The sequence below is a fragment of the Pinus tabuliformis genome, chromosome X (assembly GCF_031772625.1).
Source record: "Pinus tabuliformis cultivar Carrire ecotype Pingquan chromosome X, CPIR1, whole genome shotgun sequence".
NCBI lineage: Eukaryota > Viridiplantae > Streptophyta > Pinopsida > Pinales > Pinaceae > Pinus > Pinus tabuliformis.
The window spans coordinates 1,699,994,524-1,700,066,612 of record NC_142308.1 but is presented as its reverse complement, the minus strand read 5'-3'; positions in this window follow the sequence as shown (position 1 = coordinate 1,700,066,612).

Below are 72,089 nucleotides of genomic sequence, written 5' to 3'. Positions count from 1 at the left end.
GTCTCTACAGAATAGCCTCAGGCCAAGAAACCAAACCGAAAGATGAAGATAAGGCAGCTAAATGGGAAAATAGGCAAGATCAAGCACGTGGGTTGATAGGGATGTCTATTTCTCCAAATATTAGATTCCATATTATAGAAATTGATACTCTTGAAGAAGCATTGAAACAGATCACTAAAGTTTTTGGAATTAAAAATGAACCTAAAGCCCATCAACTCAAAAATGAGTTGCTTACATTGGACCCCAATAATTTTTCTTGCATTGAAGATTTTTTGTCCAAGTTCAAGACCCTTAGACTTCTCTTGGAAGGTGTTAAGGTTAAGAAAGAAGATAGTAGCCTTATCTACTCCATTCTTACTAAGTTGGGACCAGCCTATTCTGTGTTTGTTTCCACCTTCAATTCTACAAGAGAAGCCTTAATTTCTCAAGGAAAAGCCTACAAGTCCCCTTCCTTTGATTCCTTTTTTGATTCTTTAATAAGAGAACAAGAAAAAATCTTACACCTTAGTCTTCTTAATCTTGGAAACTCTTCTAAGAAAGCGTTAGCCGCCCAACAGAAACCAAATTCAAAGAATCCTAAGAAGTTGTATCCTAAAAGGAATGGTCCTAAACCAAACAAGGGTCCTAAGCAATTTTAGCCTCAAAATGAAAAATCATTTCAACAAAATGATAAGACAAATAAAAACAAAGGGAAGAAGACTGATAGACATTGCAACTTTTGTAATCGAGATGGCCACTTAGAATCCAAATGCTTTAAGAAGATGGAAGCCTTGGAAGCAGCAATGAAGAAGCATAATATCCATTTGGAGCACTCTTCAACTTCAACTTCATCTTCAGGAATGGCACTTTCTGCATGTGGTTGTCAAGCATCTCGGTAGCTATGCACTAAATGTATCTCCTTCTTCTCATTCTCATGAGTGGCTCATTGATTCTGGAGCTTCTTATCACATGGCCAAAAACAAAGCCATGTTTTCTCCTTTAAATGATTGTAACACCAAAAATATATATGTTGGTGATGATAGATCTCTTAGTGTTGTAGGGACTGGAACTGTTCATATAGACAATGGTCAATTTAGTGATGTATTATGTGTTCCAACCTTATCCTGCAACCTTCTATCTGTATATCAGATAACTCATTCAGGTGAAGGTAAAATCGTTGAATTTTCACCTCACAATGTTGTAATTAAGGACCTAAGAGATCCTAGACAGATTTTAGCTACTGGCATTGCTGATGATTCTACAAGGTTGTATAAGTTTCACAACTTTGGGTCATCAAATCTTCCCTCGGTATTTGTTGCTCATAATGATGAAGTGAGAAAACTTTGGCACGAGCGATTTTGTCACTTAAACTATCACTCTCTTCAGAATCAATGTAAAGAAAATATGGTGATAGGTCTTCCAATGGTATCTTGAAGAGATGGTGTTTGTTCCGGATGTGTACTCGAAAACATCATTGGGACAGTTTTGAAAAACGTGCCTCTTGGCACGCCTCAGCCCCTTTACAGCTCGTGCATAGTGATTTATGTGGTCCACTTCAAGTTGCTTCATTCTCTAGCTACAAGTATTTCTTAACTTTCATTGATGATTTCTCTAGACGCACTTGGGTATACTTCTTAAAACTCAAGAGTGAAGTATTTAACATGTTCTTGGCCTTTAAGGCCATTGTTGAAAAACAATATGGACATCAAATTGTTAAGCTAAGATCTGATAATGGCGGAGAATATGTTAACAACAAATTCGTCAACTTTTGCACTGAGAATGGAATTCAAATTCAACATATTGTTCCATATACTCCACAACAAAATGGTGTAGTTGAAAGGAAGAATCACACCTTAAAGGAAATGGCTAATTGTAAGCTTCAGTCTAAAGGACTTAGTCTTAATTATTGGGCAGAAGCAATTAATTGTGTAAATCACATAATAAATCGCACTCCTACTAAGGTTTTAAAGAATATCACTGCAGAAGAAGCATGGAGCTCAATTAAACCAGATGTAAGTCACTTTCGTGTTTTTGGAAGTGAAGCATGGGCCCATATTCCAGATGAGAAACATAAAGCTTTAGAACCTAAGAGTGAAAAATGTATTTTTGTTGGATATTCTAAAGATGTCAAAGGATACAAACTTATTCCACTTAAGTCCAAAAATGTTATCATTAGAAGAGATATAAAGTTTGCTGAAAATATATCGGCCTACGAGCCTGGTTCGGCGGATGTGACACCTCTCCCTATCTCTTCTACTTTTGAAAATATTTCTTCTTCAGATGATGAAAGCGAGGATGAAAATCCTCCCCCACCTTCTCAGGATCCTCCTTCAGCTCCTCAGCTTCCAAAATGGGTCCGTGCTACTCGGGATGCAGCAGGTGATCTTACCGGTGATCCTACAGATCAATGATGTACACGTTCTCAGTTTGATAGAGCCTCTTCTTTGTTGGTTCAAGCTTCAGTGAATTATGATCCTGATACCTTTGCAGAAGCTTCAGGCCATCCAGATTGGGAAGTAGCTATGAATGAAGAATATCATTCATTATTGACAAATGATACATGGGATCTTTTTCCTCTACTAAAGGGACGAAAACTTGTTAGATGTAAATGGGTTTACAGAACCAAGTATGGACCAGATGGGAAAGTTGATAAACATAAAGCTCATCTTTTTGCTAAGTGTTTTTCACAAGTTGAAGGCATTGACTATACTAAAACCTTCTCCCCTATTGCCAAAATGAACTCTATCCGCCTTGTTCTTTCCCTTGCTGCCTCTTTCAAATGGGAAGTCCATCAGATGGATGTTAAATCCGCCTTCTTAAATGGGGACTTGCATGAAGAAATCTATATGGAACAACCTATTGGCTTTATACAAACAGACTCCAGCCTTGTATGTTGGCTTAAGAAATCCCTTTATGGTCTCAAGCAAGCTCCTCGAGCTTGGTATGCCAAAATGGATAACTCTCTTTTAGAAAATGGCTTTTCTAAGTGTCATTCTGACAATACTGTCTACACCAAGAAAGTGGGAAAGTCTCTTATGTTTCTCGTTCTTTATGTTGATGATCTTATCCTAACTGGTAGTGATCCCAACCTTATAAACCATGTGAAGACTAGCCTTAAAAGGAAGTTTGAAATGACAGACTTAGGATACTTACATTATTTTCTTGGTCTTCAAGTCTTGCAATCCAAGGAAGGTATTTCCCTTTCCTAGTCCAAGTATGCCTGTGATATTCTACGCCATTTTCACATGGAAGACTGTAATCCAGCCCCTTCTCCCTTTCACTCTGGAGTCAAACTTTCAGTCACTTGTACTTCTCCTGAGGCTGATGCTACCTTATACCGTCAACTTGTAGGAAAAATTTTGTATCTAACCCATACTCGTCCTGACCTTTCCTTTGTTGTTGGTCTTGTTGCTCGGTTTATGCAAAACCCACGTGAAATTCATTGGAAAGCAGCTAAAAGAATACTTCGTTATGTTCGAGGTATAGTTCAGTTTCGGATTCATTACAGTGCCGAAGCATCTCCTCTATTGTTTGGTTTCACTGATTCCGATTTGGCTGCTGACCCTAATGATCGGAAGTCTACTGCAGGTTATGTGTTCACTCTTGGTTCAGGACCTATTACATGGGCTTGCAAGAAAAAAGGTGCCATTTCTCTTTCTTTAGCAGAAGCAGAGTATCGTGGTGTCGTAGAAGCTAGTAAGGAAGCCTTGTGGCTTTGTCAGATCTTGTCAAAGTTTGGCTTTCAGCAGCAACATCTGACTACACTTTGGTTTGATAATCAAAGTGCCATTCAACTATGCAAAGATCCAATCCAACATAAGCGCAGCAAACACATTGAACTGCACATGCACTTCATCAGAAAGCTCATTCACGACCATGTTCTTGAAGAGCAATATTGTTCAACAGATGATCAAGTTGGAGACATCTTTACAAAGGCTCTCATAGAGGCGAAGTTCACTAAACTCCGATTTATGGTTGGAGTTAAGGAAGTTGTCACTAAGGGGGGATAGGCTCTAGTGCCTCCTTCCTTCTCCTATTGTGTCATTTTTGTAAATCCTTCAATCCTATCCCAAGTTGTTCTTAAGGGGGGATGTTAGGATATTCCGACACATAAGAAATAGTTAAGTATAACTTGGTCTAGTATAGAGTTAGGTAAAGTGTTTTTCTTTACTATGTACATTTTGTAACTTACAATCTGACGGTCACGATATGTACTGATCCAACAGTTCATTCTCTCCTCAGTATTACCGACACTTTATCCGTGGCTTAACAATCGATTGGTCCATGATCTCTATTTAAAGAGCATGGAGGGTCATTTGTAGGTTAACCGTCCATGAGAGAAGCTTATGTAAATTTTCATTCTTTTATTAATAAATTTCCTGAAGTGGCCACGTTGGCTCAGGCCATGGACTATTTCCCTCTTTGAGGGTTTTAACCACGTGAAAAGTACTGGTGTATTGATCTGTGATCTGTTTGTGAGTGGTGTCCTTTGGTGTTCTGTTTGAGGAACTTACCCCGTAAATTCCTTCAATCAACTAGAAAATACAACAAGGAACCATTTCAATATTAGCAACAAATCATAAAATCATCATGAACTAACATCATTCCTAAGGGCATCATCAATAGTCTACAATAAATAAATATCAGAACCAAAATGCTAACAATAGACTAGTGAAACATATGAGAGGCTCCCCCCAATCTATGTCGCTTATTTTTTATTGCTAAGAATCATACTCGACTATCTAGATCCAGAACCACATATAGACATGATCGCATTTCGTAAGATCCATGTACATAATATAAACTTCTTATTTTTATAGCCACAACTCCCCCTGAACATGACAAGCTTGTTCATGTTATGTTACAATAACTAGCAGAGTGAAGAGGCAAGAATCATTCCTAATTTCTGTCTAATATATTCAAAGGAATCACATGGAGAGTATTGGTGCATAAATATACAACTTGTTCCTTTGAAGGAACATATTCTAACTTGACCTTTTCTTCATGAACCTATTGTTGGAAGGTTGGCATTGTGTGGATGGCTAGTGGCTTGGTGAAGGCATCTTCAAGTGTGTTGGTAATGATGTCAACAATAATGCTAGGGAGACATGTTCGGAAGTCAATTTTTCCGAAAAATTCACAGGATTGTTGGCATTGATGTCAACTAGATAAGCTCGGATGCTTGTTGCAATAGATGTTGGTAATTATGGCCCAGGAGGAATCTCAAGTTAGCTATGGGTTTCATGTAGAAAATCATCATAGTAGCAGGCTAATTGGAGAAGCCATAACATTATGATTATAGTGATGAATCAGGATGAAGGATTCATGTGATAGGTGTAGACTTATGTAGAGAATCATCATAGCATCAGGCTTACTGAAAAAGTCATAAAATGATCAAATACTGTTCTCATATGGATGAAATCTCAAGGTAGCATTTAAGGCTTCATGCAAAGGATCACCACAGTGGGTGTGATCTCAATTGTCTAGAGATTCAAGGAGTAGAACATAGGAAATGACCTTGGAGTAACCTATTGAGGGAATAGATGGACTTAGTGGCTAATTGAACATCTTTCATTGGAAATTTCTCTCGAAGAGCTTTCCAACAGTATTCATGACTCCAAAAATGATCTTATGGTTCGAAAGTTAGAGCATGTTGAAGTTTCTCCCCTTCAAAATGGAACTTCTAGTGTCCATGTGACACATGTCTAGTTGAAGATTCTGACATTCAGTGATTGGGTACTGAAGGCGAAGTTCATGGTAAAGGTGAACCCCCAATTAGTGATTTTATGATATCGCATATCGTAGGTCCCCGCATATCGTAGATCAGAGGATTGAGAATGAGGGGTGTAGTGCAACAACTAGTTGCAATATGTGATTTGTGATATCACATATTAGAGGTGCCAATAGTTGGCAAAAAATGGTGCATTGGCAATTGGCATTCGATGTTTCAAAAGAAACACCGATATTGAGGCCTACAGTGTTAAATCATCGGGAGAGATGAAAATGTTTTTACAAAGAAAATTGTTATGAAACCAGGAATGACAAATCCCTTTCTCTCTCCTCTAGAAGGACACATGGAGGTGTATTGTCGGCTTCAATTAGGATAGGTGGTAAAATTAGAGAAGCTACAAGCAGGAAACATGGTAGTGTTTTTTTGGTTGTGACAATGCTAGGTAGATGCTGACATCAACATGAAATTATGATACAGACATACATGTGGCATGTTGTTTTAGAGTTTTGGATCTCCTAATGGCCCATATCCATGTGACATGTGTCACTTGTTAGAAAGCACCATGTGGTAGTTAATGGTGTCATGTCAGCAATCAAGAATCGATAATCGATGACGAAGTGTTGTTGGCTCATGTCGCACAAATGAAAAAAACTAATAAGGGGCTCTGATATGTATTAGCACTTGGTTGCAAAGCTAATAAGAAACCAAAGTTGTGGAGCTGTAATTAAGGATAAAGGTTTGTGGTAGAGTCTAAAGGACTTAGTGTCTCAAGTCTTGGCACTCAGTGACAACTCTAGGTCATATGAAAGTAATTCAAAAAAAGGAGCTAGAAAAAGAAGGGCCAAAACTAATAAAAAGTTCATTGTTTTTTTATGTTTTTTATGTTTTTTTAAGTATAAAGGTCTCGATATGGAAAAGGTTTTGATAGTGCTATGTAGTCCAAATCCATCGATAGAGTAGTAGTGCAAATGAGTATGAACAGTTGTGGTTTTGAATCGAGAGTGGAAATATTGATGGAAGAAGATATATTGTGCATGAATTATTAAAAGACCATGCCTGAGTACATACATGACATGCCTGAAGTAAAAAAAAAGCCATGATGTAGTGTTTTCAAGCTCTATAAACCTTGAACAAGTGTGGAAAGTCTCAGTGATGGGATAGTTGTAGACAGAGAGGATTATGCCTAGCTTGAGTAAGTAGGTGGACTGATGAGCTACCACATTATATATATTGTTTTTGGTTATATTGATGAATGCCAAGTTAAATAAGAAAAGTAAATTGGCATTAAAAGTTTATAATTAGCCTTAATACTAATTCGCCCCCCCTCTTAATATTAACATTTTTTCCAATAATTGGTATCAAAGTCAAGGTTCCATCAGAAATAGCTTAATTGATAGAAGGTAGATCAAAGGGAAACAATGGCTAATGGAAATTGGCTAGCAACAGTAGAAGTTCCATTCTTAGATAGAACATGCCACATGCTTTGGTATTAATTATGGAAGGTTATAATGGAAGCCTACTTGATGTCCTTGGGTGGTGGTATATGACTCTCTCTTTTGAATGAAAAAAACAACAATAAATCCAAGGAGGTCATCGTCAAAGGGCTATCTAAGTTAGTTTTTGATGAAGTAAGGCATTGTTAGACAGAAAAGGGGGTGATGAACATACTACAATGTCTGTATGGTGGAGATAGCCACGAGGGTCAAGTGGAGGGTGAGAAGCCTTGCCGTTGATCTGAAATGTTCATATCTTAAAACTGATGTAGAATTTATTATGCCATTAATGAATAGAATGTTAACTGAAAGTGTTGAAATCGTGAGAACTACATGTGGAGATTGACTTTACAAAAGTTGATTGAACATAAGTAAGATGCAAAATAGAATTGAAAACAACAAAGACACAATGATACTAGACAACAAGATTGATTATGGATTTTGTCCCTAATGGACTACGTCTCCAGGTTTTCTTTCAAGATGTGCAACCACTTTATTAGGATTAAAACAAAAGAGGTCGATTACACAGAAATTTTACCGAAGTGAATGTGCATGTAGGCACTTCTAGTCACCATCATGAGAAAGCTCTCTGAACTAGCTTTCCAATGCCTATCATGATTTCCAATTTTGACTCCGGATGCTCCTGTTACATTGAAAACAAAATCGACTATAACATCAAGAACCTACATATAAAACCCAAAACCACTCTCCTTCTCTTCAATGAGAAAAAACTGCCTCTTATAGCCCTGCAGGTAAATTCAAACTTCTTTAGACTAAACATGGCACGAACTAGATAAATTTATGGGTTTTAGGTTTCGGTCTAACCATGTTTTGACACTTAAATATTAGGTTTACATGTCTTCGAATTAGTTTAGAACAAAAATAACAACCAACAACCAACACCCAAAAATAACTTTATATTTAAACATAGCCATTGGTGCCATGCTAACATGGCAGGGTTGGTTGACCATTACGTGTGACCAGTCACAGTCTAATCACAAGTTTCCACCTTTACGTTGAGCCCTGGCAGTCTCAATTGACAATACTCCGACAGTTGTAGTCAACCATGTGAATGCGGCTAACTCCGACGTGGTTATTCAGGCGCTAGTTCTGGTTGGTGTAGTTCAATAACCCTGACGGTTCTTCTGTTCACATGACCATAGTCTGGACATAGTTATGGTTTAGGCTTGTTCTGAGTGGTTAACTCCCCACCTTTTAGGGACTGTGGTTAAGGTTTGGAACTCTCCACTTGTTCACATGACAATGGTCCCCGCGCCGTTTAGTCCAACGGTTAGGGGACTCCTATAATATTTATAATGTTTTATGTATTGTTTAACATAGGCCAAGGGTATTTAAACTTTAGTTTTATGCATTGGTTTAAAATATAGTTTGAATTGAAATATGGTTATGGTTTAGGTTTTTATTAGGATTAGGGTTTAGACTTTAATACATGGTTTGAAATGTAGTCGTACATAGTTTGTAATGTAACAATGATTTTGATAGGTTTAGAACTTAGGGTAAGGTCTAGCCTTCTAGGACTTAAATTTTGGCATTGTAATGTTTGCTACAAGAGGTTTATGGTATTTAGTGTATGGTTTGAGTTTTAGGATTAGGTTTGTATTAGGACTTTACATCAAATAAGAAAACCCCTTTACAACTTAATGTCACAAAATGAAATTAGCAACAAACGTCACATGAGGAAAAACCTGTCGACAACCAAATCCTAGCAGAACTGACGACAACCACATGTCGACAATCAGGTACAAAACCATATCACCATGAAATCCATTGACATCACCTGAACAACCTAAACCATAAACAACACTATCGAAGCTGACGATATTGAGCTGAATGCTGATGATGGCACTAAAACTGTATAACTGATCTAATGAGATCCTCTTAGACCAATCCTCTCCACTTGAAAGCTTTTGGAACACAAAATTTTGAATAAACAAATAGGTGATGATGGTAGAGCTCCCTCACTTTGTAGCTTGTCTTGATAATGAGAGCTTATGGAAGCACGAAACTCAAAGTGATAAGAATGCTTTTGAACTAGGACTAGATCGTAGAATCTCATTGTCCTGATTACAGTAGTGTGAATGGTTCGTTAATCCGAGCTCCTATGAGGGAGAACGAGGCAGTCAAAGTTTTTGTTGACTTTTGTTGACTGGGCAGGGTTAATGGAGACACAATTTGGAAGTTTTTAGGCAGATGGAATCTAGCCAAATCTGGCCATATTCCAGGTGAATTTGTGGCCTGTTTAATTTGTCTCCTTTGGTGAAAATTTGGAAATTTCGAGATGGCCATATGATTATTAAAAATTAAAAAACCATATAGATAAAGGAGTAGGTGGGCCACCACCCCCACCACCCCACACCTCTCCATAAGAACATGGATTATTTTAATCATTTTAATGAGGAGTCTGGTGGGTATCGAGCCTGCGCTAGCCATGTGGGCTGGCCCACCACCATGCGGTGGCCCCATGTACAACCCATGTACAACCATTTTAATACACTAACAATGACCTGTTCCAAATTTAATGCAAGGAGCTATGGGGGTTAAGGGGCAGGCCAACAAATACGAACGCAGCCCCCCTAAAAATATGCATGTAGTTTTTAAAATAAAACAAGTTGTGTATTAAAATGGAGGGGTTCGGATTTGACCACCCGACTTCCTACTTACTATTCACCTCCTCATACCAATCCGCCTAAATTGTTGGGTGTGGAGTTCGATTATCTTCTGTATTCAAAGGTTTCAACCGGATGTATACCCTAGGAAGATTGTACACCCCTCCATGCGGGGGGGGGGGGGTTGCGGGAGGGACTTGTCCCCTCCACGAGGGTCCGCGACTGCTAATCCCCCCCAGCTAGGGGCTTTGGGGGTAGTGCCCCCGAAGCTAAAAATGGATGTAAAATTGCCTTGTAAAAGTCTAGTAATTTCTAGTCAATCTAGGCCATTCATTAGGCGGATGCTCTAATGGTAGAAGTTATGTTTAATTTAGGGTTTTTTGCCATAGAAGGCAACCCCTCACTATATATGATGGAATTGTATTGCGTCTATGGATATCTATTCTGAGTGAGGAAGAGAGAGGAGATTGAGAGCAAAGAGGGTGTTACAACATATTTGATGTAGGTTGTATCTCTTCAGTTTGCTGGATAATATAAAAGGAAGGATTTGTTATTTCTCCGTGGACATAGCCCAAACTGGGTGAACGATGTATATCTGTGTCTCTCTTGTTTTATGCATTTTCTGTGTTTATATTTCTGCAATATTTTGTGTTCCATTACTTTGTAATATATAATTTTCTAACATAAACGACATTTCTTATTTAATCCACCACCGAAAAATTATATAAACGCGCCATTCATTCAGTGTATCAGGGGTAGCATGGAGGAACTAGGAGAAGGCAAGAAAATTGAGATGAAATTTATAATTAATTTATTGCAGGTGGAATCATGATTGAATGAAATTCTGAGGAGGGTGAAATTTTTGCAGTGTCTGAATTGGATAAATTTTATGTTGATCTTACACCTCTCAGCGACATGAACCCAATGGCACGGTTAGTTTCCTAATCTGAGCAAGAAATTCGTAGAGGACATGGAGGAGGGAATATTTGAGGAATCTAAGCAGAATCTATAAAATTCCTTAAGCTCCAGATTTCAACTTTTTAGAATTTAGAAATTTGACAGTTGATTTTACACTATTCGACACCACAAATCTGACGATGCGTTTAGATTTTCCATCTCTCATTTCATTTTTTGGCCAATTTTCAAAGTGGAGTGCATGTGTCAGCATTCATTTGTGAGCAGCGATTCCATGCCATTCCACACCATGAGATTGATGGTACAAATAGCTTCAGCATCTCGAAATCCTTTTCTTTAGATGGCCCCAAGATGTGAGGTATATGGAGTGTGTTCATATACTTCTTTTGCTATGCATTGTGTTACACAGGTCCCCATTTGATGTTTGATGTGGGATCTTGTTTTCTTCCTTGCTACACGATTCCTGCTTGATGTGACACACAATCATTTGTGGAATTTACTTGCTATCATGATTCGTCATGTTTTTGTTGAGATCCCTTTGTTTTATGTTGTTGGGATACTCATGTGTCATCATGTATGATTGCATTGAGATCCCTTTTATGCCATTTTGGTGGGATGCTCATCATGCATAAGTTCATGTCATACTAATAGGAGTCCTTTTTGAATGAGAATTCCTGCAGTGGAGCGTCTCTTGGAGCCACTCCTGTGTAAGGTCATTTTCCTTGTATCATAGCGACATCACCTCTTATGTACATCATCACTTTTGAAAACACTTAATGGAGCAAACTACACCATGTTGAAATATTGGCATGGAGACGTAGTCCATCCTAGATGAACTCCATTATCAATGTCTTGTTATTTCATGTGCTAATCATTTTCATGTTCGTCTTCTTTATAGCATGCAGATGTATTCATTTATGTTCTTCTAAAAATGCAATTTAATACATCACGAAAGTAAAAGGTCTTGGAAGGGTGCTTTGTCACACCCAGACCCAGATCAAGTGGTATCAGAGTGGTCTTTGTGTGGATGTGAATTGCAAGCATGAACAATGTAACATGTAGCAACAAAGGATGAAAATGCGATGTATGAGACCATGCTCAAAATTTCCAAAAGGGTAGAAATAATGTATGAAGCTCCATAGAAATAGACAGGGGAAAAGGAGCAATTGCAGCTTCAGTTGCAAGCCATAGAAGAGGTCGTCGGAGAAGTGAAGCGCAACAACCAGAGTCTTCAAACAGAAAACGCTAAATGGAAGATGCTTCTAGATGAAGAGAAAGAGGAAAAATAAAGTTTTCTATGACAGCTGCAAGCTAAGGAAAAGGCCTTGGAAAAGCTGCAGCGTGACCCATGTGAGGTGAAAAGTAGTTCTCCGTCTTCATGTATGTGTCATGATGATGTTTTCGATGTTTTTGAAAATCAGACCACAGGAATTGCCTACAAACTATTGAAGAGAATGGGGTATGAAGGAAAAGGATTGGGTGTTAATGGCCAAGGCATTGTCAACACCATCAATGTAGAAGAACTACCCCGTCAGGTAGGACTTGGGGATGTCAGAAAGGAAGTTTGAGAATGCGCTACGACAACTAGTGAACCACTAACAACCAATGATGAGAAGCCCTCATCAGTTCTTTCCAAATCGATAGAGGAGCTAAAAGACGTTGATTCCATTTTAGTAATTACAGGGAAAAGCATGAGGCTCCTTACCAAGACAAGCAACGAGGAGGAAAAAGGACTGGGTGCTAATAACCAAGGCATAACTCAACCATTGAAGGTTGTGCAGAGACCTCAATTTGTAGGCATGGGATACACCAAAGGAGAATGCCCGAAGGTGTCAGATTCTTCCAAGACATCGTCAAAATCGTCAAGGAAAGAGAATGATGGGAACACATCCCCATCATCCCATGGCAGTGCCCATGGTAGGGAAAGAGTTGAGGAAAGCTCTCATCGCCATACTTACACTAGAGATGGCAAGGAAAGGTATAACCGTTTTTGACATTCAAATGTTCATTACAATTATAATCATGTTTTTGATGATGGACATAAATGAACACATCAAGAAATATGTACCTTTCATGAATTACATAACCATACATTTTCTATGTTTTGGAAAAGAATAGGAGCACACAATAGGAGGAGGCATAAAAGACCCTCTCGATAGCAGGGAAAGAAACATGTCAAGAAAATTTGGAGGAAGAAAACCTATTGCAGTCATTGTGATAGAAGTGGTCATCAAAGAGCCACATGTTGGAGGCTCCATCCAGAGCAGCAGCTTAAAGACAAAGTGTTGGTGCATGAACTATGTGAAATAGTTGTTAGAAAAGCAAATCCACCACAGGGGGATGACCCATTCACAACAATAAGTGAAAAATGGTTTCTAGATATGTTAGCTTGTCATGGTTGTGCTTTTGTAAATCATTTGTTGCATTTTAAAATGTAAAAGTGATGATGTGTTTTCCATCAGTTGTTCAGCAATAATGATGTCTTTTATTTTTTTGAGTTGCAGTTTACACTCTGAAAGTGATGTTGTGTTTCCATCACTTGTCAAAGAAAAATAGTGTTTGGTCTTATTTTGTAAATCATGTGTTGTAGTGATGATCAGTTTTCCATCACTTTTTGAAGCAACAATGATATGTTGGCCTTATTTTCATAGCTGGGGTATTTTTTCCATTTTGATGTAAACTAGACCATCGAGTATGTGTTATAAACTCGTCGCAAGTATGGGATGCTTGGGTCATTAGTTGGTCATGAAATTCAAGCATGAAATTTTCAAAAAAATGTACTACAGGTTTCAAAGGCTGCAAGTGTCGGATCACCACTTAAGGCTTCGAATAACAAAGGTGAAGGAGATGGAAGCAAGGCCTTTAAGGACGCTTATGATGTAGACAATGTACAGAGAAGCTATAGATTACTTTTATGCTTTTGGAGGACCAAAAGCTCCTCAATGGGGAGGATTGATCCAGGTGGCTCTAGATACACACATAGGACAATGAGGGCTTATCTAAGCTCTAAAATCGAAGTGATTAGAACATTTTTGAACCAAGACCAGAGTGTATATCTCATCCTCTTGATCATAGTGGTGTGAACGATTCATCAATCTGAGCTTGTATGAGGGAGAACAAGCCAGTTAAAGTTTTGGTTGACTTTTGCTAACTAGGGAGGCTTAATGGAGACACAATTTGGATGTTTTCCAGCGGACAGAATTCGACCAAATCCGGGCAGATTCTCAGTGAATTTGTGGCCTGTTTAGTTTGACTCCTTCAGTCAAATTTTGGAATTTATGAAATTGCCTTATTATTATTAAAAATTAAATATATATATATATATATATATATATATATATATATATATATATATATATATATATATATATATATATATATATATATATATATATATATATATATATATATATATATATATATATATATATATATATATATATATTATATATATATATATATATATATATCTAAAGGAGGTGGTGGGCCACCACCCCCACCACCCCATGCCTCTGCATAAGAAAATGGAGTACATTAATCATTTTAATGAGGAGGCTAGCGAGTACCGAGCCCACACCAGCCACGTGGGCTAGCCCTCCAACATGCGGTGGCCCCATGTACAACCCATATACAACCATTTTAATACACCAACAACGACCCATACCAAATTTAATGAAAGGAACTGCAGGGGTTAAGGGATGGGCTGCCCAATGCGGACCCAAACCCCATAAAATTATGCATGTGGTTTCTCAAACAAAACACATTGTCTATGAAAATGGAGGGGTCGGGGTTTGACCACCCGACCTCCTCCTTGCTATTCGCCTCCTCATACCAATCCGCTTAAACAAAACTTATTATTTAATCTGACACCAAAAACATATATAAACCTTCCATTCGTTCAATGCGTTAGGAAAAGAATGGAGGAACTAGGAATGGGCACAAAAATCGAGATGAAATTTCTAATTAATTTTTTATAGGTGGAACCATGATTGAGTGAAATTCTCAGGAGGATGAATTTTTTGCAATGTCCAAATTGGACAAATTTTATGTCGATATTCCCCTCTCAGTGACACGAACCTGTTGGCACAGTTAGTTTCCTGATTTGAGTAGCAAATTTGTAGAGGACCCAGAGGAGGGAATATTTGAGGAATCTATGGGGAATCTAAAAGATTACTTAAGCACCAGATTTCCACTTTCTCAGAATTCAGAAATTTGATAGTCAATTTTGCACTATTCAATGCCAAAAATTTGATAGTGTGCCCATATTTTCCATTTTCTCCTTTCATTTTTCATCCACTTTTCAAAGTGGAGTGTAGGTGTTAGCATTCATGTGTGAGAAACCATTCCACGCCGCAATTTTAATGGTATGAACAACTTCAGTAGCTTGACATCCTTTTCTTTAGAGGCCCCCAAGATGTGAGGTATATGCAGTGTGTTCATGTACTTCTTTTGCTATGCATTATGCAACACAGATCCCTGTTTGATGTTTGATGTGGGATCCTATTTTCTTCTTTGCTACATGATTCCTGCTTGATGTGACGCGGAATCATTTGTGGGATGTACTTGTTGTCATGATTCGTCATGTTTTTGTTGAGATACCTTTATTGTATGTTGTTGGGATACTCATGTGTCATCATGTATGATTGCATTGAAATCCCTTTTATGCCAAGTTGTGGGATGCTCATCATGCAGGAGTTTATGTCATACTAATAGGAGTCCTCTTTGAATGAGAGTTCCTGCAGCGGAACATCTCTTGAAGCCACTCCTACATGAGGGAATTTTCCTTGTATGATAGTGACATCACCTCTTATGTACATCATCACTATTGACGACACTTAATGCAGCATCCTACACCATCTTGTCATCAGGGCCCAGAGACGTAGTCCCTCTTGGACGAACTCCGTTATCAACATCTTCTTATATTATGTGTTGATGATTGTCATGTTCCTCTTCTTTACAGCGTGTAGATGTATTATTTTATGTTTTTCTAAAAAATAAATTCAACACAACACGAAAGTAAAAGGTCTCAGAAGGGTCCTTTGTCACACCTAGACCCGAATCATTCCATCTGCAATACGTAAAACTTGCGACGATGGTCGAACAACCTATTATGAACATGGAAATTGATTTCTTTCCATGAAATAAAATGAGTTAGTGATTCATTGTCATCTTTAAAAAAATATCTACATGATTTTGTTCAATACTAGTGACAGGAATTAACAATCTATTTTGTGGAATGAAAGAGACAATCAAAGACATTATTGACATCAAACTAGCTACTTGACTTGATATACTTTACTGATTCCTGATTACTAAATGAACTTGTTGCAATAAACCCATAAACTGTAATTTGAAAACTATTGCAACTTAGTTTGTCTTTGAAAGTATTGAATTAGTTGTTGATTTGTTTGAATCACTATTTCTTCATTTATTGAATTCATGTTTCGATTGAGTAGCACTTTCCCTTGATGCATAAGTTTCCCTTAAATGCTTTGGCACTGCTTTAGAAAACACTTTGATATGAAAACAAATTGGTTTCCTCTCCACTTGAAAAGAGGCTTCCAAATTGTTTGAAACATGAATTGGTGACACAATATAAGAGAATTAAACTCTGGCCTTCCCCAATACTGACTTGCTTATGTGTAATATGTTTGGTTTCTTTTAAATGACCTGGAAAAGCTTTTACTTCTTTGATCAAACTATCTTTGAGCTAAGACTCATAGCTTGAACAAACATCATGTTGATTCTTATGTTGTTCCATTAAACACATGATTACAAATCTCTTATTTGAACTTATTAATCGCTTTAGCTGATTAGCAACAACTAAATTCAAGTGACTTTTGTTTTGGTGTGCCCTGAAAATAAATTCAACCCCATCTTTCAAAAGGTGATATCTATGCTCTTTCCTGTAAAATACTACATCACAACCATAAATATAAGGACTTCCTCAAACAACTCCATATATGTCTACTGGAACCACATCTAATTCCACTTCATCAATGTAATTAGTTATAATGGCAAATCTTAATCGACATTGTTTCGTGACTTTTGTCTGAGTTGATTTATTTAGTCATTGTTGGGTCCCTATAATACTAGTTATTACCCCATTAGTATTGTAGTTATACCCCTTATTTATATTGTTGTGCCCCTATTACCCCCATATTGTTATTTATGTGCCCCATAGAATCCCTCTATTGTTATTTTGTGGCTTTATATTATTATTGTTAGGTCGGTTGGATTATATTGTGACTCCTTAGACTCCTATATATAGAAAGGAGGTTTTTTCATTTGTATCATCCAAGAATTGTTCATTTATGTAATGTAAAGGAGGTTGCCCCCTCGAAGAGGCTAAATTCTAAGGCGTTGATCTATCTTTTCTATCTTTTCTTGAGCTGGTTTCATAACATTTGGTATTAGAGCTTTGGATTCTAGGGTTTCGCTACTCCAAACAGGTCATCGTGGCATTTTCACTATAACTTTTATTCTGTGATGTTTCAGAAGTGACAAAAAAAAACCCATTTGAGAAGAACTCACGCTGAACCTTGGGTCCGAATTTCAGAGCTTTTCGCGCGATATTGGCGGAGATATGATCTGAGGAATTTGGTCTTTTTGCAGACTCCTGAATTACATTCACAACAGGTGACCTCGGAAAAATCGTCATAACTTTCTCTCTGGGGATCGGATTGAAATTTCATAAGAAGGTACAGAAAGAAGAAAGATGGTAGTTTTTTGTGCGTGTGTCTCAGATTCAAAGGTTGAAACAATGACTCGTGGCATGTCGTACAAGTTCGTTCTACTGAACCAGTCTAAAAGCAAGTCACTGTGGGAGATTCCACATAACTCTTCCTTGGAGAATCCAATTTGGCTCAGACTTGTGGCATTGGAAAGAGGACGCAAAAGGATACTACAAGTAGCAATTTTAGAACTGGATGATCCGAAATTACAGAGATACATCAGATTCAATATCTGGCTTCTATAAAGTGAAAAAAGTGTGTAGTTTTTTTTTTTAATTTTTGTGTAAGCTTGGTTTAACGGAATTCAAAGGGCATAGTAAAGCATTATTATCGGTAACTGATGCCCTGAGGAAAGAAAATTCAAAGACCTAGTAAGGAACCTAAAAGCTCTAGCATGACTCATGAAGAAGAGGAAGAAATGCTACAAGATATATCAAAATTAAAAGAACAAGTGCAACAAATGTCACGCTCACAAAAGCTAACAGAAGCTAAAGTGGCATTGAATCTAGGATAAATGGCGTGGAATCTAAGATAAAGGGCATGGAAGCTAAGATGGAGGATTCGATGGTAGATTTGAAGATAGATTTGAAGACAGACATGGAAGAATTGAAGAAGTTTCTACAAGAAAGGGTCACTAATGGTGAAAGGGTAGTAAAGGAAACTCATGATGAGAACAAAAGAAATGTTAATCATGATTCCATAGACGCTAATGTTGGATCGAAGAATCACCATATTCCAAAAATCAATATGAGGAAGCTTGATGGCAAGGATCTCGCCACATGAATATTACAGATGGAGCAATTCTTCGATCTCAATAATGTGCAAAACGCACAAAAGGTACGTATGGCAACTGTATATTTGGAACCAAATCAGTTTGTATGGTATCAATGGCTTTGCTCTCGTAAAAATTTTATCTCTTGGGCAATTTTTACGGAAGAATTGATAGCATATTATGAAGATACAAAAAGCAACACTTTTTTTAGCCAATTGATAAGTCTCAAACAAAAGGGTTCAGTAATGGAGCACATTGAGGAGTTCCAAAAATTGAACATAAGGGTGAAAGATATTCCAGAGGAGCATAGGATTGATGTGTTCATAGGGTCTTTAAAGGATAATATCCAACATGATGTTCGCCTTTGGGAACTTGATTCATTAGAGAAGGCATTCAGGTTAGCAAGAAAAATGGAAAGCAAAATTATGGCAACGAGGAAGCATACCACTCACAACTATAAAGACGGAAGTGTTGTTGCCCCTAGTCTTCCACAACCTATAAGGTTGACACCACAACAATTGGAAGAAAAAAGAGCAAAAGGGATTTGTTACAGTTGTGATAGGAAATACACTAAAGGTCATAAGTGTGCTGAGAAGAAATTATTCTACATAGATTGTGAAGAGGAAGAAGAAAAGGAGCAAGAAAGGTCAAAAGAAGAAGATATACTCCAGGAACAAAGCCTAGATGAAGAACAAATAAATCCAACCATATCCTGTAATGCATTGGCGGGAATTACCACTCCTAAAACCATCAAGATAGAAGGACAAATCAAGAAGAAAAAGGTAATAGTGTTGATTGATCCAGGAAGCACCCACAACTTTATTCGTTGTAGGTTAGAAAAAGAATTGAATTGCTTCCTATATCCAGCACCAGAGTGTCAAGTGATGATTGCAAATGGAGGAACAATAAATTGCTCTGGAAAGTGCCATAATATCAAGCTATCCATGGGAGAATATGTATTAACTAGCCCAATGCTTTCCATTCCAATGGGAGGTGCTGATGTTGTACTAGGAGTCCAATGGCTACAATCCTTGGGTACAATAGCTCTTAATTTTCAAGAACTTTTCATCAAATTTTCTACGGAAGGAAAGGAAGTTGAATTAAGGGGTATTGCAGGGAAATGAGGAAAGATAATCAGCTCTAATGGCATGACTAAGCTTCTTAAAAAGGAGCAAAGAGGTGTAATTGCACAATTATGTTCGCTAGATGTTTCCACATTGGAATCATCTATTTCTCCGGATCTCCAAAATGTCCTGGACAATCATTCCAAGGTATTTGAGGCTCCCAAAGGTCTCCCACATATGTGTGATCATGATCATGCTATTCATTTGATTCCAGGAAGTGTTCCTCCAAACATCAGGCCGTACAGATATCCCTATGCCCAAAAAAGTGAAATTGAACGTATGGTTGCTGAAATGCTAGAGGCTGGTATAATTCAACCAAGTCAAAGTTCTTTCTCACCTCCAGTAGTATTGATGCACAAGAAGGATGGATCATGGCGCATGTGTCCGGATTATAGGGAGCTCAACAAGCTCACTATTAAAGATAGGTTCCCCATTCCTGTTATTGATGAATTATTAGATGAATTGCATGGATCAATTTACTTCACCAAGTTGGATATTCGTTTGGGATATCATCAAATCAGAATAAAGATTGAAGACATTCCGAAAACGACATTTAGAACTCATGAGGGTCATTATGAATTTTTGGTCATGCCTTTTGGCCTTACCAATGCACCTTCAACATTTCAAGGTTTGATGAATTCAATTTTCAAACCATTCCTTACAAAATTTGTGTTAGTATTTTTTGATGATATACTAATCTACAGCAAGTCTTGGAAGGATCATGTTGAACATGTTGACAGGGTGCTACAACTCTTGGAGGAGAAACAATTATATGCAAAAAGATCCAAATGTTTATTTGGAGTCCAGGAGTTGGAATATTTGGGTCATATTGTATCTCATGAAGGAGTTAAGGTAGACCCTAGCAAAATTAAAGCCATTAAGGAATGGAAAATGCCCACATCCATAAAGCATATGCGAGGATTTCTTTGGTTGACAGGGTATTATCGCAAGTTTGTTAAGAATTATGGGAGAATAATAGCACCTATGACAATATTATTGAAGAAAGATTCATTTTCATGGACTCCGGAAGCAAAAAAGGCCTTTGAACATCTTAAAGAGTCAATGTGCCAAGCACCAGTCTTAGCTACGCCGGACTTCACAAAAACCTTTATTGTGGAATGTGATGCTTCAGGAAATGGAATTGGTGCTGTTCTAATGCAAGATGAAAGACCCATTGCTTTTGAAAGTCGTCCAATCAAGGGAAAGTTTTTAAGCAAAGCTATTTATGAGAAGGAAATGTTGGCAATACTCCATGCACTTAAGAAATGTCGACCCTACCTAATGGGAAGACACTTCAAGGTAAAAACGGATCATGATAGCCTTAAATACTTTTTAGAAAAAAGATTATCCCCTGAAGAGCAACAAAAGTGGGTCACAAAGATGTTGGGTTATGACTTTGAAATCATCTACAAAAAAGGGAAGCAAAATGTGGTGGCAGATGCACTCTCAAGAAAGGATGAGGATGTGGAAGCATTGTTGTGTGCCATTTCTATTATCCAACCAGATTGGATAAACGAAGCAAGGGAGGAATGGAAGAACAACAAAGAAGTGTGGGCACTTATTCGAAAGATACAACAAGATTCCAATACTTCTAATACATTTAGCTGGCAAAATGATTCGTTATGGTACAAAGATCGCTTGTACCTTTGTGAGAATTCCCAGCTAAAACAAAAGATTCTTATGGAATTGCACACTTCTCCCTTAGGAGGGCACTCAGGATTTTAAAAAACTTACCACAGGGTTAAGAAGGAATTTTTTTGGGATGGCCTTAAATCAGATATTCAAAAGTTTGTGGCGAAATGTTTGGTTTGCCAGCAAAATAAAGTTGAAACAATTAAGACACCGGGTCTATTACAACCTTTATCCATTCCAAGCCAACGTTGGGAGGAGGTTTCAATGGATTTTATCACAGGTTTACCCAAGTCTGAGGGAAAGAGTGTCATCATGGTGGTAGTTGACAGACTTACCAAGTGCATTACCACATCCAATTAAAACCAATATAGTTTCTACTGCATTTATGGAAACAGTTCAAAAGCTACATGGAAACCCAAAGATTATTGTAAGTGACAGAGATCCCATTTTCACTGGAAATTTTTGGACAGAATTATTTTCTTGTCTTGGTACTCAGTTAGCTCATAGCTCATCTTATCATCCTCAATCTGATGGGCAAACTGAGATAGTAAACAAATGTTTGGAAGGATATCTTCGTTGCTTTGTATCTGATAAATAGACACAATGGGTCAAATGGTTGCCTCTGGCTGAATGGTGGTATAACACTTCCTTCCATACAGCAACAAAAATGACCCCATTTATGGCACTTTATGGGTATCAACCACCATCCATCACATCATATTTAAGAGAAAATTCTAAGGTTCAGGCAGTGGAACATCACATCGAACATCAACAACAAGTCCTCCAACTCTTAAAGGATAACCTCATGTTGGCACAAAATAGAATGAAACAATAGGCAGATCAACATCGCAGTGAAAGAAGTTTTGATGTAGGTGATTGGGTATTCCTACGGCTACAACCCTATAAGCAAATGTCCCTAAAGCAAGCTAAGAAGGATAATAAATTATCACCAAAGTATTATGGTCCGTACAAGGTGTTGCAAAAAATTGGTACTATGGCATACAAATTGGAGCTTCCTGCAGCTTCTCGATTGCACCCAGTTTTCCATGTTTCATGTTTAAAGAAGGTTATAGGTGACAAGCTCCCAATTCAAACAATATTTCCAGAACTTGACGAGGAAGGAAAAATTATATTGGAACCGGAAGCAGTCATAGAAACAAGAACTCAACAGCTACGAAATCGATCAATTTCAGAGTATCTTATCAAGTGGAAGAACTTATCCGCTGAAGATTCAACATGGGAGGATGAGAATTTTATGCAGAAGTATCCAGAACTACTCAAGCATTGAGGACAACACTTTTTTGAAGGAGAGGGGCATGTTGGGTCCCTATAATACTAGTTATTAACCCATTACTATTGTAGTTATGCCCCTTATTTATATTGTTGTGCCCCTATTACCCCCATATTGTTATTTCTGTGACCCATAGAATCCGTCTATTGTTATTTTTGTGGCTTTATATTATTATTGTTAGGTCGGCTGGATTATATTATGACTCCTTAGACTCCTATATATAGAAAGGAGGTTTTGTCATTTGTATCATCCAAGAATTGTTCATTTATGTAATGTAAAGGAGGTTGCCCCCTCGAAGAGGCTGAATTCTAAGGCGTTGATCTATCTTTTCTATCTTTTCTTGAGCTGGTTTCATAACAGTCATCCTAATGTGCCTTGGATGATTTTGTATTTCCAAAACAAAAATCTTAACTAAATATTTAGATATTAAGTGGGCTTGTGATCCACTGTCAAACATTGTATCTATCATTGTGTGCTTAGAAGTTATCCTTATGTTAAATAATTCAAATCTTTTATCATCATTTAAAGGAATTATGTTTGATGAAGATGTAATAGTATTCGAACTTGAACCAATGTCAAAAGTTTTACCTATCGTAACCATGGAAGTTATCCTCCTTTCATCACCTAAAACTGGACCTAGATCTTGTTGGACTATTGTAATTGCCTTCTTTTCATCCTTCTCCTTAAGGAACTTTTTGGGCTTAAGTTTTGTATGAAGTTTCCAACACTTAAATTCCTCATTACCGATTCTCTCGTAATGAGAACAAGTAGGTATTTCCTTATGAGCTATCACTGATTTATTTCTCTTTGAATTATTCTGCCCTTTACTGTCATTGGAATCTTTGATTTCCAACTCTTTGGATGATTGCAGTGGAAACTTGAATGGTTTTCCACCTGATTCAATATGTATGGCTTGAACACACACCATCAAAATAATCAAGATTAAATATCAATAATATATGATGCAAATATGAATGTAAATTTCTGATGCATTTTAACAAAGTTTCATGTGTATCCAATGAAATACCAAGTGCCAATGCTTTCTTTCTGAACTCTTGAGGAAAGTCTTGAACACTCTGCCCTTTACCTTGCCTCAAATTCTACCAATCAATAACAGCTTGTTGCATGTATCCCAAAGGATATCATTGTTTCCTAAGAGCTTTTAAAAACTTAGACCATGAAGAGATGACTTTTCATTTTCCCTTTACATTTATATGAGTTTTACTTTCCCACTAGTTTAAAGTTGTTCCCATGATTCTAAGTGTAGCTAACTAAATTTTTGTTTTATAGTTAGAAATGTTTTGAATATGAAAATACACTTCTAATTGCTTAATCGAATTATATAACTTTTCAGGATTCACTTCACCATCATAAATAGGTAACTCAAATTTCACATCAAGTTTCAAAAGAGAGGTTTTCTTCAGTTTCTTTTCTATTTCAGATTCTACACTGGAAGAAGAAGAATAAGAAGAAGATGATGGAGATGATGGAGGTGAAGGAGATTTATTAGCCTAGCCTTTAGCTTTGTCCTTCTTCAATGTCTTTGAAGAAGAAGTTGCATCTCTCACCTTCTTGTCTTCATAAACTTCTCCCAACATCTGTTGCATAGTCAAGAATGCTCTCTGAAATTGTTCATCACTCATTTTAGTTTCAATAATTTGACCTGCATCAGATCCTGTCATGGTCGACTTATGGATGAATTGTCTCATTCCAATCTCTGGGTCAATCTTCTCAAGGATTACTTCTCCATGTTTCGACTTTGACATGCCTAACATTCAATGGAAAATTATACAAATGCAACCTGCTCTGATACCAAATTATATGATCTAAAATGATCATATGTTAAAACTGATGTAGAAATGATTATGCCATTAATTAATAGAATGTTAACTAAAAGCGCTGAAATCGTGAGAATGGCTAAAGAAGATTGACTATACCACAGTTTATTAAACATAAGTAAGATGCAAAATAGAAGTGAAAATAGCAAAACACACAGTGATACTAGACAACAAGATTGATTACGGAGTTCGTCCCTGATGGACTACGTCTCTGGGTCCACTTTTAAGATGGGCAACCGCTTGATGAGGATTGAAACCAAAGAGTTCGATTACACAACAAATTTGACTGAACTAAATGTGTAGGTAGGCACTTCTGGTCACTGTCATGAGAAATATCTTTGAACCATCTTTCCCACGACTATTATGGTTTCCAGTTTCGACTCTGGATGCTCCTATTACATTGAAAACAAAATCAACTATAACATCCGGAACCTGCATACAAAACCCAAAACTGCTCTCCTTCTCTTCAATGAGAAAAAACTACCTCTTATAGCCCTACAGGTACATTCGAACTCCTTTGGACTAAACATGGCATGAATTAGTTGAATTTAGCAGTTTTAGGTTTCAGCCTAACCATGTTTGACACTTTAAGGTTAGGTTTACATGGTCTTTGAATTAGTTTAGCACAAAAATAACAACCAAAACTAAAAAAAAAAACTTTATATTAAAGCATAGCCATTGGTGGCTTGTTGACCGAGTGAGGTTGGTTGACAGTTACGTGTGACCAGCTGCGGTCTAACCCCAAGCTGACACCTTCGCGTTGAGGCCTGACAGTCTCAGCTGACAGCACTTCGACAATTACGGTCAGCCATATAAACATGGCTAACTCTGACGGGGTTATTTAGGCAATGGTTTTGGTTGGTGTAGTTAAATAACCCGATGGTTCCTCTATTCACATGACAATGGTCTCGATGCAGCTACGATTTAGGCCTATTCTGAGCGCCTAACTCACGGTTTAGGGACTGCGGTTAAGGCTCACAATTCTTTGCTTGTTCACATGACAATGGTCCCTCTGCAGTTTAGTCCAGCGGTCAGGGGACTATTATAATATTTATAATGTTTTATGTACTGTTTAACATAAGTTGAGGGCATTTGAACTTTGGTTTTATGTATTGTTTTAACACATAGTTTGAATTGGAATATGGTTAAGGTTTAGGTTTTGGTTAGGATTAGGGTTTATAATTTAATACATTGTTTGAAATGTAGTCATACATAGTTTGTAATGTAACAAAGGTTTTGATAGGTGTAGAACTTAGGGTAATGTCTAGGACTTAAGTTTTGACATTGTAATGTTTTTACAATAGGTTTATGGTATTTAGTGTATGGTTTGAGGTTTATGATTAGGTTTGTATTAGGACTCTACATCAAATAAGAAAACCCTTTTACAACTAAATGGCATAAAACGAAATTAGCAACAAACGTCACATGACGACAAACCCGTCAACAGCCAAATCCTGCAAAGTGGACGACAAGCACATGTCTACAACCCAAATCCTACGAGGCAGACGACAAACACATGTCGAGGACCAAATCTTTGGGGAACTGACGACAAGCACATGTCAACAGCAAGGTACAAAACCATATCACCATTAAATCCATTGACATCTCCTGAATAACCTGAACCATAAACAACATTGTCATAGCTGACGACACTAAACTAAATGCTGACGAGGAAACTGAAACTGTATAACTAATCTAATGAGATCCTCTTGGATCAGCTACTCTGGAAATGAACCAAACATGGTAATGTTGTTTCTCATTAAATTTCTACTGATGAGGAAGAAGTGTTAGAAGAGATACCATGCTGCTTAGTAGCTAGCACCTACGGTTGTGAAGAGAAGGATTCAAATGGAAGCATATTTTCTAGAAATAGGTTTTCATCGGATCTAAAGGAGGTAAAACACCTATTAGAGGAAATTCTCAAGCAAAAGGAGAAGCTGAAGGTCTATGGTCTTGAGAATGGAAATTTGAGAAAATAATTAGTTGAACTAAATGATCAACAATAAGAGGTGAGTAGGCTGATTGGGATGCTAACCCATCAGTTGAGTGAAAAGGAAACTTGTTGTGGGAGACTAGAAAATGAGGTAGTCGCTTTGAGACATGACTTAGAGAAGTCAAAAAAAGAGTTGTCTCAATATCAAAAGCTCAAAGGTTCCAACAACAAAGAGAGAAAGGTTGTTGGATAGAAGCAACAACAAGGATAGCAACAACAAAGAGAGAAGAAGAATCAACAGCAAGTGCAACAGAAGCCCAAGCAAGAGGAGTAGCAAGTGTAGCACAAGAGATGAAGGTAGTTTCAAGGAAGAGTGCAAGACAGTAATGCGAACTATCATAGAAGGCACATGAAGAACCAGCTAAGGACCCCTCATCCTCAAAGATAGAGCCTTCAAAGAAAATGTAACTTCTCTCAATAGAATCCTTCTCATGGGTTTTGTTTTTCTTGCAAAAATTTTGGACACAAGTTCATAGACTAGAGATGGCTTGCAAGGAACCGAGATGTGATGGATAGCAACAACCCAAGAATGCACATAAGACTAGAAGAAGGCATGTTGGAATTGAGAGGATTTTTGAGAAAAAGGCTGTCAAAAGAGGTAACTCCTCTGCCCCATTCTTAAGCCATGTTCTATGCTCCAATAGTGAAAATCTTGGGCACAAGAGAGTTGACTACAAAAATGAGAAGAAATAGAATGCTTCCCAAGATGTGCATGCAAATGGAGCAACTCAGAAATTGAAGAAAAGGAGAAGGAATAGAGTAGAAACATACTCATATGTCTTCAATGCTCTGTGTCAATAGAGAAAGGTTCACAAAGGAGGAAGAAATCAAAATACTAATCCTCCTACTCTTGTAGCAAACTCTTCTGAAAGGAAGACAGGTTCCAAGTGGGTTTTGGTGAAGAAAAGACCGATACAGGGGTAAAGAAGAAGTAAGAAGGAAATTCTTATGGTAGAACTTGATCTTTAAAGGTCTGGAGGCAGAAGGAGGATGATCTTCTTAGGGGAAGTAGATCCTCTGTTTCTCTTTAGTGATGGAAGAGAAGTGCCTCAGGGAAGGCTAGGTAAGTTAGATGCAGGAGACCATGAAGGATGAACAAAATGGCACATCTGAGTGATGAAGGTGGAGTGCACCTAGCATGAGGAATGAAAAACTATAAATTCTGTTGTGGGAAGAATATGGGCTTCAATGGAAGTGTGGAATGATAGGGAGCTCACAATCCTGTGAGGTCCATAGGATCAGTCCCCAAGAAAAGGAGAGATAGCTAAGCAAGAGATCGAGGAGCATTGGCTCAGGGGGAGCTACATTGATAAGCAATAGTAGGCAACATCGAGAGCCTTAGAAAGGAGGATTTCTTTGCAAATGAAAGTTATGTAAATTGGATTTTAATGGCTCATGATTGAGGAACCATGTGTGAAAATGGAAATTTCTTTTTGAGAATGTAAATAGTAGAGTTTTCCTGGTACATTGTTCCATTTGCACCATATCATTTTTGATGCAATTGGGATGAGTTGTGAAACAGTCTGTATATATGAGAATGATCTCAACTGGAGTAGTGGAGATGCTTAAATGTGTAAGCATAGAATCAGAAGAAGCAGCAGCAACAGAGGAGGCCCAGAAAAATTCATCACTATAACTCGGTATTTCTAACAATAGAAATACCTTGGAAAATGAAATAAGCATCAATATTTTTTATACAAAAGGTGCATTAGTGGACAAAATACTCAATCAAGTACCCATTAGAAGTCCAAAACATGAACGAAGAAATCAAAGGAAGTATATGCTCACGGGGAGAATATCATTCATGTCCATTTAATGAAGCATCAACAACACTTTCCCTAGCATAGATGTCTTTGAAGACAACTAGACTTTTGTCCTTACATTCATTGATTGTATGAGGTGAGTGGTGACCATAGTGGGAGAAAATCATCTCGTAGCCCCTTTCCATTGATGCTAAAGGAGGAGAAACATTATGGAGAAGATGTGATGGAAGGAAGGCCATTTTTGACTCATGCAATGAGTAGTGTGGAAGTAGCATGAGGTTTGGTCATCACTTGAAGAGTAGGATGGAGTGTTTCCATCAATGCCAAAGGAGGACATTGCTGTAGAGTTACCATTGCTTGCTTGGCTAGTTTCCTGCTGAAGGCAACTACAAGTTTGTTGGAATTGATATCAACAATCATTCTAGGGAGATGTGTTGGGTAGTTGGCTTTGCTTAACGATTGGCAGGAGTGTTGGCATTGATGTCAAGTAGATAATCTTGGATGTTTGTTGAAGCAACTGTTGGTAGTCATGGCACAACAAGAATATCGAGGTAGATGCAGGCTTCATATAGAAAATCATCATAGTAGGAGGCTTATTGGAGAAGCCATAAAATGATGATTACAATGATGACTCATAAAGAAGGATTCCTGTGATAGTTGCAAGCCTTAAGTAGAGAATCATCATAGCAACAGGCTTAGTGGAAAACCCATAAAATGATCAATTATTATGATCATCATGATGGAATCTTAACGTAGCAGCAGGCTTCATGTAAATGATCACCATGGTGGGTGTGATCGTAGGTGTTTATAGATTCAAGGAGTAGAAGGTAGGAAATCACCTTCAAATCAGATTTTGAGGAAGTAGATGTGCTTAGTGGCTAATTAGACATATTTGATTGGAAAGTGATCTAGAAGAGCTTTCCAACAGTATGCGTAAGTCCAACAATGACCTTTTGGTTCGAAATTTAGAGCCTGTTAAAGTTTTGCCCTTTCAAACGAGAACTTCCAGTGCCCATGTGAAATGTGTCCAGTCAGAGGTCTCAAGAATCTACAATCCGGGGATTCAAGGCAAAGTGAATAGTGGAAGTGAACCATCGATTATCAATTCGTGATATCATTAATTGGAGGTCCCAACATATGGGAGATCAGAGGATTGAGAATCAGGGGTGCAATGCAACAACAAGTTGCAATATGAGATTTTCAATACAGAATATTAGAGATCTCAATAGTCGGCATGTAGTGGTGCATCGACGATCACCGTTTTCCATTTCAAATGTGATGCCGGGATTGAAGCCTCCAATGTTAAATCGTCGAGAGAGCTCAAAATGTTTTTACAAAGAAAGTTGTTGCATAACCAAGAAGGGTGAGTCCCTTTCTATCTCCTCCAGGAGGAAATGTGGTGGTGTATCGTTCAATTTGAGAAGTGCAGGTGGCAGTGTTAGAGAAGTTCCGATGAGGATACATGACAGTATTTCATTGGTTACAACAATGCTAGGTAGCTGCTAACATTAGCATGACATCTTGATACAGAGGGACACATGGCAGGCTATTTCGAGGTTTTTGATGTCCTAATGGGCCATAGCTAGATGACATTTTCCACTTATTAGAAAACTTCATGTGGAAGGTAATGACATGATGTCAGCAATCAGAAATCAATGATCAATGATGAATTACTGCTGGCTCATGTGGCTCAAATGAAAAATCTTGATAAGGGGCTATGATAAGTGTTAGCGCTTGGTTGTGGGGCTAATAAGAAACGAAAGGCATGGAGCTCTAATGAAGGAGAAAGCTTACTAGTAGAGTCTAAAGGACATAGCCTCTCATGTCTTGGAACTTGGTCACAACCCTAGGTATTATGAACGTAATTTGAAAAAGGAGCTAGAATAAGAAGGGTCAAGACTAATCGAAATTCATTGTTTTAGATTTTTTAGAGTATAAAAGTATCTATATGGAAAATGCTCTGATAGTGCTGTGTAGTGTAAATCCTCCAATAGATCAGTAGTACAAAGGTGTATTGACGACTGTATAAATCAGGATTTGTGGTTTTAAATGCACAGCTGAAAGATTGATGGCAAAAGATATCACATGTGAAAACATATATGTCATGTCTGAAGTACATAAAATCCATGTTGTAGCATTGTCAAGCTATGTAAGCCTTGAATAGGTATGGAGGATCTCAGTGATGGGAGAGATGCAGATACAGAGGATTATGCCTAGCTTGAGTAAGCAGGTGGACTCAGAATTAATTCTCAGTATGAAGAAAACAATTAGGATAGTCAGAGGCCCATTCTCAAGTGAATGCAGTGGCAGAGATCATGTCCGATGCAAAAAACAGAGTAAATGACCATGTCGAGGTACAATGTGCAGTGTTGACACAGGACAATGTGGGAACATCCACAATATGGAAACATCGATTGAGGTGAACTGTAGAGAAAATAAAAGACATGTTCTTTGATTAGCAAGTGTGTGGGGGAATGGAGTATGGTAGTGATAGCACCAAGAGGAAAGTGCTCTGAGTAAGCACACTACTTTGACGGGTTTTGAATGAGCCATTTTTGTGTATAAAGGCCAAATGTGCCTAAAAAGAAGAAAAGAGAATACCCCAAGAGAAACAATATGTGTGTGATGATAAAGTGCCAATGCTCTATGTAGAATATTGAAGTTTGATGTGATCTGTGTAGAAGGTTGAAGCTTCCTTTTCTCTATGTAGAAGGTTGAAGTGCCCGCGCTTTGTGTTAAAGGTGGAAGTTTCCTGATGTAGGTTTTAACCCCGTATAGAAATTACCTGCATAAGAATTCTATAACACACAAAATAAACAATGTGAGAGCATAACACACAAAACACATATACACAAAGATTTTCCCCTGCATCCCAAAACCGAGACTACCGGCTTGATTTTTCATTATGTTCCTTTCAATGTTATAATACATATTTATAGATGCCAAAGCATCCAATACCATGGACCAAAAACCATCACTTCCAATACCATGGACCGAAAACCATCGCATCCAATACCATGGACTGAAAACCATCGCGTCCAAAAACATGTGCGAAAATCATGCACAAAACCATAGGTCGGTCCGCCCATCCTAACATAGGGTCCAAAACCAAAATTTTCTAGGGTGCTACCCCAAACCCCATTAAATGGGGTTACGGGTATGCCTCAAACCCCCTGTGACCCCTCTCGCTACACAATTGGCGCAACGAAGGGGACCTCCACCCACCTCTAACCCCCCGGTTAACTAAGTGGGCTAGTCGTGGAAAGAATATAACACAACCCAACACCTAAGATGTTTGAATAAGGCTGGCTGTGTGCTTTAGGGAGTAGAAATCATAGATTTGTGTTTTTTTTGTAAGAAGCAAAGTTGAGAGCAGAGTGGCTACAATTGAGAGTAGAGAGAAGAGGGCTGAGAATGACTGTTGTTGAAGCAGATCAAAAAGAGTTGCTGAAGAGTGTTGCAAAGAGTTCCAAGGAGTAGTAGAATGAGAAAATTCAAAGCTGAGATTAGGAAAAGTGGCTGCCAAACTACATTGAACAATCAACTCCTATTTGAATGTGGGTTCGTGGCTGCAAAACAGGAAGTTGGCATTTCCATATCTAGTGGAGCTTGGGAAGGCTTGGATTTGATGCTTCAGTCAAGATGGTGCTTTCATGAATCCAAGGAGCTACAAGTTGGTGCTTACAACAAATCCATAAGGTGGGTGCCACATATGCTGCTCCTAGAAAGATGGACAAGTGTCTATAGACAGAGGGAGTTGGTGCTTCCTGCTAGTTGGTGATAGAAAACTAATCAAAGGGACTTGGTGCTTCCTACGAGTGGGTGCTCACTAATAGATTGATTTAATAGAGTAGGTGGTCCTATTTATGTCAATAACAAGAGAAATCTTCATAGTTTTTTCCTAAAAGGGTTTCCATGTGAAAAATCTTGTGTCTAAGGTGTATGATACTCATGGTTTATCTCTTGTGTGTTGACTTTATGCTACTACCACATTATATATATTGTTGTTGGTTATATGGATGAATTCCAAGTTAAATAAAAAAATCAAATTGGCACAAAGATCCCCCTCTCAGTATTAACATTGTTTCCAACAATTGGTATCAGAGCCAAGGTTCCTTTAGAAATAGCTTAATTCCTATAAGGTAGATCAAAGGGAAACATTGGCTAATGGAATTTGGCTAGCAATAGAAGCATTTCCATTCTTAGATAGATCATTTTGTGAGCTCTGGTATGAAATATTGAAGCTTAGAATGGAAGCCTACTTGATGTCCCTGGATGGTGATAAATTGATCTCACTTTTGAATGGATAAAACAATGAGAAAGCCAAGGGATTCATCGTGAGAAGGGTATCTAAGTCATATTCTGATGAAGTAAGGAATTGTGGGTCAGAAAAGGAAGTGATGAACAACTTACAATGTCTATATGCTGGAGATAGCAATGAGGATCAAGTAGAGGCTGAGTCGCCCTGCTGCTTTGGAAATGAACCAGAAGAGTGTAATGTGACTACTCATTACATTTCTGCTGATGAGGAAGAAGTCTCAGAAGAGAGACCACACTACTCAGAGGCTAGCACCATTTTTGGTGAAGAAAAGGATCCAAATGCAAGGACATTTTTTATAAATAGGTTTTCCTCGACTCTAAAGGATGTTGATCACCTATCACTAGAAATTCTCAAGCAAGAGGACAAACTGAAAGTCTATGAGCTTGAGAATGGAAAGTTTAGAAAATCATTAGTTGAACTAAATGCTCAACAAGAAGAGGCTAGAAAATTGATTGGGATGTTAACCCAGAAGGTGAGTGAAAAGGAAGCTTGTTATGTGAGACTACAAAATGAGGCAGTCTCATTGAGACATGACTTAGAGAAGTCAAATAAAGAGCTATCTCAATATCATAAGCTCAGAGGTTCCAAGAACAAAGAAATAAAGGTTTTTGGACAACAACAGTAGTATGGAAAGCAGGAACAACAAGAGAAGAAGAAGCAACAACAGGTGCAGCAGAAGCCAAAGCAACAACATCATCAACTACAACAGAAGAGGGTAAGGAAGTTGCAAGGAAGAGTGCAAGACAGTAATGCAAAATTTTATAGAAGGCACATGAAGAGCCAGTAGAGGACCCCTCCTCCTTAAAGAAAAAAAGTTCAAAGAAGAGGTAACGTCTGTCAACATAAGCCCTTTCATGGTTTTTTTTTTTCTTGCAAAGATTTTGGACACAAAGCCATAAACTATAGATGGGTTGCAAGGAAATAAGATGACCTGGGCAGCAGAAACCTATTATTGCATATTAATGCTAAAAGAAGCCATGTTGGAATTCAAAGAATTTTTAACAAAAAGGGTGTCAAAAAAGGTAAATCCTCTGCCCTGGTGTTATAGCTCGAAATCTCACTCATATGGTTTGTGATGCTGCACTCATGGCCTAGGGCAACCCCTCCTTCCAGAACTGGTCCTAAAATTTAAAAAACAGTGTTTTATCCCTTATACGTGACATTTCCCTGAGTTAAACGCATGAGTCACCAATTCTGTTGTAGGGAAATCTTCCCCTAGGGCTTTTTGGGTTGAAACCCTAGCAGACTGAAAGTTATCTATACAGAGAAACACACATTCACACAACCCTTATGCTATTATAAGCAAATTCTATTGTAAAGGGGACGTACCTTAGGTCCTACGTTTGAGAAGGCCCTTAGGGTCCAAACCCTTCTTGGAGTTCCCTTCTTCTCTTTTGTCCTAGAAAACAGCCAATTCCAAAGAACACAGTAGTATATGGACAAAAGCTTATAAAGAAACCATCTTCATGTTATAAAGAAAGGTAGTTAGTCATGAAATCCAAATAACCATTTACATATATATTCCAACATGAATATCATAAACATAAATAAGATTTATATCGGGAACCAAGACATGTGTTTCTTTTATTATAGACAAATAAAGTACATAAAAGGAATAATTTCACCTGAGTCACCTTCAGCAGGCTCCAAGAAAAGCTTCCTTCCGGATCCGTTCTAGCCTGAAGCCTTTAACAAACTCCTTCCATGACTCACTCCATGATGTCATAAATGGTGGATGAACATCAACACACAAGGAAACAAGGGTTTCCTGTACAAATGGGGGAAGTGCAGAAGGCACAAGGGACTTCAGACCTGGCCAGGGGAAAAATCTCAGCATAATAACCTTTCTCTCTCTTCTCTCCTCCCTTAGGCCTTCCCTTTGAGGTCTTTTTATACCTCTCCCAAAGTAGTTTTTTAGTTGGGAGTTGGTTGGGAACAGTTGGGCCACGTGCACTAACAGGTGATCAGCAGGTAAAACCCGCAATCTCCGCCCGAAAATAAGGAGTTTTATATATTTTTTAAGTGTTTTAATACATATACGCAGGTTGGGTATACACAGACTCGCGTATACACGTGTTTAACTCAGGGCAATGTCACGTATAAGGGATAAAACACTGTTTTTTAAATTTTAGGACCAGGTCAAGAAGGAGGGGTTGCCGTAGACCATGAGTGCAGCATCACAAACCATAAGAGTGAGATTTCGAGCTATAACACCTGGTCTTAAGCCATGTTGTATGCTCCAATAGTGGCAATCTTGGGCACAAGAGAGATGACTACAGAAATGAGAAGAAACAAAATGCTTCTTAGCATGTGCATGCAAACGTAGCAACTTGGAATTTGAAGACAAGGAGAAATAGTATAGTAGAAACATGCTCATATATCTTCTATGCTATGTATCAATAGAGAAAGGTGGATAGAGGAGGAATAAATCAAAAGAATAATCCTCCTACTCTTCTAGAATACCCTACTGAAAGGAAGTTGTGCTCCAAGTGTGTTTGGGCGAAGAAAGAGTGTAGGAATTTACAGGGTAAGTTCCTCAGATAGAACACCAAAGGACACTGCTCATGAAAAGATCGTAGATCAATACACCAGTATTATTGATGTGGTTAAAACCATCAAAGAGGGAAACACTCCACGGCCTGAGCCAACATAGCCACTTCAGGCAATTTATTAATAAAATAAAGAAAATTTACATAAGATTCTCTCATGAATGGTCACCCTACAAATGACCCTTAGAGGTCATGGGCCAGTCGGTTGTTAAGTCACAAATCAAGTGTCAGTAACAATGAGGATAGAATGAGCTGTCAGATCACTTAAAGTCTAGAACATATTGTGACCATTAGATTGTAATTTACAAAATTACATTGTAAAGAAACACACTTTAATTAACTCTACACTAGACCAAGTTATACTTAACTATTTCCTATGTGTCAGAATATCCTAACATCCCCCCTTAAGAAAAACTTGGGATAGCATTGTAGGATGTACAAATATGACATAATAGGAGAAGGAAGGAGGCATTAGACCCTATCCCTCGTTACTGACAACTTCCTGGACTCCAACCATAAATCAAGGCTTAGTAAGCTTCGCCTCTGTGAGAGCCCTTTTTAAAGATGTCTGCAACTTGATCATCGCTTTAACAATGTTGCACTTCAAGAACATGGTCATGAATGAGATTTTTGATGATGTGCATGTGTCGTTCAATATGTTTGTTGTGCTAATGTTGGACTGCATCTTTGAATAGTTGAATGACACTTTCATTATCACACCAAAGTGTATTTGGATGTTGCTACTAAAAGAAAAACTCTGACAGGATCTGACAAAGCCACAGGGCTTCCTTACTAGCTTCTATGATGCCATGATACTCTTCTTTTGCTAAAGAAAGAGAAATGGAATTTTGTTTCTTACAAGCCCATGTAATAGGTCCAAAACCAAGAGTGAACACATAACCTGCAGTAGACTTCCGATCATCAAGGTCACCAGCCTAATCGGAATCAGTGAAGCCAACCCATAGACGAGATGCTTCTATACTATAATGAATCCCAAGCTGAATTGTACCTAAAACATAATGAAGTACTCTTTTAGCTTCGTTTCAATGACTTTCATGTGGGTTTTTCATAAACCAAGCAATAAGACCAACAACAAAGGAAAGTTCAGGATGGGTATGGGTCACATACAAAAGTTTTTCTACAAGTTGATAGTACAAGGTAGCATCAGCTTCAGGGAAAGTACAAGTGATTGAAACTTTGGTTCCAAACTGAAAGTGATAAGGGATTGTCTTACAATCTTCCATGAGAAAGTGCCATAGAACATCACAGGCATAGTTGGACTGGGAAAGGGAAATACCTTCCTTGGATTGCAAAACTTGAAGACCAAGAAAATAATACAAGTGTCCTAAGTTTGTCATTTCAAACTGCTTTTTAAGGACAGTCTTCACATGGTTTATAAGGTTGGGATAACTACCAGTAAGGATAGGATCATCAACATAAAGAACAAGAATGATAAGTCTAGAATTACCCACATTCTTGGTGTAGATAGTATTGTTAGAATGACATCTAGAAAAGCCAGTATCTAAAAGAAATCTATCCAGTTTGGCATACCAAGCTCGAGGGGCTTACTTGAGACAATAAAGGGATTATTTAAGCTGACATACAAGGCTACAATATGTTTATATAAAGCTAGGAGGTTGTTCCATAAATATTTCTTCATGCAAGTCCCCATGCAAGAAGGCATATTTAACATCCATCTGATCAACTTCCCATTTGAAAGAGGCAACAAGGTAAACAACGAGGTGGATAGATTTAATTTTGGGAATAAGGGAGAAGGTTTTAGTATAGTCAATGCCTTCAACTTGTGAAAAACCCTTGGCAACAAGATGAGCTTTATGTTTATCAACTTTTACATCTAGTCCAAACTTGGTTCTGTAAACCCATTTTCATATAACAATTTTTCGTCCCTTTGGAAGAGGAACAAGATACCATGTATCATTTGTCAATAATGAATGATATTATCAATTTATAGTTGGGCCCCATTCTGGATGGCCTAATGCTTCTTTAAATGTGTGAGGATCATAATTCGCTGAAGCTTGAGCCAGTAAAGAAGAGGCTCTATCAAACTGAGAATGTGTACATCGCTGATCTGTAGGATCACCTGTAAGAGCAACTACTTCATCCCAAGTAGCATAGACACATTTTGGAAGCCGAGGAGCTAAAGGAGGATCCTGAGACGGTGGTGGAGGATTGTCATCCTTGTTGTCATCATCTAGAGAAGAAATATTTTTAGAAGTATAAGGGATAGAGAGAGGTGGCACATCCACTGAACTAGTCTCTTAGGCCGATATATTTTTAGGAAGATTTACATCTCTTCTAATGATAAGATTTTTGGACTTAAGTGGAATAAGTTTATATCCTTTGACAAATTCAAAATATCCAAAAAAAAATACATTTTTCACTCTTAGGTTCTAAAGGTTTATGTTTCTCATCGGGAATATGGGCCCATGCTTCACTTCCAAAAACACAAAAGTGACTTACATCTAGTTGAATTGAGCTCCATGCTTCTTCTGGACTGATATTCTTTAAAACCTTAGTAGGAGTGTGATTTACTATGTAATTTTCATAGTTAATTACTTCTTCCCAAAAATTAAGACTAAGTCCTTTAGATTGAAGCACACAAATAGCCATTTCCTTTCCGGTGCGATTCTTCCTTTTAGCTACACCATTTTGTTGTGGAGTATATGGAACAGTTTGTTGCATTTGAATTCCATGCTCAATGCAAAAGTTGATGAATTTTTTGTTAACATATTCTCCACCATTATCAGATCTTAGGTTAAGAATTTGATGTCCAGATTCTTTCTCAACAAAGGCCTTAAACACCAACAACATGTTAAATACTTCGCTCTTGAGTTTTAAGAAGTCTACCCAAGTGCATCTGGAGAAATCATCAATGAATGTTAAGAAATACCTATAGCCAGAGAAGGAAACAACTGGAAGTGGACCACATAAATCACTGTGGACAAGTTGTAAAGGGTCTGAGTCATACCAAGAGGCATGCTTTTCAAAACTATCCTGATGATGTTTTCTGACTACACATTCGGAACAAATGCCATCTGTGTAAGATACCATAGGAAGACGTATTACCATATTCTCTTTACATAGATTTTGAAGGGAGTGATAGTTTAAGTGACCAAATCACTCATGCCAAAGTTTGCTCACTTCATCATTATGAGAAAAAAATACCAAGGGAAGAGTTGATGACCCAAAGTTATTAAACTTATACAAGCTTGTAGAATCATCAGCATTGCTAGTAGGTGAACTATGTCTAGGATCTCTTAGGTCCTTAATTACAACATCGTGAGGTGAAAATTCAACGGTTTTACATTCACTTGAGTGAGTTTTATGATATGCAGATAGAAGGTTGCAGGATAAGGTTGGAACATATAATACATCATTAAATTGACCGTTTTCTAGATGAACAATTCTAGTCCCTACAACACTAAGAGTTCTATCATAACCAACATATATATTTTTGGTGTTACAATCATTTAAATAAGAGAACATGGCTTTCTTTTTAGCCATGTGATAAGAAGCTCGAGAATAAATGAGCCACTCATGACAATGGGAGGAAGAAGATTCATTTATTGCATAACTAGACCGAGATGCTTGACAACCACGTGCAAAAAGTGTTATTCTTGAAGATAAAGTTGAAGTTGAAGAGTTCTTCAAATGGATGTTATGCTTCTTCACTGTTGCTTCCAAGGCTTCCATCTTCTTAAAGCATTTGGATTTTGAGTGGCCATCTCGATTACAAAATTTTCAATGTCTATCAGTCTTCTTCCCTTTGTTTTTTCTTACCTTATCATTTTTTGATTTAATTTTTCATTTTGAAACTAAAATTTCTTTGGACCCTTATTTGGTTTAGGACCATTCTTTTTAGGATACTTCTTCTTAGGATTCTTTGAATTTGGTTGATGCTAGGCAGCTAAGGCTTTTTGAGAAGAGTTTCCAAGATTAAGAAGACCAAGATGTAAGGTTTTTTCATGTTCTCTTATTAAAGAATCACAAAAGGCATCAAAAGAGGGAGACATGTAGTCTTGTCCTTGAGAAATAAAGGCTTCTCTAGTAGAATGGAAGGTGGAAACAAGCACAGAGTAGGCTAGTCCCAACTTAGTAAGAATGGAATAGATAAGGCCACCACCTCCTTTCCTAACCTTAACACTTTCCAAGAGAAGTCTAAGAGTCTTGAACTTGGATAAAAAGTCTTCAATGGAAGAAAAAATATTGGGGTCCAATGTAAGAAACTGATTTTCAAGTTGATGGGCTCTAATTTCATTTTTATTTCCGAAAACTTTAGTGAGTTGTTTCATTGGTTCATTATGGGTATTAAGTTCTGTGATATGTAATCTAAGGTCTAGAGAAATAGACGTCCCTATCAACCCACATGCTTGATCTTACCTATTTTCCCATTTGGCTACCTTATCTTCATCTTTACTTTTATTTTATTGGCTTGAGGCTATTCTATAATGACCTTTACTTCTAAGTAAATCCATAATGTAGGACCACCATTGGAAGTAGTTGGTGCTGCCAAGAATAACTTGGCATGAACTTTCCATTTTAACAGAAACCAAAGTGGTAGATGTTGAAACTAAGTGTTCCAATGGAAATATCTTGAAAAATTAGGCTGATTAAAAAAAACGGCTCTTAAAGCGGCTTCTGGATGAAGATGTTATGGATTTTTGAAGAAACGTTGTTGAAGATGCTGACGAAGTGCGTGAATGTGTGGAAGTGAATGATAATGTTATATTTAAAAAAAAAATCCCCCCTTTTCCAAACTTAATATAATTAGCTCACTTTAAAAGAACATTTTATGTCACCCACTTTTATAAATAAGTGAAAGTCACTTTTACAATGGTACTTTATGAGCTACCCACTAAATTGTAACTTAAATAAAAGATAAAAGAGGCTTTAGAATTATAAGTGACTCACTTTTTATAATGGGTGAGAACACTTTTACATAAAGTAACTTTAAAACATAAGTTACATGTGCTTTTTGAAAAAGTAACTCAACAAAAAGAAAGACTTGAACTCAAGACCTTTATTCTCACCAAGTAACTTTGGACCAAGTGAGCTAGTTTAAAAGGTTAGTAATTTTTGGAAAAGAATAAGGTTTTTTTTTTTTAGCCACTGAATCTTTGGGGCACATGCTTACTTGAAAAATATTTTTTTCCCTACAAAACAAAAAACCACACAATCCAACACGGACATACAAAAAAACTAAACCTTATGGCTTGAAGTTAGCTTTCGCCTAAAACTAAATATTTTCCTTAATGTTTCTGATTTTCCGAGATCACACTAAGGAACGATAGAAAAGAGCATAGAAATGAGAAAAATAATTCCTTTATATTTCTGATTTTTGGAGATCGCATAGAGCTGCGAGGGAAAGAGCATACGTAGAAATGAAATATATAGATCTAGTAATAAAAAAACAAAGAGATAAACAAACCAAAATAAACAGAGAGATAAATAACTAAAACTACAAATAATGACTATATACCTCCAGATCTTAAAAATGACGTAGCTAGGGGTATTGGAAACCTTGTCATATGAAACGAAAGGGGTTCCTCACTAGAACATATGCTCCTAACACAATACAACAGTCCTCTTGGACCGAAAGAAGTCAGACATAGTAGATCTAGTAAATAAAAAATGGATGTAGTTGTACCAGCTTCCAATTTGGATCACCAATGGATGTGGCCCTCAAATACACTCTGATACCATCTAGGAATTTACAGGGTAAGTTCTTCAGATAGAACAGCAAAGGACACCGCTCACAATCAAATCACATATCAATACACTAGTATTCTTGACATGGTTAAAACCCTCAAAGAGGGAAATAGTCCACAGCCTGAGCCAAAGCAACTGCTTCAGGAAATTTATTAATAAAAGAAATAAAATTTCCGTAAGCTTCTCTCATTAAAGGTCACTATTCAAATGACCCTCCATGCTCCTTAAATAGATATCATGGACCAATCTGGTGTTAAGCCACAAATCAAGTGTCAGTAATACTGAGGAGAGAATGAACTGCCAGATCACTTCATGTCTAGAACAAATAGTGACCGTCGGATTGTAAGTTACAATAGTACATAGTAAAGAAACACACTTTACCTAACTCTATAGTAGATCAAGTTATACTTAACTGTTTCATATGTGTCGGCATATCCTAACAAAGGAGTAGCAGTAAGCTAAGAAAAAGGAGCAGAAAGAAGAAAATTTTGTTTAAGGTAGCAATCATCAAACAACACCCTTAAATTATGTGTTGATTATTCGAATCAGTTTAGAATAACTATTTTCCAGTTCTATTTTTGTAAATCAAAAACCTTTTCAGATATTTTACCATTTTGTAATAAATTTTGGATTAGGGCTAAGATATTTTTATAATTTCGATCTATAAGTATTTGGTAGTTTAAAGAAGTTAGGGTTGAACCCTTGTGATGAACCAGTGACATGCTTGTAATTTGAAAGTTATTTCTGAAGATAATTGAACGATTCTGGATTCATTTTGAGAAGCTTGTGTATCTATGTGACTTTGTATTGTTATCAGTTATGTTTTTCATATTTATTTCAGCACATGCTCAAGGTAACATAGAAGTTACGGAAAGGCTAGATTGAATATCAATATCCCTAAAAGCCCCTGCAAAGTTATAATCATTAAAAGAGATTAATTAAATGAACAATTTGTCCTAGTTAATTCCTCTAAATCTTATAATTGTTTCCTTTTGCCATCTCTTGAATGTGTTTTGTTTGGTTGTAGAAAACTTCTACACACAGCTACTGTATATGATAAATTAAATGTTCAATATGAATGTTTAGCAAGTTATATATTTTATTAATTTCTTCTTTTCAAATAAATTCGAAGATTAATTATGTTAGGAATGGAAATAAACCTTTCAATTTTCTCATAAAAACTTAGAATGTATGTCTATTTAAAGGTTTAATGGGTCGGTTATACATTTTAAATCAAAAACTTACTTTAGAAGTTTTGGCACAGTTCCTCAACCTAGAACTATCTACAAAGGTACAACAGACGCTTTGATCAACACCCTCCAAATATTTTTCTAAACATGAATTTTGGATCATACTAAGGATCCAATGATCTACCATTCCATTGTCACTTCATGATTGATTAATTTTACGCGAAGTGTTCAAGCCTTCTTCTTAGTTTCCAAGTGTCGAAGTCACTTTCTCACAGATTTCTATCCTATAACAAGTCATGAGCACATTCCTTTGTGTGAGCTTGAAGAGGCATACTAGAGTCCATCAAGATAGTTCTTGTGCAATGTTCAACTAACATCAGTGATTATTGTGCACTTTTCATTCATAGTCTCTCACATTTGGCTGTGATTGTACTTCTATTTTGGTGAGTTTTTCGCACTGTTGCTTTTGTGCACTTTCATTTTCACAAGTGCCATTTTCATGTTTATGTCTGTCACTTTTTATTTTTTTCACTTTAATAAGTGTCATTTTCATGTTATTTTCTCTTTGGCATATGTCACTTTTAATGTTTCTTGCTTTTTCAAGTTTCATTTACACTTTTTCCCTATCGTTGCAAATATCGTATTTTGGCATGGAAAGTGTCACTCATTCCCAAAGTTTTTTGCACTGTCACACATGAAGGAAGTTGTCATATTATCATTGAATGGAGGGGAATATGTTCTTCATGTGTTTTGAGTGATAAATCTTATGTCACAGATTATTCCAAGTGTGTGATCATGCTCAGGTTATTCCTTTGATCACTTGGACCTCACTAATCCCACACTTAGTAAAATTCTAAGAACTTCTTTCTTCAGCAACTTGGCTCACTTAGCCCTCCTAAACTATGCACTACAAAGTCTTAGCCCTCAATCTCAGAACTTTCCTCTTAGAACTACATAATGCACAATTTATGCCTCCCAGAATTACACACTTTGTAGTCTCAATGCTCAAGCCCATCCCCTTAAGCTCCATAATTTCACATATTAGCCTCCCTGTCACCTCCTTCTACGTATTATGTAGTCCCAGGCATCAAGCTTTGAGCATGACTCCTTGAATTGAATGCCTAGGCCTCTCTCCTCTATTACTACGTAATGGGAAATTTCAACCCTCAATCCTACCTCATTGAGCACATCAGCTATGTAATCACCCTACCTTAGCCTCCCTGAAATGCACGTTATGTAGTCCCAAGCCTCAGTCTTTCTCCTTGACCTCTTGAGTTGCACAGCTGGATAATCCTTGAAATAACCTCTTAATACAACACCTATTTCTAGATCCGTCTATGATTTTCATGAAACATGATAGACTGGGAGTTTATAGACTGATGTCATCTTGTCATCATTGGGTTTTAGTTGTAGTTATTGTATCTTGTTATCATAGGATGATGAGGAAGGAGACCATCCCAGAGGACACCTTTGCAGCCACAAAGACAATACTAATCATTAAAGAGAAGATTAAGAGACACTAGTTTCTGGCAGAAGATCAAAGATCATGATTGCACGAGAACTCCATATCAATCATCCCTTTGGATGATGAATACAAATAAAATACAAGATCCATCATGAGTATGGAAAGAAAGCAACAAAAGCAGCAGCTTGGCAATGCCACATCATCATGAAGTTCCATGTCATCCTTATCAAGAGTCCTCTGAAGATTCACATGTGTTATAGTGCCTTGCCATATTATTTGAGGAATGTAATTATGTCATTCTCCAAATGAGGAAATCTAAAATATGCGGAAGACAAAGGGTCACACATAGAATATGAAGATCCACTATTGAGTTCTAAAGTCATATAGAACTCAAACATCATGTAATAATTAGAAAAGTCAGTGTAGAAGCTTAAGATCAATGAGGGAGGTAAAGAGTCACATGGGAGGTGAATAGTCAAATCATTTGTTATAAATACACTCTCATAACTCAAGAAACAAGACTTTTGTGTACTTGAACTTTCACCTTGCCTTCTCTAACATTGGCATGGGAGAGAATATACTTCTTTGGTGAAGCAAGTGGTGGCTTAATGTTCCACTATTGGAACTAGTGTGCCATTATTGTAATTGTATATATTTATGCTTCAACTTAATATATGAAGGTCAATGAGCCATCACATTTTCGTGCATGTATTGTGAATGTCATAGGACTATTCTTTAAATGTTTGCAGTATGTGTTTCGTTCACATGTAATAAGGAAATTGAACTATTTTAGTGGATTTGATACTTATCTTGTTGAAGGTGTGTTGTATTGGTTGTATTATCGTGGTTGGATTGTAAACTATTTTTCATACTAACTTGTGATCCTCTTATGCTATTGTTTATCCCTTTTAGAATGGTACTATTACTGTTCTTCTAGAGTCTCACTTTCTTTCTCTTTGTCATGAAAGTACCTTATATACATCACAATTGTATGGCTCACTGTGTCAACTTACTTTTTGTTTTCAAAGAATATTTTATAACCTCTTATTAATAATTGTAGCCAAGGAAAATCTCGAAGAACAATGGGAACTGATTGTATTTCCGATTTGGGCTCCTACTCGAAATGATGTAAGGTCTTATTGGGACTTTACATCGGAGAGACCCCTTTGGTTAACAGATTTCCAAAATTGTCAATAGTTGTTGCTTGATGGAGGGATAGATGACAGGTTGTGCCCATTGAGTCTATTTGAATCTCTGATCTTAAATCACTATTTCCCAAATAATAATCCCAGAATTGGTTTATAACTTATCCCCCAGTAAACTTTTCATCTGTACAGAAAAATGTCATGACATGTTGGAATTCAACTTTGATGGTGAGGGTTATACATTCATAGCCAAACACATATCCAATTTTCTTTTTTTTTTGTAAATATAATCAAAATGATGAAGAAGATGTTATTTTTATATTATTCATCCTCACTTTTGAAGGTAAAGTTAAGAAGTAGTGTCAGACTTTACCATATGATTCCATTCATTCATTTGATCAATTTCACAAGGAGCTTCATCAAGCCTTTGACAAGTATTATTATAAATATGTATCTAATAGTATTAATCTCCTAAAAATTAAATATGGCGAATCTTAGGAGGATTTTCTTAATCAAGGTTTTCACCTTTTCTATGAATTTCTTGAGGGAGTGATTGATTCAAATTTTCTCAGTGAAAAGTTTGAGAGCTTGGTTCTTCTCCTATGAAATGATTTTCATTTTAACTCATTCATGATTCTGCTCTCCGAACAGATTCTGGTCATGAGATAACCCAAATTCGTGAGGAGGAACCTACTATTTCCTTTGTTCCTTGCCCTTTTCCATTTCTAGTACCAATTTGGGTGCCTCCTGGTGATGACCTTAAAGTTGGGAACTATGAAAATCATATTGTTGTTCTATTTTTTTAACCTTCATCCGATTCCCATCATTCAGATCATATTGAGGAGTACATGTAATGGTTTAACAATTACACTGAGCCCAGAGTAAAAGTTGATCCCTTAGTTTTTCAAGATCACATTAATTTACATAAAATCATTTTTGAATTTGATCCGATTGAAAACACAATTTCCTCAAGACCTCTACAATCTACATCTCACGATTCCTTGTTTCAAGATTCACTTGATCAATCTACTTCAACTATTAATAACATTCAAACCATTGTACCAATTAGTGATCATAGACAAGGTAGTTGGATCAATTATGTAGAGGAGAAAAGTGGTGAAGATATGTTTCATCCTTCTTCCCTCTTTCAGAATGAAAATTTTCGATTTCTAGTTGATCACCAATCTTGTGATCTTAATAACATGTCAAGTGATTTCAGATACTTCATTCAAGTTGAGACTTTGGAAAATCATCACCATGACATCCTTGTTTCCATTAACACATGTGGTGATGGATATCCAAGTACATCTAATGATATATTTTATTATTTTGAAGGCTTAAATTTATGAAGCATTGATTCAAAACCTGTTTCTCATAGTTTGCAATATTCATTTATGCGATGGGAGTCTGTTTCATTTCAGAATGATTCTAAAATTTCTTCAAGGCATGTATCTTTAGGTACCAATTCTAAAGAAACAAGTTGTCAAGTCTTTGAATCTTTGGTATACTGTATTGAATAAAAGCAAGATCAAGTTGAATGTTGCATTACTATGCCTATCCTTGATCATTTTGATGATGAAGATAATATCATGGAATAAACCATGCACATTGATCGATTATTTTCACAAGCTCAATCTGATTTTATAACTGATGTTTCTATGCCTGAGTCTTTTCATATTTGCTCACCTCTAGCACATTACTCATTATACCCAGACACATGTGATAATTTTATCATACCAGCAAGCTCTCCAAATCCTTTACATATTTATGTAGATGGTCAATGTGGCCACCATGTACAGGATGGTCTTACGATTAGAGGATGAAAATCATGAATCTATTATTCATGAATTTTTTAATTGTAAATCCTTTATATGTAAGGAGGAATATGTTATAATTCTAAATGATCAAGGGATTTTTCCAACTAATTGATATAAATTTTCCATCCATAAAGAATTTGATATGTTTAATCTTGAGTCTAACAAAACCAATGGAATTAATAGTATTTTCGTTAATATATTCGATGAAAGTGGTGCATATCTACCTGTTGATCTTTCCAAGCCACCCAAATTCAATGATCCACCATGAGAATGTTCAGAGACCTGTCAGGAAGTCGAGGAACTTTAGCCCCCCCTTATGGATATGTCAGGTTATTATAATCTTGTTATGATCTCCAAACTAAGTTGGCTCCATATTTTCACGCATAACTCTTTCCCTAACAATTTTCCACTAGTTATGAGTTCACTCTTAAATAGCTTTTGATATCTTCAAGTTGATTTTGAGGATTTTCAAGATAACATTCTTTATCAGATGGAAGATTTGTATTTGGTTAATTCTTCGTCATGTGAATTCTTTATACCACACTGAGGGTTGGAGAGCACATCTTTTGTAGATCTACATTGTTTCAAATCCTATCATTCTAATTATAACATAGTTACCGATCACACAAGAAAATGACCTAGTACCCATTTTTTTGAAGTAGAAAAATATCACTCGATTTTTAAAAATGGTGATTCAAAACACACCCTTTTTTGTTTCGGAGCATATTTTTGCACTTTAAATATTTTTATGTATCAAGTATGAAAATTTTTCTTAAATGTTAGTGATTTTCATGCTGATTTTGAAAAGTGTCGATGCAGCATCAACACATTTTCTTAGATGGATTATTTTTTACACTTTCAATTTTTTCATGTATCAAGTGTGAACATTTTTTTTTGTTAGCGATTCTCATCTTGATTTTGAAAAGTATTGATGAACATCAACCCTTTTTGTTTAGAGGGCGTTGTTTTTACATTTTAAATTTTTTAATGAATTAAGTGTTGATAATTTTTTTTTAAATGTTGCTGATTTTCATGTTAGTAATAAAACATAAAAATTAAAATTAAAAACATGACAAAAAAAAATCAAATACAAAAAAATACATATAAAAAAAAAACCTATAAAAATGTAAAAAAAAAAAAAAAAAAAAAACGAAATTAACTGGTAAAAATAAAAAAATTGAATAATTTTTATTTTTTTTTCAAAAAAAAAATTAACGTAGAGAAAAACAAATTAAACCCAAAAAAAAGTCCAAAAATATTTTTTTTAAAGTTAAGAAACAAATAAAAAATAAAAACCTCGTTAGAAAAAACCTTAAAATAATTACCAAAAAAATTAAAAGAAAAAAAAATCAATTAGAATATATATATATATATATATATATATATATATATATATATATATATATATATATATATATATATATATATATATATATATATATATATATATATAATTTAAATAAACAAAATAAAAAATAAAATAAAATTTTAAGAGCTTGTTTTTTAATTAAAATTATAAAAATAAAGAAATAACATAAATAAAAAATTTAAATGATAAAAATTAAAAAACATAATTGAAAAAAAAATCATTGAAAACAATTAAAAAAAATTAAACTAAAAAAAATAAAAAAAAAAATAAAAATTGAAAGGATTTAAAAAAAATAAAATGTAAATTAAAAATAAAAATTATTATCAAAAAGGATTAATTTTTTTTTAAATAAAAAAACAATTAAAAATGACAATAGAAAAACAATAATAATAAAAAAAAAACACAATTAAAAAACATAAAAAATATATTAAAAAAATCCAGTTAAAATAACATAAAAAAATATATATAAAAAATAAAACAATTAAAAAAATAAAATAAAAAAATAAAAAAAATACAATTAAAAAAAATATTCACCCCCGCTCCTCCCTCACTCCACCCTAGCCCACCACCTGACTCCACCTCCCCCCATCTACGCTAGTCCCTGCCCTCCCCTCTCCCCTCCACAACCCATCCCCTCCCTCAACCATGACCCTTTCCTCTTCACTCGCCCTCCCTCCCCTGCCCCTCGACACCCGTCCCTGTCGCTCCCTCACTACCCTTCCCTCCCCACCCGACTGGACCCGCAGCCAACAGCCAAGAGGTCGCTGGCTAGGGGGATGGGCAGGCATGGAGGGTCGGGTTGGAAGGGGAAGGGGGGTGAGGTTGGGTGGTGGGCAGTGGTGGGAGGGATGGGGAGGAAGGGTGAGGGGAGAGGGGAGGCCCAGGGGGGAGGGGGAGAGTAGAGCTGCAAGGGGGGTGCCGCAAGGAGAGGGGAGAGGGTGTGGTGGGGCTGCAGTGGCAAGGAGGGAGAGGGAGGTGATGGGTTGGGGTGGGTTTTTCTTTCATTAATACTTTTTCTTCTTCTTCTTTTTTTTTTAATTTTTAAATTTAAATATTTTTTAATTTGTTTTTTTTTTAATTTAAATATTTTTTTAATTTGCTTTTTCAATTTTAAATTTGAATTTTTCTAATTTTTTTTTTTTTTTTAATTTTGTTTTGTTTCGTTTTTTTGTTTTTGTTTTGGTTTTGGTTTTTGTTTTTCTATTTTTTTGTTTTTTTATTTCAATACTTGTTATTTTAATTTTAATTTTTTTTTGTAATTTTAAATTTTATAATATAATTTTTATTTTAACTTATTTTATTTTTAATATTTAATTTATTTATTTTTATTATTTTGATTTATTTTTTGGTAATTATTTAACCTTTTTTTTGAAATGATGTTTCTAATTTTTTTTTTTTTAAACTTAAAAAATGGTTTTTAATTCCAAGTCTTGTGGGACCCCCTATGTTGGTGAGACAGGTCGTTCTATTAATCAACGGATTAATGAGTACTCAGCCAACATAAAACATGGGAGAACACGTTCTTATGCCCTAGCAGAACACACAGAGAAGACTAAGCATCACGTATGTATTGAGGAGGCCTGTGTTATTGCCAATGTTGCGCAGTTTCATCACTGGAAATTTAGGGAAGCCAGAGAAATTGAAAAAATTCTGAGCATTCTTAATAGAGATGATGGCTGGAAAATTAGCAATTGTTGGATCCTTGCTCTTTCTTCCTAGCCGTCGCCCTCTCTCTACGCCCCTGCCCCCGCCCCTTGTGTTGTTCTTTTCTTCGAATTCTTCTCTGTTTTGCCCCCCTTGTATTCTGGATCATTTGTTTCCTTTTTCTTCCTTCTCATCTCTATAATTTTTATGCATTTTTTTGTATTTTATTTTAATTTTACTAGTTCTCTTTCACTCCTTGTAGATTAAAAATAAGAACAAAATGTTTGACAATATTAACATTATTGGACAAATGAATCAAATAAATTTTTTTTATGCCTAAACATTGATGAGGGAATTTCTAAATTGTGAATTACTTTTCTTATCAACCCCTTTCGGTTGAAGGTAATTCTCTCAAAGTAACTTGTGGATATCCGCCTGCGGTTCATTATTTTCATCTTGCTGTCTGCAATCTCTAGACAGCTATGACGAGACCACTCCAGCATTTGTTAAGTCGTCGGGGCTCCGGCCGTGGCAACCCCTCTCGACATTCTATTGGGCCGGGTTCCAAGGAGCAGGTTCCAAACCCTCTGAGATCTGAAAACGTCATGAGACCGGGTCAATTTATCAATCCAAGTTCTCCAGGTTCTACCGGCTCACAGTCCTTCAGCTCTGCCAAGTTTTCACTTTTAATTGTGCTCTCAGTCGACCCCGAATTACTGCTCGTGTCTCTGTGCTTTTTCTGGAAGATACCCAAGATGAAGGCGAGCCTGGTATCACTCTACCTCACTCCCCTAAACCTTCTCCTGCAATGCACTACGAGACTTCACAGCCTGCCAGCGCTGCCAATACTACATCATCTGATCCAGCTCAAATGGAAGGGACGGAAATTGACGAAGGTGGCTGCAGGATTGCTAAAGAGCCACCAGATGTTTAATTCCATGTCACAAATCCTCTTCAGGGTTTTGGTCATCTAGAAAAGATTCAGTTTTGGTTCTGTTTGTCTGCTCATATGTGTTTGTTCTTGTGACGGATCTACTATTATGTTTCATGTTCCAGTGATATATTCATGTATCAGTGGTATGTTCATGTGTCGATATTTTAGTCAAGTCCCAAATGTCTATTCCTGATTCCCCTGCGCGGGATATCTTATCTCAACTCACATTTTTGGACTAGACATGCTCGCTCGGCTTATCTCTCGGGCACGATGATTATCAGGACCCAATTGATGTAACAATATTCTCTTTTTGTAAATAATAGATTAATCTTACTTAGCAAAAAAAACAAATTAAGAGAAATTTGCTACATATTCAATTATGCTAGATTCCTTATATTCAGTATGAGGTCATTTATTTAACTAACTTAGTAAGTTATCCATTTAATAAACTTTTATTAAAAAAATATTTTTCTTATTATTATTTCATATAATAATAATGATTTAGGTTTTTATTTATTTAGATAGTTTTAATAATAATAAATAGATCTATTAATAGGTTATTGATCTTGGTAGTTAATACAAACAATAACTTTTTATGGTAATAAAAATAACAAAACTAACTTACAAATTAATTAACTAACTATTTATTTATATAATTAAAAAAAGAAAAAGGCCTATTAATAACTAATTGATTCATACTCTTGACAAGTAAATACAAACATCACCTTTATTAAAATATGTTAATAAATATAACAAAACTAACTTACAAATTAATTAACTAATTATATTTTTTTCCTTGTCCCTATCCCTTGGTCCAATCTAGTTGACCAGTAAAATATAGTCGTTTCCTAGTCAAATATAGCCATTGATCGAGTCTAGTTGCCTAGTCGAATATAGTCGTTTCCTAGTCAAATATAGTCATTGGAGAATCTTCTCTCTCTATTTAACATGCAACCATGATCTAATTCTTCAACTTGTCCTAACAATCAACCACACTCATTGGTTCAAAATGCATCGACAAATGTATTATAATGTGATCTATGCCAAAAACTCTTCTCAAAAAACTTGATATGGATCACAGAAGCCTAAATTCAACAAAAGTGGTTTTTTTCTTTCTTTTTTTCTTTTTTTTTCTTAAATTATATAAATTTTATAACCTTTTTTTTTATTTATTTTTTACTTTTTATTTAAATTTTTTTATTTTTACAGGTTAATTGTGATTGTTTTTCTTTCTCATGGTTTTTTTTTTTCCTAATGATATTTAATTTATTTTTTGTCATGAATCATCCCATCCCCTTGCCACCCCTGGCCGGCTGGGTTTTTGGGGTGGCTGGGGAATTTTTTTTTTCTTAAGTTTATAATTTTTTTAATGTTGTATTTAATCTTTTAATTCTTTTAATGTTGACTTCAACACCAGCAATTTATAAAGCATTATTGTCTATAGTAGAAGCAGAGCCCACATACCAAAATTTAACAAATCAGCTGTCAAAAGTTATGGGAGACTTGCCATTAAAATATATTGAAATTGAAAAACTAAAATATCTACTAGAGAAAATTCAAAATGACAAGATAAGGGCCACGACACATATCTAGCTGAAGTTTATAAAAATTTTAGATTAACCAGGTAGATAGAGAAATATGAAAATGAGGTATTAGTTGCAAAAACATTGGTAGAGGCAAAAGAGAAAATATGGATTGTTGTCAATTATACTATGAATGAACTCTAGACATTAATTTAGATTATTTTTTAATAGAAAGAGTTGTGGGAGAGGTGAAAGGAAACCATGAATGGAAAGAAAGAAGATTTAGAGCATATGGTTGGAGAAGAAAACAAAATATTTAAAATACTCAATTCTAAAGATAAATCAGAATTTGAAGAATTTGAAATTCAGGGAAAAACTTATACTGTCCTAGAGGTAATAAGAGTTTTGGCAAAGAAAATTTTGTTGTTACAATTAGAAAGCAAGTGTCAATACTTGGAAGCCCAAATTAGAAAGTTTCACAGGAAATTTAATACTCTGTAGCAAAAGGAAGTCTGAGATCTATGAAATTCTACTATAAAATTGATTCCATTAGAACTCTATCAGTATAAATTGCACCAGATAGCAACAAAGATAACTAAATTTGCTAAAGTTAAAGGGATAATAAGTGGGAAATCTTTCCTATAAGGCCTACAATATGATATTTATTTGTATCTACCTCAATAAGTCATTTGCCTCCTTCTCTACAACTCTTGTGTTGACTATAAATGGACCAACCTACGTTTTGAATTTAAACTGAGCCTTTTGTTTTCTAGAAAGAAAATCCACCTCATTCATGTTCAACATTTGTTTAATATATTAAAGTTCAAAAATTATCATGGGAAGAAACAATGACAACCTATATGGTTGAAGCTCGCATCCATAAAATATGAGTTCGGCCAAATTTTGGTATAAGTACAAGTCTCCAACCTTTGAATGCTCACTCAGATGCATAATTCTCTTGATCTCTATTTCACAAACAAGCAACTATGTACAAGAATTCATTTACTAAATAACTAAAATAAAACTCTTCAGAGGTGTTCATGAACAAAGATGTCCAATGAATTACTGATACAAGTTTACCTTTAGCATCCAACTTTTGTAAAGAAAATTTGAATATTTCAGATTGATAATATAAAAACAGGTAAACCAAATTTGGGTCATGTTTAAATGATCCTTTTGCTCTGAACATTAAGAAGTGGTCATGAATAGTATCAGGAAAAAACTGACTATAGTTCAACATAATTGACGGTTTTTTGCCAATAGAAAACACTGAAAGAATGCCCAAAATGACTTCATCAACCCACTAGTCACTAGGATATCCTTACAGACAAGACACTAAGGAAATGACCTAGCTAGAGATCTCAGACACATTACAGAGTGATAAGGAGGGTTAGTTTTGGGTAATTTTGAGTTTTCTAGTAAAAATGATTCAAATATGTGAGCTCTCTATGGGAAAGTGAGTTTCTGGTAAATTTCCATTAAAGCATCAGAAGAAAAACGTTCTAAGGAGTATAGAAACTTTAGCTGAAGGGCTTGGAAAATTGGCTCAGCTGTAATATGAAAAAGAGTTTCATTCGTTTGAGAAATTACAGATCTTTGGCTAGGAAGATATTGGGCTCCACGCGAGGCTACAAATTATGAGAAATGATTAGTTTGAGGGAAGCATAAGTGGGACAGTAGTTATTCCAAAAAACCAATCTCATAATTGGCATCTTGGAACTTTGGATATACCCAATTGTAGGGTTCATACAAATTGAACTAACAATTGGTCTCTATAATCTTAAATTGAGTGTTAACTACTGGCAATTTATCTAAATTAATAACAGGGGGTAGAAAAGGATTATCTATAGGGAATTTTTCTTTTCCTTTATGGGAAGCCATTTTTAGAACAAATTAGTAAGAAATAAAGATATATTTACCAGAAATATGTTGGTTAGAGGTCGCTGGGATTTTTCTTACAGTGGCATTCTTAGTGAATTGTAGTGGCAGTAAGAATTGGCAAATTAGAAATTTGAAAATGATAATATTGTTTATGATGACAAAATAGTGGTTTCCATTTTAGTTTAATTGTTATTGGCATGGGCTATTGGCTATTTAATACAAATGACTGTTGGTGGGAGATTAAATGAAAAAAGATCATATTCGGGAAGGGATAGTGATGATTAATATGGAAGCATATTAGCAGGTGATAAAAATAGTAGAATTGTTGGATGATGGGAGAGCGGACTGGAGAATGATTTGTTTGTCAAGGGAGGGGGTGTGTGCCATGGTAAATGGTATTTTGTGAAGGGGTTCCCACTATGAGTTGTGAACCATTGATCAAAGAGGGATTGATCTCTTCCATTAATTTTCGTGCCTTCATTAATTGTTTAATGGCCGGTAGTCACATCAACAATGTTATTATTTGAAATGTTTAAAAAATGAACAATTAAATTATGATGGGCTGACATTTAAATGTGCGTGCCATTTTATTGGGATCTTATTTTTATTTATCTTTTTCATCCCCTTTGTTTCCTTTTTCCTTCTAACTCTTTTTTATTATTTTTACTCTTCTTTTATATCTTTTGTTTCTTTTTCTCTTTTTCTCCTTTTTCTATTTTTCTTTCTTTCTCTATTTTTATTTATTTTGAAAGTAAAGGAAAAACAAGAAGATATTAATAGGGTGAAAATAAGTTAAAACATCTGCTCCATCAAGGGATTTCTTCCCCCTGTGGGATGGATAGAACTTGCATATCCATGTGCCTTCTCCTTGGGCTATGGAGTCTTTGTCGTGAAAATCACACTTGTTGCTGAATATTTAAAGAAAACTGGAAATGTGCAAAGATTATAAATGAAAACATTTAATATTGAATGTAATGCTTGAGGTATTTCCCATTGACTGGAAATGAGAAATATTGTCTTTCTAGGTTCCATAAAATAAATGTATTGTTACCCTTCACTTCTACAATGCTAAAAGGTCCCAACCATAAATTATAAAACTTTCCATGCTTTCCTTTTTCTTCTCTTCTATCATCCCTTCTCAACTTTAGGTCTCTTTGTCTGAAGTCTCCTTCTATTGATTTCCTATCAAGAAAACTATTCATTTTATCTTGAGATTGCGCAATTTCATACTAAAATTCATCTTTGTCCTGATTCAACTCAATGATCTTATTGATTCTACTTGAGAAATCATCTGTGTCTTCATATGAATCTTGCAAACTTTCATAATTGGAAATTCTAACTATGCAGGGAAAATTACTTCAATTCCATATATAAGTCGAAAATTAGATTTATTGGTCGATATTTCAGGTGAAAATCTGTTTTCCCATACTGCTTATTTGAGATTACTATCCCAACTCCTTTTGTGATCTGCCAATCCCTTATTAATAACGTTAATCAAGCATTCATTTGATGGTTCTTCCAATCCATTACGCTTTGGGTAATAGGGTGTAGACTGTTGTAATGTAATCTAATATTTCTGATAGAATTTTATCATTTTAATACTACTTAAAGCTTGAGCATTGTTTGTAACAATTTGTCATGGGAAGGGAAATTTGGAGAAAATGTTTTCTTCAATGAATTTTATCACAACTGTATCATTTCAATTCTTAATAGGAATTGCCTCTACACACTTCATAAAAGAAGTTGTGGTTGCTAATATCCATCTAAGTTGATTGGTGGAAGATGGAACTATTTCTCCTATGAAATCTAGTCCCCATTATAGGAAAGGAGTTTCAATTGAAACTGGAACAAGGGGAAGTAATGCTAGCCTCTGTTTTCCACCAAATATTTGACATGGGATACAACTCCTCACCTTTTCTCCAACATGTGAAAAAAATTTTGGCCAATAGAAACTTTCTCTCAAAAGTTTATATCCAGTTTCCTTCCAAGCATAATGTCCTCCACAAATTCCTTCATGAAACTGCTCAATTACTGCTTCAACTTCACTCTCAGTCAAACATAATAGGAGGATATTTGAAGGATCCTTCAAATAAAAATTTCCATTTATTATATAGTAATTCATGGCTTTGAGTCTAAGATATCTTCATTGATTGTCTCTGAATTCAAGAGGATACTCAAAATCACAAAGAAATGCAATATATATTTATACCAATCTAAAAGTAAAAATTTTTGATAAATATGTAAAGGAAGAGGAACATGATCTCGACTGGAGGAAGGATCTTGTGTATTCTTCTCGCTTGAGATATGAGAAGGTTTCTGTGGATTCTTTTCACTTGAAATTTGACAAGGTTCTTGTGGATTCTTCTCACCTGAAAGCTGCATGATAGTGTTGATACCAAGTATTTTACAAGTTGATTTAGCCAAAAGTTTGGCTAAACCCTATCTTTTCACCAACATGGTAGCTCTGATATCAAGATAAAACTAAACTATCTTAGCAATCCATCTTCCCCTCTTTCCATTTGTATCGGGTTGGGTTACAACTGTTTTTACTGCATTGTTGGGGACATAAGCAATTATAGGAGAATGTAAGACATAAATCCTAAATTCTTTCAAACATTGCACCAAGGCATAATCTTGATTCTCTATGATTTCACATCTTAGTTCAACATCTCTCACCATGTTACTGAAAATGAAATTGGTTGCTCATATTGATCATCAATTCTTTGTAGTAAAAAGTTTTTATCGTAGTATTTGAGGTAAAGGAGAAGATACTGAAAGGTTTTATGTAATATGGACTAGTGAGTACTGGCACTTCTAAATTTTTCTTCTTGATCTATGATAAAGAATGTCTAACATGTATTGTACATTTGAATTCATGGTCATTTTTAAGCATATCAGTAATATATTTTGCAATCTCAGTATAATTACGTATAAATCTTCCCAAGAAATTTATTTTTCCAAAAAATGACTTAATTTCCTATTTGTTTCTAGGCAAGTTGATTGCCTGAATTCCTAAAAATATTTTTGGATTCATAACAACTACTTCTTTTGAAATTATATGTCCTAATACAATTCCTTATTTCATTGCAAAAAGTGACTTTTTGGGATTAAGAGAAATCCCATATTTCCTACATATTTCAAAAACTTTCCTCAAGTGTTTCAGATTTTTATCACCAGACTCATAAAATGTAGTTAAATCATCAAGACAAATTACAATATACTTATTTATCTTACCAATGAATGCCATATCCATTTCTCCTTGAAATGTTGTTCCAGTGTTAATTAAACCAAATGGCACCTTGGAATACATAAATATACCCCATGGAGTTGCAAATGTTGTCTTTTCTTTGTCTTCTTGACCAACTAGAATCTGGTAATATCCAAAAAAACCATATAGATTCTGGTTCTCAATTAATTGGTGTATTTTTGGTAATGAATAATTATCCTTGAAAGATAATTTGTTCAAATTCCTAAAGTTGATGCACAATATTAATTCTCCATTTTTATTCTAACACAGACTAGATTAGCTATCCATTCAAAATATCTTAAGCAAACAATTATTTTTTCACCCAATAGCTTATTTATTTATTTCTCAATGATTGGAAACAAGACTGGATTTATTCTTCTTAATTTCTACTAAAATTTTTTAGCTTATGGTTTGAGAGGAATTCGATGTTCAATAATGGTTGTGCCATAGGTTTTCAATTCTTCATATGACCATGAAAATACATATCTATAATGTTTGAAAAGATTGATATATTTGTCTTTGATTTCTTGAGGAAAGGATGTTGAAATTTTAATATTTTTGATTTCTTTAGAAGTACCAATATTACAGTCCTATATATCTTCCTGTTGTGAATTTAACAATGAAGTTTTTGAGACATCGTTATGATTAAAAAAAAAAATCAATCGGAACTAATCCCTTTGGGATGTAATTATTTGATATTTAAATAATATCATGATGAGAAATTTTATGTTTTAAATGTGAATCTGATCATGTTCATTTTATTTAATTTCATCAAAATTTTATTCTTCAACATGTAAAGAAAAAAATTCATCTATTGCCTCTTAAAATATTTTTGACTGCTGATCATCCTGAAAAACTTACCAATGGTTCAGATTATTAGGAATGAAGCTCTGTACTTTACTTCAATTTGATAATGTAATTGTAGAGGATCAGGAATTTTGAAAGAATTAGCATAAAATTCCAAGGCATCAGCCTGAATATTTTATTCTCTTAGAATTGATGTGATATTTAAGGCTTGAAAATAATTTGATACAAAATCCCAAACATCATTCCTATAATATCTAAGCCTAGGATTCTTATTTTGACAAAGATTTCTAATTTGTTTCAAAGTTAACTTTGAGTCACCACATACTGACAAGTTTTGAACTTCCAGACTCTTAGCTAGCTCTAATCCTAACATTAGGGCTTCATATTCTACCACGTTGGTTGTGACTTCAACATCTAATTAAAAGTTTGGGTTATATTTTTATTATCAAGATAGATGTGTACAATTCCAGCCCCAACCCAATACTTGGAAAATGACCCATCAAAATAAATTTTCCAAATGTCAGCGTTTGGAAGTTGAGGGGTATTGAGAGTTTCATCAATGCTGATTTCAGGATTTGGAAGACCATTAGTATCCAAATTCTTGATCAATTTTGTAAATGGGATGATTCTTTTCTTTATTTTCATTACAAACTATACTGATGAATGCCACTTCTCGGTATAGTCTTAAATGTTCACCTCCATTGACTAGGATTGTCACATAACACATGCCCATTTGTAGACTCCCCCCTAACTTAGCACAAAATCAGATTGACAGTAACATTCCAAATTTTGTGATAATAGCTACAACAACTATGTTGATGACTATACTCTTCACAGGGATCTGAAAAAGTCTTACAAAAAAGTCCTTAATTAATCTAAGGTTAGGTACTTTATTGGAATCAAAAGTATACAGATCATGTTATGGTCTATTGATTTGCAATTGAAGTTGATCCATGATTACTTTAGGCATTAGATTATGACAAGCCCTGGAATATAATATACAATTGTATAAAAAGTAATCATAAACATTCATGATGACATAAAAAGGAGGTATACTTTCATCAATCAAATATGAATTAGGACCAAAAACAACTGAAGGTTTTTCATCTTGTAAACTAATGACATCCACCTCTACATCAACACTTGAAGATTTAACCCATTTAGAGACTTGATGTTTATAACTTGGATTTTTGGAGAGTTCAGATAATGGAATTGGAATTTTAACTCTCTCTAACTCTTTTTCAATAGTAAAAATAGTTGGAATAGATTTTTCAGAAGTATTATGTTCTTGTAACTTATTTTGTGGTTGAATTAATGTTGCTTGTGTTTTGGCAACTTTTTATTGACATTCGTCAAAGGTAACCATTTTGATCGGTCTACCAGGTGTTGATGTGGGTCTTAAGTCATATCTTCTATCTAATTTAGGAATGAGGAATTAAAAAAAAAAGGATTGATACCTGAAATTTGGGATTTTTCCTGATTTTGAATCACGGACTAATCTTGACTGATTGAAACAATATCATTATGAGATGATGAATCTTCAAAATAATTGATATCATTTGTATTGAAAGGAACAACTTATTCAAGGTCTTCATCATAAATCAATAGGGGAGGTAGAATTTGTTTATCTTATTTGATATTTGCAAAATTTCAGTTTGAAAAGGTCTTATGTATTGAACCTGTCATCTATTTGCAACTTGTTGGGTTATTCTAGGTTGAGTTTCCATTCTTGAGATTTTGTTAGAAATATTTCTAAGTAGAGAGGTTGTTTCATCAATTTTATGTTCTTCATCTTTAGTTTTTGATGTTGAAGTGCTTTCCTCTCTAGCTTTCATTTTCTTTTCAGCCTTCTGTGGCTTAGCTTTCAATTTACTAGATGCGGACCTATTATCCTCGACTTCAATTGCATTAGTTTGCATGCGTGATAATGTTTCATATTTTCTCTCCCTAAGCATTACATTGAATTCATCTTCAAATTCTTTGGAAAACATAACTTTACTAGTAGAAACTAATGGTTTACAATCTGGGGCCACCTTGTTATAAATTTGATTGAATCTCTTAATGAAATCAGTTATAGGTTCTCTGGGATTCCTTTCCAAATCTTCAAATTATTTTCAATAGTAAACATGATTCTTTTTATTCCCCATTGATTCTTGAAAATGTTGGTTAGTTCAACCCATGAATTAATAGAATTGGCTTGTATTTATTTTAACCATATTTTAACATTTCCTTCTTGTGTCTGGACAAAAAGTCTTGAGTAAACATCTTCATGCTCAATATTCATGTTATGAGCAAAATCTAAAAATGTGGCCAAGTGATCTTCAGCAGATGGCCTAGTATCTCCACTAAATATAGGTAAATGTTTTAAATACCCATATGGAAAAGCATGAAGTTTCATTGGTGGTGGAAAAGTTAACAATACATAGTGTGCTACTACAATTGGTTGAAAAGCAGCAATTTGATGTTGTGATGGAGTTGTGTTTTTAGAGGAAATAGGTTTATTGGAAGAAGGTTGTGATGAAGGTTTGCGTTTCTCTAAGAATTTAGGATTGATAACCAATTTGTGAACTTCGGGTAAAACATTTTCAAAATCCTGAAAAGCTAGAGGATTAGTATAAATACTAAGTTCATCTTCAGGTTTATTAGAAATGGATGGATAAGTATGTACAAAAGAAGATTTGAAATCAACTGTCTTAAATTTAGAAAGGGACTGTTTAGGATCTTTTTCACTATCAGAAGGCTCCAAATGGGAATAATGATATTCAAAGGCCTCAAATTGATGAATTAATAGTGTAGTTTGAAGACCTACTCCTCTAGAAAGGAGTTATAAGACTTTTGGAGGAAGATCAGATAATCTGCAGGTATTGGAGTTGACTATATAGGGTCAGTTGACTATAAAGAGTCATATTGTTAGGGCGCTTCAGCTAAAACAGAGGCAAAAGCAACAAGAGAGGCTTTGTTAGGCCCCTATACTACTAGTGTAACCCCTTATTGTTATTAGTACAACCCACTTATTATATTGATGTACCCATGTAATGCCCATATTATTACTATTGTGCACCATAGAAGCCCACTATTGTTATTATTGTGCCCTTACATTATTATTGTTATGTCGGCTCTAATTATGTTATGACCCCTTACACTCCTATATATAGAAAGGAGGTCTTTTCATTTGTATCATCGAAGAATTGTTCATTTATGTAATGTAAAGGAGGTTGCCCCCTCGAAGAGGCTGAATTCTAAGGCGTTGATCTATCTTTTCTATATTTTCTAAGGCTTTGTTAGGCCCCTATACTACTAGTGTAATGCCCTATGGTTATTAGTACAACCCACTTATTATATTGATGTACACATGTAGTGCCCATATTGTTACTATTGTGCCCCATAGATTCCCACTATTGTTATTATTGTGCCCTTACATTATTATTGTTATGTCGGCTATGATTATGTTATGACCCCTTAGACTGCTATATATAGAAAGGAGGTATTTTCATTTGTATCATCGAAGAATTGTTCATCTATGTAATGTAAAGGAGGTTTCCCCCTCGAAGAGGTTGAATTCTAAGGCATTGATCTATCTTTTCTATATTTTCTTGAGCTGGTTTCATAACATTTGGTATCAGAGCTTCGGATTCTAGGGTTTCGCTGCTCCAAACAGGTCATCATGGAATTTTCACTATAACTTTTTTCTGTGATGTTTCGGAAGTTTAACCCATTTGATAAGAAATCGCGTTGAACCTCGAGTCCAAATTTCAGATATTTTCGCGCTATATTTGCGGAGATATGATCTGAGGAAGTTGGTATTTTTGCAGACTCCTGAATTACATTCCAAACAGGTGACCTGGGGAAAATAGTAATAACTGTCTCTCTGAGCATTGGATTGAAATTTCATAAGAAGGTACAGAAAGATGATGGATTTTAGTTTCTTGTATATATTTTTCAGATCCAAAGGTCGAAAAATTGACACGTGGCACTTCATACAAGTTCGCTCTTTTGGAAAGGTCTATAATCAGCTCATCTTGGGAGATTGTGCATAACTCTTTTTGGGAGAATCCAATTTGGATCAGACTGGTGGCATTGGAAAGAGGACACAGAGGGCTACTACAAATAGTAATTTCAGAACTTAGGTATCCGCATGTACAGAGTTAAAGTCGTTTCAAGATCGAGGTCATAAAATCAAGAAAAAGCAAGATGAGGAAGTTTAATGGCAAGGATCCGGTAAATTGGATACTTCAGATGGAGCAATATTTTGATCTACATGGTGTACCATTGTTACAAAAGGTATTTATTGCATCCTCATATTTAGAACCAGATCATTTTTTATGGTATAAAGGGCTTTGTTCTCGTAAACAACTTGTTACGTGGTCAATTCTCACGGAGGAAATGATAGCACATTATGAGGATACGAAGAGCAACACCTTCTTTAGAGCAACACCACAACAATTGGAAAGAGTAAAAGGGCTTTGTGACATATTTGAAAGTAAAATTATGGCAATAAGGAATTCTACCCCTCACAACTTTAAATATGGACGTGTTGTTTCTCCTAGCCTTCCACAACCTACAAGGGTTACACCACAACAATTGGAAGAAAAAAGAGAAAAAGGGCTTTGTTACAATTGTGACAGCAAATGCACTAAAGGTCATAAGTGTGCTGAGAAGAAATGATTTTACATAGTGTATGAAGAGGATGAAGAAAAGGATCAAGAAACATCAAAAGAAGAGGATATATGTCAGGACCCGACCCCAGAGAAAGAAGAAATGAATCAGAACATATCTTGTAAACTATTGGCAAGAATGACCACTCCTCAAACTCTCAAGATAGAAGGACATATCAAGAAGAAAAAGGTGCAAGAACTGAAAGATCACATCAAGAAAGAAGAAATGAATCCAGCCATGTCTTTTAATTCACTGGTCGGAATTACCACTCCTCAAACTATCAAGATAGAAGGACATATCAAGAAGAAAAATGTTCAAGAAGTGAAAGATCACATCGAGCATCAAGAAATGAATCCGACCATATCTTGTAAAGGATTGGAAGAAATTACCACTCCTCAAACTCTAAATATAGAAGGACATATCAAGAAGAAAAAGGTTCAAGCAGTGAAAGATCACATCGAGCATCAACAACAAGTTCTCCAACTTTTAAAGGATAACACCACTTTGGTGTAAAATCAAATGAAACAACGGGTAGATCAACATCATAGTGAAAAATGTTTTGATGTAGGCAACTGGGTATTTTTACTGCTACATCTAAAGCAAGCTATTTATGAGAAGGAAATGTTATCAATACTACATGCACTTAAAATATGGCGACCTTACCAAATGGGAAGACTCTTCAAGGATGAGGATGTGGAAGCATTGTTTTGTGCTATTTCTATTATCCAACCAGATTGGATAAATGAAGCAAGGGATGAATGGAAGAAGGACAAAGAAGTATGGCCACTTATTCAAAAGTTGCAAAAGATCCCTATTCAAACAATATTGCCAGATATTGAAAAGGAAGGAAAAATTATATTGGAACCTGGAGCAATCACAGAAACAAGAACCCGACAGCTACGAAATCGATTAATTTCAGAGTATCTCATCAAGTGGAAGAACTTACCCACCGAAGATTCCACATGGGAGGACAAGAATTTTATACAAAATCATCAAGAACTACTCAAGCGTTGAGGACAACGCTTTTTGAAGGAGAGGGGCATGTTAGGCCCCTATACTACTAGTGTAACCCCCTATGGTTATTAGTACAACCCACTTATTATATTGATGTACCCATGTAGTGCCCATATTGTTACTATTGTGCCCCATAGATGCCCACTATTGTTATTATTGTGCCCTTACATTATTATTGTTATGTCGGCTATGATTATGTTATGACCCCTTAGACTCCTATATATAGAAAGGAGGTATTTTCATTGTATCATCAAAGAATTGTTCATTTATGTAATGTAAAGGAGGTTTCCCCCTCGAAGAGGCTGAATTCTAAGGCGTTGATCTATCTTTTCTATCTTTTCTTGAGCTGGTTCATAATAGGCTTCTAACCTACATATAATAGATGAAATTCTTACTAATCTCTATGGAGCTAATAAATGAGAGAAAAGATCTAGATTTGACTGAGATCTAGTAAGTCTACTGGAAGACATGTTTAATATGTAGAGTCCCCAGGTGAAGGATTTCAACCTAATGACAACTTATTCACCATTAAGAGGTAAGTGTGATCATTGTCCCAGGGAAACAAACTTCACTCTCTATTCCTCGATAACAATCCCAATCTGATGTTTCTTTGTAGACAGTTCTAGGTTGGGGAACTGTGCAAAAGCATCTGAAGTAAGGTTTTGATTTAAAATGGATGACTAGTGCATTAAACCTTTAAAAATTTGTAATTTCTTAGTATTTCTAAAAAAATTGAAGGGATGATTTTCATTCTTAATAGAATTAATCCTTTAATTGATTTCAAAATCAGAAACTAAGAAAGTATATAACTTGTTAAACATTCATATTGAACATTTAATTTATCATGTATAGTAGATGCATGTAGAAATTTTCTACAACCAAACAAAACACATTCAAGAGATGACAAAAGCAAACAATTCAAATGGTGGACACCTAATCCTTTAAGCATTGGTGTCGAAGCTAAACAATCAAAGGAAGTTCAAGGGACCACTTGGAATATGAAACGAAGGGTCACTCCAATGTATTATAAATGTATATCATGTGAATAAGATAGGCATTCAAGGTTGATCTTTCATATCTGTTGTGTTTGCCATTGTTGTGCTTAACATGGTATCAGAGCCAACACTATGTTTCATGCCCCTGTCTTTGTAGCCTTTCTCTACCTATTAGATTTGATGCCATCCAACATACATGCCCTCTTTGATTTTCCCGTTAATTTGAAGAATTATTAATGTGGTACCATTGTGTCACCAATCAATCCAATGAAAACTCCTCTCTCTCATCGAAGTCATAGTAAATGCTCTTTTGACGCTTTGGTCATTTTCCTACCTCTAACATATTTCCCATTCACTACAACAAGAAAAGGTATGCCCCTCACCCAGTTCCTATGATAACCCTTACTGCTCGGGTTTGAATTCTCCATCGCTACAGAGTATTCGATTAGATCAATAATGTCAATAGGACAAAACCTTATTCGTTCCCTATTTCAAAAGATTTTCCTCTACTCGTTCTTTGCTTGTTAGCTTGTAAAATCAAGCTTGAAATTTTAGAACTCCATGCAAAATCGAGTGTGTCATCATTCTCCTTATATTCTAGAGATAAACCATCTGTCTCCTTGCATTGAGAATTTCCATGATAGCAAAGAGAAACAAGAATGTGAAGCTTGATTAGAATTTTCTCTATAGGCTTGTCTCTATGTGTATTCACAATGTCTTTGATGAAAATATCATGGATTGCAAGGGACCTTTATATCAATCTCCTAAAAGATACGAATTGAAAAAGAATTTTTGCTAGTTGGAATGAATCAAATATGTCATTATCTGAAACTTGGAGGAAGGTTACAAGGCACACAAGCTCAATCAAAACAGTGGTGAGGAAGAAAAGAGATGATTTTATGAATGTTCCAACAATATCATATTCAGATAGTGGAGTGGCTATGTAATAGACATTTTGGGGCCTAAAGGTGAGAGTAGCACAATTGAAGATGTGGAACAATGTCATTTTATTCTACTTTGGTTGCTCAGAAAAAACATTCGCTAATAATTTAGAATAAGAATTTGTAAAAATAAAAGCCACTCTTCTGGAAGTGAGCGTAGGCCATGGTTTGGCCTCTCTCTTCATTTGCATAGAGTTCTTCATAAATAGTTATGGCAATGTGGAAAATCCTTATGAATAATTGCATGGATCCTTTGGAACATAATGCAGTGGACTACATATGATTGATTCAAGAATGAAACCATTAATGAGAATCAGTTGGGGATGAATATGTGTGAAGGCATACTTGATGTGTAGTGCACGATGACATGCATGTTTTATAGATAAGAATGGACTCTGATAATTGAATATCACATATTTAAAGGCGTGACCTGGTTGAGAATTATGGCTTCATAATGATAGTTTCATGCCTTATACACTAAAATTTGTGGCCTTTCTTAGACATTAACCATTTATAAATTGAAAAGGGAAGGTCTTTTGCGTACAATCCTCTTGTTGTCGGCTAGAATTTCATGCATATAATACTCTCCTCGAAGGTGATTAAAGTATTCCCCAGTGGTGAGAAAGCATATAGAAGCTTGGTGAGTGTGTAAGAATGTAACATTAAATATAGTGTTCAATAGTTTGAATGCATCTATTGGATGTATATGGTTTAATGCTTAAATATTGTATATGGAGTTGTAACAGGAAGAAGCAAGTTCGAGTCACCTTTTCGAGTTGTAAATATTATTACAATGAACAATTGAAGGTTGGTTTATATTTATGTTGCTCATTCACCATTGTAGATTCATTGTTGTGTTGAATATATGCTGAATCTAAGTTGTTGATAAAATGGTTGAAATTGAAAATTGATTAGAGTTATTGAGAACTCTAATCATGTCTACTACTGAAAGAAGACTTAAAATCAGTAAAGACACTATTTCTAATATTCAAGCTTGTTTGCAAAATAAACAAGAGAAGATAGAATTTTTACATATTGAGCCAAAGCTACGACGAGAAAAATTACAACAGTGGAGTCATAATTTTGAGCCTGTTTTTATTCATAACATTGAGATAGAGTCCCATCAAGAATAAATCAATAATGTTGATCTACTACCCAATGAAGGAGAAAATTTGCAAAAATATGTAGAAATTAAGCCTGCATTTCCAAGAGGGGCTTCACTGGGGAATAAATAGCAGACCACTTGGGTTCATATTGAGGGATATATATTCAGGAGAAAATGACATAAAATATTGAGCATATATTAGGGGATAACAGATTTTTATATTGGTAGCTATAAAAAATGGAGCTTAAAGTTAATGAAAAAATATAAAGGGCTATAAAAAATGTTAATGAAAAATTGGATCCCTAGAATATCTAGTGAAGCTAGAGGATTTTTAAATTGGGAAGGTGTATTGGGTTTGTATTGGTAGGGGATTAAATACAATGATTTTTAGAGGTATTTTGCAATATGTAGTCAAACTATGAGTATTATTTAGTATGGCATGAATGCACATGATATGTAAGAGTTTCATTAAGTGAATCCCCAATGGAATTTCCCAAGCCCATCTTTAGTCCCTGGAAAGAGCTTGTCCATAACAAGCACAAAACCTGCCTTGGATATGAAAATGAATTGTCCTTTCATATTCCAGATTATTCGAAGCCCATCGAGTTTCATAGTGTTGGGTTTCTTCATGGCATTTCATCTTTATCTATTCCACATTAGCCACAATAGAATGTTAAATGGAAACATTGTGATAGAGTTGGCCATATGAAAGATCATTGTTTTGATTTTCATCCTTGTGAGCACTATCATAAAACCACTCATTCTTCAAACAAATGCTTCAAAAACAAGCATTCTGCAAGTACAAATATTCACCTTAGATGGATCGCTTCTTAGAGACAGTATTCAACAACCAAGAAGATATTTCAATCATATGTTAGAATTTACTCTAGAGTATTGAAAAATCTTACAATTGAGTTTTCTCCATCTTCTCACCTTGTATCTAAAATTGGTAGAAGTGATGGTCATATACAAGCTTCAAAGCCACATCAAGCGAGCTTGAGCAACAATCTTCCGTAATAGATTCAAAGTTGTAGCCAGAGACAAATATGCCCCTAATCATGCCCTTTGTTGGTGGTCAGTCTTAAAGCATATATGTAGGGTTGAGACCTCCCTATTTAGGTTTATATTCTCCCTCTTCAAGGAATTTGGGACACTTCCTCTAGAAGAAGACTTCATCTTCTCACCAGTTCTAGAAGAGTTATAGGAATTGCATTAAGCATTACAGAGTTGGTGATCATCCTTAAACCACAAAAGGTTGTAGACCTCCCTTCTAGGTTGAAGTTCTCCTTCTCCAAATCATTAGGGACACTTCCTCTAGCAGAATATTTTAGCTTCTTGCCAATTTTAGAAGAGTTATGGGAGATTCACTAAGCATTCAAGTGTTGGTGTCATCCTTAAAACACCCCCTTATACCAACATTTCAGAGAGAACATGTGGCCTAGTGTTGTGACACATTTTTATACCTTTTTAATTACAACCCTCTTCTTGGACTCATACATGCACCTTTGGATCAAGGGGGAATGTTGGAAACCTAATCCTCTAAGGGTTGATGTTTAAGTTGGACAGTCAAAGGGAGTCCAAGAGACCACTAGAAATGTGAAACCAAGGGTCACTCCAATGTATTATAAATGTATATCATGTGAATAATATAGGAATTCAAGGATGATCTTTCATATCTATTTTCTTCGCCATTTTTGTGTTTAACAAAAAATATTCAAAGCAATTAACTAAGTTAAATTGTTTAGTTAATTAATCTCTTTTAATGATTATAATTTTTTAGGGGCTTTGTGGGACATTGATATTAAATCTAGCCTTACTGAAAATTCTATGTTACCTTCAACATGTACATAAATAAATATGAAAAAAATAATTGATAACAAGACAAGTCACATGGATACACAAGCTACTCAGAATGAATCCAGAATCTTTCAATTATCTTCAGAAATAAATTTCAAAATTACAAATATGTCATTGGTTCATTATAATGGTTCAACGATGACTTCTTCGAAAAACCAAATACTTATAGATCAAATTTCTAAAAATATCTTAGGCCTAAGCCAAAATTTATTACAAAATGAGATAATACCTGAAATTGTTTTTTATTTAAAAAAAATAGAACTGGAAAATAGCTATTCTAAACTGATTCTAATAATCAACACATAATTTAAGGGTGTTGTTTGATGACTGCGCTCTTAAATCAAATTTTCTACTTTATGTTCCTTTTTCTTAGCTTACTTCTCCTCCTTTTCCTGTGACTCGTCACTGGATTCCATGCATTCTTTTTACTTGATGAGGTCCAGTAACTTATCCCATATCTTTTCATTTGGGATATAATTTGTTTTTACTTTCCTATATGCTTCATCGACTTATGTGTTATTTTCAAAAGTTGGCCTTGTGGTAACCACATGGATAACTTCATGATGAATGAAAATATCATACTCTTTGTCTTCTAGGAATGCTTTCCCACTCATTGTCCCTTTAACTTTTGGAATATTTAGTTATTTTTGTTGCTACCTAGTGAAATTTATACTGATAGCCTTCTAAAGGAATAAATTGGCCAGTAGAATTTTGTAGAGCTAGGAGTCCCTTTTGTTGCAAAGTATTAAATTTCATGTCAAACTCTATAATATGGGCTTGCAAGTTTTAACACTTTCTTTCTAACTATAACAACAAATTTTTATTTTTCAAGAATCTTCTTACCTCTAGGGTAGTATCAATTCTATCCTCAATTCCAAATTCTTCTAATTCTTCTTTAATTTTAGAATTAAGTACTTTAATTATTTTGTTTTCTTCTCCAGGCATATGCTCCAAATATTATTTGATTCCTACGATGACTACCTTTGATCTGTCCGCCAACTCTCCGAGTTTAAAAATAATATGAATTGATATCCATATTTCTTTCATGGTATAATTTATATCAACCCATATTTTCTCTTTATCCTCTTCCAATATTTGTGAAATCAATGACTCATATTCATATTTCTCTATCTGCCTAGTTAATCTGAAATTTTTATGAACTTCAACCATATATGTGTTTTCATCCCTCATCTTGTCATTTTGAATTGTATCCAATAGATTTTTGATCTTTTCAATTTCAATATCTTTTTTTGACAAGTCTCCCATAAATTTTTGACAATTACTCTACTGAATTTTACTCCGTGGATTTTGTTTCTACTGCAAACACTACTTTTATAGGAATTGTTGGTGTTGAAGTCACTACTATGGAAGCTACTACTCCATTACTTAGTTGTACCTCATTTTCCTTAATTAATATTTCCATTTCATTTTCCATCTTTTGTATATGTATGTTCTGTTTGATGATTATTCGAAGCATGTTCTCCTTCTCCTTATCTAACTAACTGATTTCCTAAGCCTATGAATGTTTAGATGTTGGCAGCTTCAACTGTTTCCTCAATGCCTAAATATCATCATTTCTTCTATTGATTATTTCCTGAGCCACCCTGATATCTTTAGGATCTAATCCCAATTTTATAACTAAACCTTCAAGCCCTTTGATTTTGGTGTCCTTTGCTAAAGAAGACATATTTTCTAATTTGAACTGGGAATGGATGTTATTGAGAAAAGATTGTAACTTGGAAGCTGCCATGGCAGAACTTTTTAAAGATGAATATAAAATTTCTCCTTCTTTATTATGGGGATCAAACTGGTTAATAGGATTAATTTGATTTGTATCAAATGAAAACATAGAAGTTTTATAATCTTCAACACGTCTTGGCATAGGGAGCTATGGTTCTAAAAATGATGATTGGAACTAGCCTTTTTCACTGTCGAGGGACGAAAGTAATTTGGTCTGAGTTGAGGAAGCCTTCTTCCAAAACTCTACATATGTTGGAGTCTTTAAGGCCTCATTTTTCTTCTTCATTTCTAAGAACTTGGCAAAAATAATTTGGTATTTTGGAGAAGAAGGAGAAGCTAATGTGTCTTTAGGAATCTTTTGTAATGAAAAGGGATTCTATGTTGATATAAAAACTATATTAAGTTCTTCAAAAGTTTTAGCTTCTGAAGAATCTTAGTCAATAGGTACATGTTTCGTCCTTTTGAATACTTGGAATGTTGATCTCTATAACTCTAACCTTGCTTGTGATACATTTTATGTTGGTACCTTAAGCTCTTTCTGTGTCATCCATGGAGATTCTAGTGTTGTTTGAATCAAAATTAGCTCTTCAATATCCTACAATGTATTCTGTTTCCATTCTTCCGTGTTAGCAAACTAGTAAACTTAAGGTCTTGCCACATGCATAGATAGTGCATGTTTCTGAGCACTTCTCATTGATGAGATTACTCCTAATGGGTCATATGACCACGTAAAACTTAATTTAAACTTCATATGGATCAATAAGTCATTGACCTCCTTCTCTAAATCTCCTGCATTGACTATAAATGGACCAAACTATGCTTTTAATTTAAACTAAGCCTTTTGTTTTCTAGAAATAAAATGCACCTCATCAATGTTCAGTATCTGTCTAATACATTCAAGTGAAAAAAATCTCATGGGAAGAAAGACTGGCAATCAGTATGGTTGAATCTCGCAGCCATAAATTCAGAGTTTAGTGAAATTTTGGAATACATATTAGTCTCCAACCTTTGACTGTTTACTCAGATGCATAATTATCTGGATCTCTGTTGAAATTTTGGGGATGACATCAATATTTAACAAACATGTAGCCATGTACAAGAATTGATTTACAAAATTGTTGAAAGAAAACTCTTTAGAGGTTTTCTTGAACAAATATGTTCAATGAATTACTAACAGAGGTTTACATTCAACATCAAACTTTTCTAAAGGAACGTTGAATATTTCAGATTGATACTACAAGAATAGGTAAACCAAAACTAGTTGGTGTTTAAATGATCCTTCCAGGATGAACATTAATAACTAGTCATGAATAGTATCATAAATAAACTGACTGTAATTGAACAATATTAATGGTTTTTTACTAGAATAAAACACAAATAGAAAGCTCAAAATGACTTCAGAAACCCAGTGGTAACTAGGATATCCTAACAAACCAGAAACTAAGGAAATAACTTACCTAGACATTTAAGGAAACATTGTAGAGGGATCGGGATGGTTAGTTCTAGGTAATTATGATTTTTCCTGTAAAAATGATTCAAATATGTGAGTTCTCTATGGGAAAGTGAGTTTCTGGTAAATTTCCATTAAAGAATCAGAAGAAAAAGGGTGTGAGGAGTCTTGAGGATTTCGCTGAAGGGGTTGGAAAATTAACTCAGCTATAATACGAAAAAGAGTTTCATTTTTCTGAGCAATTACAACTCTCTTTCTAGGAAGATATCAAGCTCCACACTAGGCTACAAATTCTAGGAAATGATGAGTTTGAGGGAAGTAGAACTAGGTGATGGAAATACGGAGTAGAGGGTGAATGAATATTCCTTAGAAATTAACTCTTTTAAATTTTTTCAGAGCATTATTTAATGTTCACTGATTATTAATGTTTATGTGGCAATAACAATAAATAAAAGAACACAGTAGGCACAATAATTTTTGGTGGAAAACCCCCTCCGGGTCAAAAACCAACGAAATTTTTTCTAATAAATTCTTTAATATTTAGCCCCAACTGAAATGAAAGAAAAAACTTCCTTGAATTCTAGAAAAGCATACTTCTCGAGCTCTCACTGGAAGGACGCCCCAACACCCTAGTTTCTTTAGTAATCAACTGAATGGATGCCCTAATAGCCTAGCAATCCACAACTCACCCTAGCACAACCCTCCCACCCTAAAGTTTTCACAGGCCTCAACCTGTAGGCAACTTCATACACCTACCTAGCACCTCCCTACCACCCTATAATGACTAAACTAAGACAAGACTATGGATTTCCAAACC